This window comes from Callionymus lyra, chromosome 3 (genome assembly GCF_982586985.1).
Source record: "Callionymus lyra chromosome 3, fCalLyr1.hap1.1, whole genome shotgun sequence".
NCBI lineage: Eukaryota > Metazoa > Chordata > Actinopteri > Syngnathiformes > Callionymidae > Callionymus > Callionymus lyra.
In genome coordinates, this window is record NC_141820.1 from 39,293,213 (window position 1) to 39,365,301 (window position 72,089).

General features: G+C 38.8%; 1 protein-coding gene across 2 annotated transcripts; it reads right to left on the reverse strand.

Moving 5' to 3' along the window:
• Positions 1 to 6,829: 6,829 nt before the first annotated feature.
• On the reverse strand, positions 6,830 to 51,776 carry runx1t1 (RUNX1 partner transcriptional co-repressor 1). Of its 2 annotated transcripts, none has more exons than XM_087787926.1 (11): positions 51,435 to 51,776; positions 27,765 to 27,902; positions 23,899 to 24,140; positions 21,109 to 21,198; positions 18,512 to 18,693; positions 15,943 to 16,205; positions 15,465 to 15,553; positions 13,848 to 14,043; positions 13,509 to 13,577; positions 10,615 to 10,847; positions 6,830 to 10,206 (listed from the first exon to the last, which is right to left on the reverse strand). In XM_087787926.1, exons 1-11 carry the CDS (start codon positions 51,460 to 51,462, stop codon positions 9,889 to 9,891), a joined length of 1,848 nt encoding a protein of 615 aa, XP_087644052.1. In that variant the 5' UTR covers positions 51,463 to 51,776; the 3' UTR covers positions 6,830 to 9,888. The 2 variants fall into 2 exon arrangements, with proteins under 2 accessions (XP_087644052.1, XP_087644050.1); XM_087787924.1 differs by having other exon boundaries at positions 15,456 to 15,553.
• Between the last annotated feature and the right edge of the window lie 20,313 nt (positions 51,777 to 72,089).

Genomic DNA, 72,089 nt, shown 5'->3' on the forward strand with positions numbered 1-72,089 from the left:
CCTGGACTATTGTAACAGTTTGTTTTCATGTCTTAACAAGAAGGAGCTGTCTCGCCTGCAGTTGATTCAGAACTCTGCAGCGAGAATTCTAACCCGCTCAAGTAGAAGAACTCACATTTCTCCGATCCTTAAAACTCTTCACTGGCTTCCAGTTTCTTTCAGGATCAACTTTTAAATTCTGGTTCTTACTTTCAGAGCTATTCATGGTCAGGCTCCTCCTTACATCACTGATCTGATCCAGCCTTACACACAGCTCGGGCTCTGAGGTCTGTGGATCAGAATCTACTTATGGTTCCTCGCACACGGTTCAGGACCAGAGGAGAGAAATCTTTTCAAGCTGTTGCTCCTAAGCTTTGGAACAATCTTCCTCTCTCTTTGCGCTTGATGGAGTCTACTGACTCCTTTAAGAAACAAGACGTTTCTATTTGTTCAGGCTTTTCCTTGATTTTCTGGAACTCCTGTGGTGTTATCAGTTTTATCATTATCTTTAAAATATATACTTTATTTAATATTGTTTTGATTGTTTGAGCGCTTTGTGACCCTGGTCTAGAAAAGCGCTATACAAATAAAAATTACTTACTTACTTACTTACAAATGTTGTTGTGAAAGTTTTGCTGATATAATAAGGCAATGTCGGTAATAAGTAACTGAGTCGCATAGCTCTGTTGATGCCTCTGTTTGGCAAAAGATGTTGACAAATTATTTGACAAATGACAACAAATTAACATTGTTAAACATTTCCTTTCAAACCCCAATACCTACTTATTTCTAAAAACCTACCAGATTAAAAACTAAGAATCAAATGAAATTTCCTTTTAGGCTTTTTTTATCTCTATCAAATACGACTTAGTTTGTTCTAATTCTATATTAGAGAAACGTGGAACAAATATGTGCCTTTTATTCTTACCAGTTATTGTAAATGTATGACTCAAAAGTAATTTTTTTTATTAAGATCCCGTAGCAGAAGTACGCTAACAATGATGGAGTCTGTGCCTTACATTACATTCATCAATTAAGGGACTCTTAAGTGATGTTGTCATTTCATGGTTATTTTACAGTAGTTTGTCAAAAGAATGCAAGCGTGAATCATCAGGCAGATTAGATGCCCCATTCACAAGAGGAAAACTGACTCTCACTAAAAAATGTGAGTACCTTCAGGTTTTTTTAGGGAAGCACACAAGCTTATTTGTTCTAAACTCTCTCTGTTGCATCAGCCAATTATGCCTCATTTAAAGAAAGGCCTCCTCTTATAACTTAATTTATTATATAATAATTCATACTGAAGTTTTAAAAATGACCAGCAAAGAAGATATAATACAAGACTATCATGCAGTCATTTTCAACCAAGGAGAGTTTTGCCTGTGATATTGTCATAGAAGAAACAATTTTACTAACATTTTAGTGAATACAATGATATGCATGCATGTACATCCAAACGTGTTTGTGTTGTTTATCATTTCCATGCTCATTTCAACCTTAGCTGAACTTTGCAGAGAAAAAGTATGTACAGGATTTTTTGTACTCATTTTGTTTACTTCACCAAGGTATTTTGGAGGTTAGTTGCTTTCATTTCAGGTGGGGTGTTGAGCTTCAGAATGAAGTCCTTCTGCAGTTAGTCTCAGGCTGCACTGATGGTCATCAGTCTGAGGCAGCTAGTTCAGCCTTCTTTCACCCTCTTGGACAAATGAGGTTGCTTACCCACCAGTAAGCCTTCTGAGGAATTGGTGTAGCACAATACTTCAGCACCTGGATTTAGCCCTAGGTTTGACTTACTCGGGTAAGAATGGCGTTGCAATAAACCATGATTTATTCAAGACTTGTGGGGCAGCACGCTGAGGACAGACTGGATCTTCACCGTACCAAAAATGTTGGTTAGACCCAAAAGCATGGATTTGATCGGTTTCTTTTGTCTGTGGGAATTATAACAATAGCAATGCCCGTAAATTAATTTTAAAAGCATGTAGTTTCAAGAGTACTTGGCCTAATTTAAGATTGCATTATTGAATTCAGATGGAGATTCGTAAATATTTGTAACTTGTGTTAGACAGACAGACAGAGATGAGAGATGTCTGGAGATCTCATTAAGGGAAATTGTTGGGAAAAGAAGTTAAATAATAAGAACAAAATGACAAATGACACAATCTAAGTGTAAAGAACATAGTTCAAACAAAAATAACACAAAGAAAAGGATACATAAAATAACATCTTCTTTTCACGCCTCCACTGCCCCAAAACTCAGAATAATACAATCTAATAGCACGAGGAATGAATGACTTCCTGAGTGTTGGGGAGGAGCATTTGTACACTCCATCTGCTTCTCTGTTCACTGATGACAGTGTTCATAGGATGACCGTCATCATCCATGATGGACAGTAGTTTCTCCAGTGATCTCCTCTCAGCGACAGTCACCATTGACTGGTAGAACATGCAGAGGAGCTTCTTGCATATGTTAAATGATCGGAGTCTCTTCAGAAAGTACAGTCTACTCTGAACTTTCTTATATACATGGTCTGCGTTACAGGACCAGTCCAGTTTACTGTCCAGCCACACACCGAGGTACTTATAGTTGTCCACTATGTCCACCTCGTCCGGCTGATGGACACTGGACGTGGCTTTGTCCTGGACCTCCCGAAGTCCAAGACCAGCTCCTTGGTCTTTGAGGTGTTCAGCTACAAGTGGTTCCTCTCACTCCAGTCCACAAAGTCACGTATTAGACTCCTATACTCGTCATCGCTGTTGTCCCTGATGCATCCTACAATGGCAGTGTCGTCAGCGTACTTCTGGATGAGACTGAGCTTGGAGTTGTAGCAGAAGTCTTAAGTGTAGATGGTGAAGAGGTGCTTCTGTACTGCACTCTACAGTGTCAGACGTGATGTCCTTCAGCCTGACATACTCGATCCGTGAGATAGTCCAATATCCAGGAGACCAGGCCTGCATCCTGTTGAATTGCTGGGATTCGTTTTTCCTTTCTCCACTATAGTCTTACTTCAACTGTAAAGTGTCTTGAGATAACTTTGTTATGATAAGACACTTGAAAAAAAATTGAATTGAAAATTGAAATTGAATCCTTGTCAGTTTGTCCTTCAGCAGAGTGGGCTGGATGGTGTTAACAGTTGCCTCTTGGTCAGGGTGAACGACCTCTGTTCACTTTAACCAAGAGTCAACATGACTTGATTTAATAATTTTCAATGGATTTCTAATTAAAAAAAAAAAAAAGGTGGCTAGTCGAGTGTAAAATATGATGCGATTGGAGTGAGACTGTGTTGGTTCAGACATAAAGAACATTCCTGAGCTCCAAACTTAACTGAATCTCCTGAGGAAACAGAAGCAAAGTAAGATGCCTGCCTTTCTAGGTGTGACCAGGTCAGAAAACAAAGAGTTATGGACACAACAATGATTATTTTTGTTGGGTGTTTAATTCCCGCCTACCCAGTATGAATGATTTTTCTTGACAGTAACAAAGATAATGAAATAATAACATAAACAGTAGTGAGTCACTCCCTGAAGTTAAGTTCCCCAAAGTTTCACGCACAGATCTTCCACTGCTGCAAAACACTCTCCCCTGCCGACTTGCTGCCTATTCCAACCACACAGCCAGAAGTGGATAGACACAGGGTATCTGCTCTTCTCAACGCTCACAAACTCTGGACCAAGACATTTAGGCTCAGAGTCCACACTTAGTTTGTGTTCCACATCTTGTGAGACAGGCTAGCCTTCTGCTTTCTGCTGTGCTAGAGGACCTACCCATGGCTTTAAATTGGACCTATGCAAAAAGCCTCCTTAAGGTGGTTCAACAGTATATGTTGTCCCTGTCGCATCAACCACTCTATACACTGTGGGCGACCAGGAGTACGGTGTACATTTTAGGACATCGTCAGGTATCATACCAAACGGCCTTGGACAAACTCCATCAGACTGAACGGCCTCAGGCTTTCAAACAAAACAACATTAGATCGATACTTTTATTTATCTCCATAGAGAAATTCACAATTGAGCATCTGGAAAAAATTATCGAACCACTTTATTTCAAATGAAATCGGAAATGCAAGCGATGACGACATGATTTTAGACAAAACAACATCATATAGCATCTGGAAAGAATAAACTAACCATTTATTTCGAATAAATCCGGAAATACATGTAACTTCACCGAACTCAAGTATTATTATCTAATAGCGCCTTGCAAGAAACCAAAGGTCGCTTCATAATAAAATCGCGTAATACAATAAAACACACAATACAATCAACTTACCTTACTTGTATCCAAAGCAAATACTGTATATATATTTAAAATCTCGGACCGTAGTTTAAATCAGTGACGTCACGTGCATTTCGGGAATCCGGTTTAAATAGTTACGCTTCTTTCCAGGTGCTATCTGATTTAGTTTTGTCTATTATCGTTATTACATTCATTTCTGGTTTCATTTGAAATTAAATGGAATGTTTATTTTTTTTCTAGATTCTATTTGATGTCGTTTTGTCTAATATCAGATCTTTATCAAGTGCATGTCCGGTTTCATTCGCAACAAAACGGTACGTTTATTTTTTTTCCAGATGCCATCTGATGTCGTTTTGTCTGGTGACTTTTATTTTGAAGCCTGAGAAACTTCGATGTGACGTCTGAGGCCGTTTAGTCTGACGGATGTTTTTCTGAAGCTGTTTGGTCTGTCACCTTAGTCTGATACCTGACGACGATGTCCTAAAATGTACGCCGTACAGGAGTATTGGATTGTATTCCTCCCTAGAGGTCTGTATCTGAGATAGACATGCTGTCCCACATCCATGGGTGGGCAGAACACTGGTTGCCATTTAGCCCTCTGTACAGCTTTCTCTCCTGCTAGCAGTATTACCAGAGTCGTGCATCTTGCAGCTGCTGCTGGTGAATAACCAACCAGTCTGGCATTTCACCATCTTCCTTCTGCTAGCCGAGCAAGTGATCAATTGGAAGATGCAGATGAAATCCCAAAAGCAAGTAATATGGGGAATAGAGTGGGGTGTCACATTATACTCATACACAGCCTCTTAAAAATGTTTACTTTTTTCTCAGGAGGAAGGGTTTGCAGGAGGTCGTGTAACGTCCTGTTAAATCTTTCACACTGGAGATTTCCATGCGGGTGATGCGGTGTGGTTCAGGTTTTCTTGACCCCATACAATTTACACTCAGAGATTACTGCACTCTCCAAGTTCTGTCCTTGATCGGAATGCAATCTTTCAGGAACACCATATTTTGAGAACCACTCTTATTATATTATTATTATCGTATTGTGTAGTCAACCGCCACAACCTCAAGTGGACGAGGAGCAAGAAATGGCTTAAGATCTTCTTGGATCTTTGGATGTGGCATTCTAGCCATGGCACACTTTTCGCATTGCTTAATCCACTGTTCAACATCCCGATGCATCCGGCTCCAAAAAAAACTATTTTTTTTAATAAACTGAGTGTTCGCTCTATACCTTGATGTCCTATTCTGTCATGAACACTTTTTAGGACTCATTCTTTAGGGCAAGCAGGCAACAACATTTGGCACACTTTCCCACTGTGCACATCTTCAACCTCACGGTACAAGATACCATCTTTCAACACCAGTCGCGACCACTGCTTCAGCAATTTTACCCCTCGTCCAAAAATTTGATTAGAACCCTAAGTGTCTGATCTAGTTCTTGAAAGCTTCTAAGTTCTAAGTTCATACTGGCCTGCATCAGATGTTGGAACGTTGCGGGCACGTTACACAATCCGAAGGGCATCGGCACATTCTTGTACAAGCCAAATAGGGTGGTAAAAGCAGTCTTTACCCTATCCCCTCTTTAATGCTACTTGATGGTACCCACTAGCCAAATCAATGGTGGAAAAAAACGTAGCACCGCACAATGCATCAAGGCTTTCATCCATCCTAGGAAGTGGAAAAACATCCTGCCTAGTTTTAGAATTGAGCTTCTGGTAATCCACACACATTTGAGTACCAGAACAACTGGTGATGCATAGGAGCTTGTACTTTCTTGAATCACCCTTTTCAGTAGCTATGATATGTGCTCTCTGACCTCTTTGATCAATTTTGATTGGGTGGTATTCTTCGATAAGGTTGGGACACTGGCTTTGTTTTTTTACCATCTTAGATAGGGTTGTAAGAAACAACAATCTCAACAAAACAGGTATTAACATATTTATTACACTGTAAAGAGAACATCAATACCAGAATTATACTGCAAAGTTTCACAGACTGACAAACCATTATTTATAGCCCGCAAATAATAAAAAAGGAAACAGATTGATATGAAACCACATTTCTGACATAGCAAACTGGAAAGCTTTTCAGTGGACTAAGCGATGGAAAGACCGCTCAATTTCACCCACTAACTTGTGGTTATTAGGTTTCAATAAAGTATTGCACAACAACTTCAAATAATCATTTTGTCACAATTAATTTATAAAGTGAACAAACACAAAATGTCCCAAAGTCAAACTCTTCTTTATCCCTGCCATACCTTGAAGAAAAGTAAAAAAAACCTTTGTCTCTTAGGAAAAGCCGGCATGCCTAAGCTTTTCTTTCTTTTAGAAGACCTGTCATATGTATAACTCTGCCCTTGTACTTATCTAATTCGATGAGATACTTAAGCATATATCCAGGACAAAACAAAAAAGGTAATACAGTAAGATAAGAGGCAAAAAAGATTTTTAGTTCAAAAATGTAAACTAAATTTACCACATTTTTAACATATGCGCAAAAAAAATCTGGTTATAATTAGTTTTTTTATGTAGTATTTATCTATGAGGTCTGCATTGTTACCAAGTAGTGATATGGTTTCACAGCTGCATGAGCTTTGACTTTGGGTTTTTATTTTTTCCTGTTCGCGTGTACCCATTTGGTTTCGACTAGACCAGTATCAGCACTGGGACTGGTGCTCTTATCGTGCTGTAAGAGGTAGAGTGAGACTTGTTTGCTACTGAGGAATGTGTAGCAAAACTGAGGTGGGAAAAAGAGACAAAATAGTCATCTAAAGAACACAGTTTTTTTTTTTTTGTATAAACACTAACTGTTTGTTCGGGTCTGATAGGCTTGTGTTAAAACCATTTGTTACCAGCTTTTGAACCACTTAGGCTGCATCCACACTATCATTGTGAACATTTATAACCTCCCTTGCATCTACGTAAAACAATATTACATGATTATTGACAAAGATTTGGCCATTCAGCTTTTGAATTGAGATCATTTATACATACTGACACATCTATATTCTGTTATAGAACACAATAGTGTGGATGCATCTAAGGAGCAAAGTGTGATCATGTAAAGCAGCCACAAAGCAAACAAAAGTGGCTGTCGAAATATGAAAAACAGTGTCTTTATAGCATTGGGGTATTAACGGTGATAAGCTGTCAGCTGTAACCTTCCAATGTTGACCGTTTTCCCCCGAATACCCTTTCTTTACAGCAACAACATTGAGAAAAACAGTGAAATCGGACTGACTGAACAGACCAGCAGACGTCTGCGATTTGAGTGTTTTGACAAGCTAACACAGCAAACAGCTACAGTCACGTAACAACTCTAAGAATGACAAAAACAAATTGGTTGTCGGTTTCTGTCCTCAGTCAATAAGTTGACTCACATTTAAAGTCTTGGGGCCACAGTTTGTGTTCTTAAAGAGTCTCAATTAATGTAGCTTCTTCAGATGTGACTTGCTGCTGCTATATATATATATATATATATATATATATATATATATGTATATATAAATAAATCACTAAGGTGGTCTCATCAGCTATGCAACGGGATCAGGGCCGTTGATGTCTCTTCAGTTTTAAGTTAAATGTGTTGCAACATTTAGCTGACAATTGTTGAGGCAAATATGAGAGAAAAACATGTTGAAGATGAATCATGACACATAATAGAATGTTGGAATGTCATTGGCTAGAGATTTGCATATTTTACTCAGCAGGACAATTTTATTGACTTATCTTGTCATTATTATCCAATTGATACAAATAACTTCATGTAATAATGTCGGCCAACTCTAATGTAAAACAAGTCTATTAACCTTTTTAAAACCACAGGACTTTAGAACCAGCTCAGAACTAACTTGAGACTGAAACATGTCTTATATTGTATATTATTGCTCCAGTTGGAATGAACAAATTGTTTGCATTAACTTGAATATTTTCATAGTGAGATGCTGTGAGATCAGTGTGACTTGCTGATTCTATAGCAGGTTATAATGAACAATTATTTACACAGAAAAAAAAGACTAACTGTAAACAGTTTAAAATTAAAATTTGGTCCTTGGTGTCAGTCAGTCTTTGGCTGTTTCGAGTGTGTCTGGTGTTAACACTTTTGTTATCTGGTGTGTTCTGTTGTTAAAGCTGTCAAATTGGAGTTTTCACCTCTGCATTTGGAAAGTTTGTTGTTACTTGTTTTTTTGTTACCATTTATCTGTTATTTAAAAAATATTGAACAAATGTCTCATGTGCATGCACTGACTGTAACTATTCAGGAAGAATAAACACCGTCACTATAATGCAGAGAAGGAGAGGACATGAGAAATATTAGCAAATTCACTTTGAAATAAATTAACAGACTATTGCTACCTACAAAATTGTTGAAATATGTTCTCTTTAACAACACAATGCTGGAAAAAGCATGCCAAAACAACATCTGTGACAGTGCAAATACAATAATGTGTGTCCCCTCCAAGTTACCATTTAGCACAACATGCTTTTCTCCGAGTTAGTCCATGTGGTGCCTCATGCTTCAGTCTTCTTGAGGGGACAGAAACTAGTAGCAGTGATCCCATACGCCAAAGGGAATAGAAAAGCAGCTCAGACAGAAAGATTCTTTTTTGTAATTGTGGACAGAAATGACAGAGATGACATGGCAGCTTTAAAAAGTTCCAAGAACAATAAATAATAGTTAACACCACACTACTCTAGTCTTTGCACATAAATAAAAAAGGGCATAAAAAAGTGGCACAATATGTGCCAGTCTTGAAGTGTCTGCTGTCCTTGAGATTGGACAATCTTACTGTAGATGATGAAGCACTTTCATTTTCATGGCTGTGTCGAAGCAAATCGTGCTCCTCAAACTGTAGTTATATAATCTTTGAGGGATCTTCAGCTTTTGTCCCAAAGGAGGTTGGAGCAGTATTTCCCGGCCCACTGACCTGGATATCACAAGTGAGGAGGAAATAACACTGGCATAACAGCTGGCTCTGCTACCAATCTGCTCAACATCTGCCCATCTCATGGTGTTCGTCATAGAATTCTCAGTTTCATATCGGTTTCAGAACATTTGTTTTAAATATTAAACTTAATCAAATTGATCAGGTATTGGCACATATGAGGGGTGATCTAAATGGGCCTGCATTCACATTACACTGTATTTTGTAAAAAGGAAAAGAAGAGCATGACCAACTTTATGTCAGATTTGTCAAATATGAAACTGGTGGGTATAGATGTATTGGCAATTGTTATGTCATTTAGAAATGATTATACCATTCAGGAGTTTCTATGCTGCCTTGCCCTGGATTATAATGAGCATGAAAAAGGCATTTTGTCTGGTCCCTTTTGTATTTTGTCTTTCTCTGCCCTGTCTCTATAACTAAAACAGGAAAAAAATGACAACGACATTAACAACGTACAACAACAACAACAAACAGACAATTGAACAACAAACAAGTGGTATTCTTATTTAAATTAATTAATTAAAAACAAAGAATATCGGTGTTCCTATGAAGTCACACTTGGTCAATATGACCTGTCTACGGACTTCCTTCTCCGACCGAGCTGTGAGATAGACACGTGCCACGTTTTATGATCCATCGTTGGCCATGTCAGCTCAGTTTTACAAGGCAATGAAGACAGTCATGCTGTTTGTTTTGGCTGTTCAGCCTGCTTCTCTCAGCGTGGCGTCGTATCCATGGCAGAAGAGGACGGGGTGCTGGGCGTGGAAGAACAGGTTGTCGCAGCAGGTGGGGTCGCAGCGGGACTCCCTGTGCTGCTAGGGGTACAGGCCGAGGAGCTGATCGGCGCAGGAGTCTCCAGCCCCGGAACACCACTTTGTTGCTGGCTGACCTGCTGCTGCTGTGTCTGCAGGGTCTGACCGCAGACATGGTGGTGCTTCTCCCAGTCCTTGTGCTGGCAGAACGAGCCGCAGTAGCGAGCTGTGTTGCAGCCGCTGCAGGTCTCGCTCGCTTTACGACCACAGTTCCAGCAACTCTGGCAAAAAAAAAAAGAACACATCATTGACTAACAGATAATAATTCATTATAGAATATTTTATATTATTACTTAAGTCCTTCCCAGGGCCACAGGGTCACCGTGGGCCAAGCCTGTCTCCACATTCTTACTATGCATTGTGGGATAACATAATAAAGGACATGCTAGAAATGTCTTAAATGTTACGTCACAGAAGTAATCACGAGCTCATCTCACAGACTACAAGCCCGCTAAAACACATGTGATAAATTTGATTATCGATGACTGAAAGCGACTTGTGTAGTTCAAGCCACCAAAGTTTGAAACCACCAGCCATCATCATGCGAACTGCCAGTAAAAAAAATATGGCAAACTTTATTGAATTAGCCAGATCTAAAAACAATCGACCAGTGTGTGTTGATGTCTCACCTCACTTGAGTCCTCCTGCTGGTTAATTATAGAAAGCGCGTCCTCGGCAGCCTGCCGCTTTGCCTCGGCCACAGTGCGTTCCATCTTAGCTCGCTCGCTGCTAATCATCTCCAGAGCTTTTCGCTCCGCCTCGGACACTGCCTTCTGCAGCTCAGACATGGCCTGTCGCTTCACCTCATTCACAGCCTCTTCCGGAAAGAGTGTGGACACAGAGGAAGTCAACCCTCCCGGACCTGCAACCAAGTGTTCAGTGAATTACTCTGCTTATGGACAGTTAACAACCTAAAAGAACAAATATGCAAAAAAAAGTTATCTCACTCTTTCTTACTGAGGAAAAACAGCCTGTGCAGCAAACACCATCTTGTTCATTATTTTTTGTAATGAAACTGTTCTTTTGTGTCAGTATATGCTTCATACATTTGCATCATCTTATCCACTTGTTCCACCAGCAGATGTGTCAAATGGCAAACTCAAATTGTGTCGGTAAGGCAGAACAAGTTGCTTTGAAGGAAATCCTATTTAAAAAAATATTCAAAACAAGAATAATCCCACATAATGACTCAAAAACACTTCTGGCACTCTGACGTGTGTTATTTAAAACCTTTTTTTAGAGAAAACCTTTTTGTCTGGATGTTAAGCAGTCAAATTCAAAACAAATGTCAAAACAAAAAAGGGAGGCCTTTTGTTTGCCTCAAGAAACTTGACTAATTGAGTATGCAAATAAGGCAATTTATATTTAAATTATGCATTTCCATTGTGATCCCAGAGGCCCACGCAGAGCAAGGAAGTGGGAAAGCAGTAGGACACTTTTCAAGGCACTTGAATATTTATCACCAACTGTAAACATTTTGCCCATTTCAAATCCAGTTATTCATTTCTGTTCACCATTGTGCTACGTTGCTATTTTACAATCTGCCTCGGGTCACGTTGAAATTAGTCTGTACCCATGCTGCTCAGGTGTAAAGGCTCAAAGAGAGAAAAAACAGCATTTCCCAGCACTGTGTGAAGCAAATATTTTTTTTTCAACTTAACTTTCTTTTCAATTAAAATAAGGAAAATGCCTTCTCAAGGTATACCATATTTTTTGCAGTTCTTAGGAGCACCATCTACATTCACAGCAAACTTTACTTTAAATCAGTGCATTTTTCCTTTCACAACAGGAAACTGTTGTATATTTTCCTTGTGTGATTATCCGCTGAATGCATCAGTTGGTTATCCATTCAAACGTGGAAATATCTCATATAGCAAACAGATACTGACACTCAATCCACATGTTTTATGGTTTATCATGCCTACAAGGAGAAGGAAGAAAATTGTATGAATACTTTTGAATAACTATTTTTGAACATGTGGTTTGATTCACATGGACATTTCCCATTATGATTTCTCTGCCTTTTTAGAGCAGTTCTTAAAAAAAACTAAAAAACATGGCCCAGCAGAGGCAGGTCGTTGCCCTGTGTCTTAAAGGTCTCTAGGCTGACCATGGCTTTAAATGTTTATATTCGCTCTCCATCCTTTTCTTCGTGAACCAGTCACGAAGATCTCCTTCCACATCAAGAACTAACTAATTTCAAACTTTGTTATAATCCATGTAACATGGATTAACATTTGTATGAGGAGAATGTACATCAGTACATCATCTGCAGTAGCTCATCAGGGCACCTAAAACTAGAACCCTCCTCCTCTGGTCAGGATACAGCATTGCCAAGCAGACATTTTATTTTTATTTTTAGTGCATCATTTAGGAAAATAATGTCACAACAAGATCTGGAGCTTATAATCCATACGTTTTTGTTTTCTCCTTAAGAGTTTTTTAACAGTTTATTTTCGTGTTAAAACAAGAAGGAGCTGTCTCGCCTGCAGTTAATACAAAACAAGAATTCTGACCCGCTCTAGTAGAAGAACTCGCATTTCTCCGATCCTTAAAACTCTTCACTGGCTGCCAGTTTCTTTCAGGATGAATTTTAAAATTCTGGTTCTTACTTTCAGAGCTATTCATGGTCAGGCTCCTCATTACATCAGTAAGTAAGTAAGTAAGTCATTTTTATTTGTATAGCGCCAGATCATGTTCCGACAACATTTTCCTAAATTTAGAGATTTTTCTCAGTTGAAGGAAACAGTTTCAGTCAGTTTTCTGCAGTGTTGAACTAGAGACATGTCTTTATAAAATACAACACCCAGGTTTCTTAGGCTCAGTTTGATAGACTGACCTAAGTCACCCAAGTACTGACTCAACCCTGTAACCTTATCATCAGGAACAACAACCAGAGTTTCAGTTTGGTCCACATTTAGCTGTAAAGTGTTTTCACACCATTTTTTGATTTCTAGCAAACAATTGACTAAGCTGTTCAGCCTCTGGGGCTCAGTTGGAGTGAACTTACACTCCAGCTTGGGATCTTAGATCTAATAGAATCTACTGATGATTCCGCGCACACGCTACCAGAGTAGAGAAATCCTTCCAGGCTGTTGCTCCTTGGCCTTTAATAGTAAATAATTTTAACTGTGTATTGTTTTTGATTGTTAAAGCACTCTGTGACCCTGGTCTAGAAAGGCGCTTTAGAAATAACCATTACTTACTTACTTACTTTCATTTTGAACTAGATTTAATTATGTCCCAAATTTGACCAGCAAAGTGAAATTATTTATGATCTGACATCATGCTTGGAATCTGAACAAGTGTCTCAAGGTTTAATGTTATTGCTTCAATGTCTGCTTATATTCAAGAGGTCACAGTTGACAGTGGGATGAGAATGTTTTTACAAGTGGGCTCCTTTTTTATTTTTTTTATAAAAATGTATTTAGTTTCCTTTCAACGTAATGTCTTAAAAATCTGCAGATATTTTAGAAAAGAGAGTGACACAAGCCTTAATGCAATACTAGGGTTTGATTCTTACCAGCTTTCTTCCAGATTTCCTCAGGGACGTAGCCAGACACCGGTCGCTGCAGTAGTTCCCTGTGGATTTCTAGTGTGACACAGAGGAATGAAATGTTGCTTAACAAATTCAAGCGCAGACATTTTAGATAATTTGTTTGTCTGGTATAACACGCCTTTGTAGCAGCTGTTACAGCCTGCAATACCTTGCATATAAATAATTATAACAACACATTTAAGGTAAATGCATATCATCTCTGTAAAGGATGAGTGGATGGATGGGTAGATATATTAGGGCCTAATAGCCTAAATAAGGTGCACTTTCCGGAATCCAAACAGCAATACATTTTCATTGCTCTACCTGGTGTAGCGCTCTCCTGTGCTGCAGGGCTCTGCTGCCTCGCCTGCCCACTAATTGTTCCTTTTTTCAGCTCTTCTGCGTCACTATAGCGCCGAATCCAGTAGTTGAGCTCCTCACGATCAGCTTCCTGACAACGCCGCAGCACTGTCAATGAGCGCCTCGTCTTCTCTACCATATCCATGATGCAGTTTAATAGCTTGAAAGACAGAGAGAAGACAGTTCTGAGTACTTGCATTATTTATTTGATTGTTCAATTTTTTTATTGAAATTTTTTTTTTTTGAAACATTGCACTGATATACTGATCAAATGCTTATTTTGCGGACTTTTTATTTTGCACAGTTTAAAATAATACAACAATAAAAACACTATATATATTGAAACAATGCAGGGAGAGAAAAAACAGTGGGCTTATCTGATGCCTTGACCCATTTTTGATATTGATAAAAGAGTTTAATCAACAAAAGCAAGAGAAATTAAAATAATTAAGAGTAAATTTACAGTATTATATAATGAAGATGAAAAACTAAATGAAAACACCGAAACACCTTTTGTCAATTTGCTGTTTGGCATTCAATCAAAAAGTTAATGTAACCACAGTATTTTAACAAGAAATGTTAGTAACATGTTGACATGTTTGGAAATATGCATTTTAATACCAAGGACAGGATTGATGACCACAGGATCACAGGCAATGTAAAGCCAACAAAAACTTTGGGGTCGATGTAACTTTACACTTGACATTATAGGTCCAGATTATTATCATCTGCAGTTAAACTAAAGTATTCTTCACATCTTTTTATCCATGAGCTTTGAAGTAGTTATGAGATATGCTATATAATACAACATATTTTAGTTGAAAGTTTAATTTTCCATCAATCCTTTTTGGAAAGCAAAGCTTCCATAATGTTCTGCCAATCCTTTGGCAAAATCCCAGACTTCAATGTAATATTTAAAAGGTTGTCAGCCAAGCAGCCAACACCTAGAGCTTTTTGGAATTCTTCATGAATCTTTCCTGGCAAATGTGGTCTTTAACTACCTGGATGAAACAACTTTATCGGGGCTCTGCATTGGTACCTCCATAACTCAACAACATAGACATAAGCCATCGACATCGTCCAATCTATCTTATATAGTTACTGCCAATCCTTTTCCTTTACAGTTCAGTTGCATGTTTGACATACTTGACTTGATGACTAGAGTCAAGGCTTTACCTAGCACTTGCCTCAGTAGTTTGCGTAATTACATTTATAAAATTAGGGGTGGAAGTTCTAATGAAGACGTCAAGCAAGTGTGTAGTCTTCAGAAGCCCCAGCTGGCCTTTAAAAACATGACTGCTCTTTATGTTCCATCTTTACCTACAATGACACCTTCATTACTTATGTATATTGGCTATATGTGAATGATAAACAACACAAATGAAATAATAAAAACATATTAAGGGTACTGAAAGGGAAAATGTATAAAGATGTAAACAATGATTTTATGAAACATTTAAGCAGTGAATGTAGGGAAAACATTTATGATGTATATCTTATCTAAAATAATTCTATCATGGAATTACAAATAGACAACATTATTTGGTGTAGAAATATAAAAATTGTTATTACTTTTCTTACATGGTCAAGGTGCTTCCATTCCTCAGCCCACTCTCTGTCTGTCAGCCGGTGGTCGATCACTTCTTCGGGTCTGTTTGTTGGATGCAAGCCTTTAAGACAGACATGCATGTCAGTGTACTAAAGTTTGCATTATTACTTGCAAAAACATTCATTTCCTGTGAAAATTATTCTGTCTCCTTATTTACAAGGATGTCTTTGGCATGACACATTCAAAACACAAGCCTAGTTCACTTGCTAATAATGAAAAGATGCGTATTTTCCGTGCAGACTTGCGTCAGAGTTTGCCTGACAATATGTGATCATTGTAATGACTCGTGAATTGATCTAAGTGGTATTAAAGAACAGAGGGGCAGCAGAAATGATGATAAAATGATGCAACTGCAGTAACACTCTAGTTCTTAATCTTTTAGAAAACGCTTGGCAACCACACAGGAATTCCATCACTGCATCCCTTAAATTTTAAACAACCTGCCCTCACCAATTGGTCGTGTTCTCTCTCTTATCTCGCGGTGGTTGGATGTTGGGTGTCTGTAGGTGTCCCGGTAGTGATGTGCAATGGCCATGTCATCCAACCTGTAGTGCTGAGGGGGGATCTGACCGGAATGTGGGAGGCTGTTGGGTTGGTAAGATATGCCATTCGACGGGCTGAAACGTGTGGCAGGGCTCATTGTGCAGGGCCGCTTACTGGGGTGAACATCTGTGTGCAGAGAACCGTCTCTCTCCAAGCCATTCTCTTTGGTTCTGAAACACAAAGTGGAATTTGGTATTCCATCATCAACACTTTTTTTCATTACATGACCATGTGGTGTGCAAAAATGCATATATCAGTTGAAGGAGCTGCAGTTGCATTTATGACAAACAACAATAGACTCATGAATCAAGATAAGGAAAACATATTTAAGACTTAGTAAGACTTAAAATTATAATGAGTTTTTGTTTCTTTAAGAAGCCATTCTTGCAGTGTATTCTCCCCTACAATAGTTAAATGGTTATGAATAAAACTATTAAAACAAGTGTTCAATTCCAATTTAAAGAAACATTTTTATATTTTACAAGAACAGCAACAATTAAGCAAGACTGATAAGTTATTTTTCCATGTAACTAGCAGACTGACACACACCTGTGCTTTATGATGTAATCTGTAAAAAAAAAAGAGGATTTCAACATGTGGGTAAATGATTACTTCTCTATTCTCTACGCCTTAAGGATGTGCAAAAAAGGAAAAGCTTCCAATCAAGACTTCTTTTAAAAAAAGATGTTTGAACTCTTTTGTAAATGTCACTCATTGCACTTACAGTAATTAATTTAAATTCAAGACAGCGACAGCCTTTAAACAACATGCTTCGCATTTCTGTTAAAAGCGGGTCCCTGAAAAAAGGTGACAAACTGAATAACACGATCAAACCAAACAACTAACTTCCTCACCACAAGATGAATGACGTATCTTTGAAAATGCTGAAAACATGTGCAGAAACATTGTCTCCTTGGACAAATAGAGGATTCTGCAGAAGACCTGCCTCTCAGGGATTCATGGCCACCTGGATTTTTGTAAACATCTAATGACCCACATGTTTTGGTGTGCTTACACTTTCAGCACTTCAAGATTCCACCTTGCACACAATCCTTCAGTTTTCCTCACTCCTCAGTTCCCTCTCTTGCTCTACTGTTCTCCCGTCTCTCTGTGATGAACAGATTGAACTTCCTAATGAGCTGTTTTTATGGGATCCTAGCGCTCAAGCACAGCTCTCCATATGCTCTTTTCACACAATCTCTCCGTCTCTCAGGGTTTTCGTTGAACTCATGCATCTACACCAGTGTTTCTACGATATCTAATATCTGGTGACGCCAGAGGAAACACATGTTCACCATATTCTTACAGACATTTAAGTATGCACAATGAAACTGTTGATACAAAGTAAAAATATGAGTTGGAACTGTGAAGTAACTGCATGCTGATGTGTGCAGCCTTATATCACCAATTTTTTCTTGTGTTTCACAACCTCAATAGACCTTTTGATTTGTTGAGAAACATCCCTTTCTTCTTGTTATGAACAATCTTTAGTTTTAGTTGTAAAAGTGCATGTAGTTCATTCCCTTTTCTATTCAGTGATTAAGATTGATTCAAATGATTCCACACTGGCCCTTACATACTGAGATGCAGAGCAGAGGTAAGCAGAAAGCAAAGGTGCTTAGATAGCCTTATTGATGCTGCTCATCTGTATGTGTTATCAGCTCATCTCCCAAGACACACAAGCGGTGTGCACTTTCACATCGACATACACTCTCCTTTGTCTTGGTACGGAGACACACATACCTATGCTGTGCACACACAGAACACATTTTTGCAGAAGATAAAGCAGAAACAAAGGTCTGTCTTTCCAACAGCTTGGGCACAACGTTGCCGGGAATTATAAATCACACATTCTTAAGTTTTGTTCCACAGCAGAGAAGAAAGTTTTCTTCTCCGTCTTAATCAACATTTTCCAGAAGTGTTGTGTCTAGTGAAAGACACTACACTAAACTAGAGCACACTTCCAAAACAAAGGTCAATAACATTTTTATTAACCGTTTAATGAATATATAGTACAATTCTTTCCTTTAGGCTTCATCAGGTCTCAGTATCTGAGTATTCGTCTGTGTAAATTACTTACTAAAAGTCATTTAATGCTTTACTCTGGATGTGTGCTCGCGGTGGTTTGTTATACTCAGGTACAGGAATGTGAGACACAACAACCGAGGTAAGCATTTCTCGGGATTTTAGATTTTGCTGTTTATCCAGTGACATAGAAAACATTATTATAGGAATTTGTATAAACAAACAAACACATTGTAAAGGCTTGGTCCACAATGGTGTTAGTGAATGAAAGAAACATGACCAAAATGTATTTTTGGCAAAAAACTGATTCAGACTTTCTCTACCTTTTTTAAGGACTGTGAAAATATTGAATGAGGCACAGCCATCACTTCAGATGAGAAAAGTATTTCACTTAAATCAAACTCAGTTTTTATAATTTCATTGATACGTTTTTTTTTTATAACACACTGACCTGTCTGGTGTCCGTCTCTTGCCATTGTCATTGACATCCAGCATGAGTTCAGAGGAGTCCACAGGGGAGGTGGTGCTGGTGTCCAGCAGCAACTGCTCATGCTGGGCCAGATATTGAGCTGGATTCTGCTTGGCTAACCTGGCACAGTGAAGGAGTTCTCTCTGAAGAAGAGGAAGATTTGCCTGCAACAAGATTGGAAGGATTAAAGAAACTTGTGTGTCAATATAGTTTAGTATTTAATACTGTGCAAAATGTTTAAAACACATTCCGAGTTAAGGTCGGACATATGTTTACAATCTTCATCTTTAGGGAATCAGCATATGAACACATAACTGGTAAAACTCACTTGTGGTCACGGAAACAATGTACACAGCATGTAGCATGGAGTGTTTTCTCCATTCTTACTATAAATTCGTGTTTGGGGTTTATTTTACTCTTATTTTATATTTCGTTGTTTGTGAAAATTTGATCTGATTTATTTGCTCTTTTTAGTGGTCAGGGTATGTGAGACCATGTCGAAACTGTGCAGAATATCTTAATTTCCACTCTAAATAAGGGAATCACTATTTAGAAGTGAATAACATATCTGTCTGTGTTGCACTACGTAAAATCCTGAGACGTTCTATTATTACACATTCATGTGTTGTCAATAACAAGCAGTTCAGCTACCATTGTGTGGCAGCTCATTGTACAAATAGGTTATGTGAAGAGCTGGACTGCCAATGCTAAAACAAAATTATTTGCACTTAAAGGTTCATACAAACAGGCCCTTCTTTTCGAAAACAAAAAATGAGCGTTTGTATGTGTGACATCAACGGGAAATTTTCTATCGCCATCTCTTTGACTTACGTATTAGATAGAAATAAAAAAATATACTATCATTTTAATTAACCATTATATAAAACTAGGTTAATAAGAAATACATGAATATTTTCAATTTATTTTAATTCAACCAAATATGACCTGCAAATGGTGGAGGCCTGTCTGTGGTTTGGAATTACAATTATGATGCTATGGGCAACATTTTTAAACCATTATATAATGTTTAGTATTTGCTTGGGGGTGACTAATAAACAATTGGAATTGTCTAGGAGATTATATTTCCATACATTTATATTGATAATTACCCATACATGTGCTTTTACTTGCTTATTATTTCCTCATATTTGCAATCCTGTGATAGAGAATCCAAGATTTGAACTGTTTTTATATGAGTCATAGTACCAACAAATGTTTGAAGTGGGATTTGTGAAAATCAAACTATGTTTGAGCTCTGCACAGAACAGAGATTAATGACAAAAAGCATTTATTTTTCAGACCTGATTGCAGTTACTGGTTGACTTTCTTGTTTTGAGTCGTCGGGCTGTGCAGGTATGCCAACATTAACTTCAAAGGGCTGTGATGGGATGCGTTATTCCAGCAAGGAAATGAAAGCATTGCATCACTCTGGGTCAGAATAACAGCAGCGGCTATTTTGCTGATAGATTTAAGAGAAGCCATCATACATTTTTACCCTCCTGATTTTTATTTCTTGATACCTCAAATCCTATCAAAATAATTCTCTTATTGCTTCAAATTTCTTCTCCAGTCTAACGCAACCCAGTTTCTCAGACCCCTCAGCTGTTTGTTTTCTTCACCTCTTATCTAGAGGTGGTGTTAATAGTTTATGATTGTTATTAGTCTCCAAGAGAGAAAGTCTGAAAAAGATTGCTTTGACCTTGATGAACCCATATTACATTTATTAGAGGTCATCCTATTTGCTACAAATAGCTGGAGTCAAGAATTGCATGCCATTGGATCATCATTCATCTTCAGATTGACATTTCCCTTCTTTTCATTTCTACCACATAATAAATGTAGAGCAGCCAGACCTAGCAAAGATAATAATCAAAATAATTCATATAATCATAATTGTAGAGAGCAATTCATTTTTGTAATAGATGCCTTTCTGGAAATCTGTGTGTGCAAATGTAAGTATCTCAGAACACTCATCGAGGCATAATACACACGTGACTTGTGTTACACATGTGGCCGTCAAAATAGGATAGAATTATGTTAAAACAAAACAATATGTAAAAACAATGAGTTTCACGAGTGCCACCGTTATCTTACATTAGCAAAATGGAAACTCCTGGTGCACATTGTTGCAGCTGGGCTTATGTACCTATTATAGTCCTCCCACATCTCCAACTGCTCTGTGCTGCCATATGGTGGCTGGCATTTAAGACCCCTCAGTGGGAAAACACTAAAATTAGACTGGGGAAAGAGAGACTAAGATGCAGCGAAGGAAGGGAAGAAAAGAAAAGTTGCATCTTAGATTGCCCAGCCACCCTGATGATGCACCCACCATATGGCAGGAGATGAAGAGGAAAGGGAGGATGGTATACCAGAAAATCTTAGATAGGAACGTCGACAAAGACAAAAAATACAATAAATGCTGTGGTAATTACATGAAAACTTATGATGGGATGTCTGGGACATGAGCAATATGTTGAAGAAGCCGCTGACACATTTATTTGCAATGCTTTTTCATGTAAAGCAACAGAAACTATTCCAAGTTTTATTGAATCCCATATTTTCTAGTAGTATAATCCTACCTTTAGGAAGGGAATGACAAAAGGCCGCAGAGGGAAGTTGGTAGCTTCTTGTAGCTTGGAGTGGAATTCCTCGATGGTGAGTGTGGAATTCTGTACAAGATCACAAACAGAGAGCACATGAGTCCATATGGGAAACATTAAGTGATAATATTACGTATTGGACGCTAAGTTCTCTGCCGGCCTCCACTCAATTTGTGGAGTTTTTAATAGGAAGCAGATGAGTGTTCAACGGCAGTGGAATGAGTCGTTTAATAACTGACTCATTTTTGTTTCACCACAACCAACATGTAAATGTTGCATCAAGTAAACTGACACTGTTGACGTGAGCAACTCTGGAACATTGCATTTTTGTAAGTCCTGCTGTAAATTCCATACAATAATCTTTAAATTCCAATACCAGTTGTTTCATACCTGGTTTAAAAATATGCTACAAATATTGTCAAGAAAGACTTCCTTGCGACTAAATACTTCTTCTCAGCCCCTTGGCAAATGTCAAGCCAGCTGTATTATATCCTAGCTACGTTGTTGAGTTGTGGTCGACGCCGTGGTCAAACAGAAAACTTCTTACCCTTTTTTCATTTTTTTTGCTTTGTTTAGTAAAAAGGAATCCTTAAAATAACAATCAATCTAAGTAGTATAATGAAAAGCAGACAAAGAGATATTGTTTCCACACATTGCTCCATCCCAGACCTAGAGTTTGTTACATTCAGCCTCACATCTGTTTTCCCAGATTGTGTTGGTATTGTTTCTTGACAGCTAGTAAAACCTCCAGAGTCTTCCTCTCTCTCAACCCAGTACAAATCTTACTAATTAACAGTGTTGATCTCTCAGTGAGCCTGGAGAAAGAAGTCACGAGAACGCGAGAAGGGATTCGGGGTCGCTATTAAAGTAATAATAACACAGTGAGAAAACAACTATGGTGTGGTGCTTGTTGTGCTTATATTTTGTTATTAGCAGAAAAAAAGACTTTCTACTTTTGTTTTCTTTCTCAATGCGGGTATTATCAGCAACGTGAGGTTTGTATTAGAGTACGTATAAGAGGCTCACAACGAGAAGGAAGTAGGTTCCTGTCAACACACCTTTGAATGGGTTTTTATAAAAAAATATATACAGTGGGGCAAAAAAGTATTTAGTCAGTTTAGTAAGTTCTCCCACTTAAAATAATGACAGAGGTCTGTAATTTCATTTCATTTCATTCTATTAATCATAGGTACACTTCAAATGTGAGAGACAGAATGTGAAAAAAAAATCCAGGAATTCACATTGTAGGATTTTTAAAGAATTTATTTGTAAATTATGGTGGAAAATAAGTATTTGGTCAATAACAAAAATTAAACTCAATACTTTGTAATATAACCTTTGTTGGCAATAACAGAGGTCAAACGATTACTATATGTCTTTACCAGGTTTGCACACACAGTAGCTGGTATTTTGGCCCATTCCTCCATGCAGATCTTCTCGAGAGCAGTGATGTTTTGGGGCTGTCGCCGAGCAACACAGACTTTCAACTCCCTCCACAGATTTTCTATGGGGTTGAGGTCTGGAGACTGGCTAGGCCACTCCAGGACTTTCAAATGCTTCTTACGGAGCCACTCCTTCGTTGCCCGGGCGGTGTGTTTGGGATCATTGTCATGCTGGAAGACCCAGCCACGTTTCATCTTCAAAGCTCTCACTGATGGAAGGAGGTTTTGGCTCAAAATCTCACGATACATGGCCCCATTCATTCTTTCCTTAACACGGATCAGTCGTCCTGTCCCCTTAGCAGAAAAACAGCCCCAAAGCATGATGTTTCCACCCCCATGCTTCACAGCAGGTATGGTGTTCTTGGGATGCAACTCAGTATTCTTCATCCTCCAAACACGACGAGTTGAGTTTATACCAAAAAGTTCTACTTTGGTTTCATCTGACCACATGACATTCTCCAAATCCTCTGCTGTATCATCCACGTGCCCTCTGGCAAACTTCAGACGGGTCTGGACATGCATTGGCTTAAGCAGGGGGACACGTCTGGCAGGATTTGATTCCCTGTCGTTGTAGTGTGTTACTGATGGTAACTTTTGTTACTTTGGTCCCAGCTCTCTGCAGGTCATTCACCAGGTCCCCCCGTGTGGTTCTGGGATTTTTGCTCACCGTTCTCATGATCATTTTGACCCCACGGGATGAGATCTTGCGTGGAGCCCCAGATCGAGGGAGATTATCAGTGGTCTTGTATGTCTTCCATTTTCTGATAATTGCTCCCACAGTTGATTTTTTCACACAAAGCTGCTTGCCTATTGTAGATTCAGTCTTCCCAGTCTGGTGCAGGTCTACAATTCTTTTCCTGGTGTCCTTCGACAGCTCTTTGGTCTTGGCCATAGTGGTGTTTGGAGTCTGACTGTTTGAGGCTGTGGACAGGTGTCTTTTATACAGATAACGACTTCAAACAGGTGCCATTAATACAGGTAAGGAGTGGAGGACAGAAGAGCTTCTTAAAGAAGAAGTTACAGGTCTGTGAGAGCCAGAGATCTTCCTTGTTTGAAGTGACCAAATACTTATTTTCCACCATAATTTACAAATAAATTCTTTAAAAATCCTACAATGTGGATTCCTGGATTTTTTTTTTCTGTCTCTCACAGTTGAAGTGTACCTATGATGAAAATTACAGACCTCTGTCATCATTTTAAGTGGGAGAACTTGCACAATCGGTGGCTGACTAAATACTTTTTTGCCCCACTATATATATTGAAAATGTGTGTTTTTTGTAGCTTGAAATAAAATAAGACAGTAGGATACAATTGATGGATAACTCACCACCAGTCCCAGGACAAGTGTGCGCACTCTCTCGCCAATTTCCGGTGAGATGTCGTTGCCAAACTGTTGTAGAGTTGTGAGGAAACGCTTCAGTTTGCTAAGCTGCCGGGCGCCACATGCCGGGGGAAGCTGCTGGTTGGCCATTGAGGACGAGGAAGAGGAGCTTGGACCGTTGCTGTAACCATTAGGAGGTGATGGAGCACCATTTAGTGCTGTAGGCGAGTGGTTGCTGCCGTTGGTCACTAAAGCGGAAACAGAAAAATGTTCTTCATCTGCATTTTTGACTTGGTTTAGTTGCACGGTGCATCTTCTATATAAATCATCAATCGATCAATCAATCAAGTGATGACCTTAAAGTTATTCTCTGGGGGATTAAAATAGAAATATAAACCCCAGGATAAAAAAAATGAATCGCTTTTATCAGGAAATGTGATGGTTTAACCTTTTGTGGTTCATAGTGCTATTATTTTTTAGAAAGCCAGAATCTCAACACAATTGTTTAAATGGAGAAAGGTACATTTTGGAATCAATTTATATAGGTATCAGGGTCATTTTATGAAGCCAATTCCACTTATGTGTTTATGTTTTAAATAATCCATGCCCCTTTGAAAAAAAGGCAAATTATATAAAGAACTGAAGCAGCACTGAGTATTTTTTCTATTTTGACACACTGAACAAAAATATTAACAACACTTTTTCTCATGTTTTTTATGAGATGAACTCTACGATCTAAAACATGTTCTACACACACACAATAACAATTTCTCTCAAACATTGTTCACAAGTCCGTTTAAATAGTAAAGTAAGTAAAGTAAATGTTATTTGTAAAGCGCCTTTCTAGACCAGGGTCACAACATAAATGTGTGCTAGTGCTAGCACTTTTTCTTTTGCCGAGAGGATCCATCCCCTTATGTGTGACATATCAAGATACTGATTAGTCATTCAAAGAATTTCAAAGTATACATCAAACCAGCCTCACATCCGCAGACCACGTGTAACCACACCAGCACAGGACCTCCACATCCAGCATGTTCACCTCCAAGTTCGTGTACCAGCCCCTCGGACAGTTGCTGCAGCAATCGGTTTGCATAACCAAATAATTTCTGCATAAACTGTCAGAAACCGTTTCTGGAAAGCTCATCAGCATATTTGTCGTCCTCATCAGGGTCTTGACCTGACTCCAGTTTGTCGCCATAACTGATTTGAGTGGGCAAATGCTCACATTTGATAGTGTCTGGTATGTTGGAGAGGCGTTCTGTTCACGGAAGAATCCAGTGCTGTGTCTCAAATATATATATACATATATATGTATATGTATATATATATATATACATATATGTATATATATATATATATATATATATATATATATATATGACAAATTCTTACACTAAGAATTGAGACACTTATGAACTATAAATACTAAGTTTGAGTACGCACGTATGTGATTTGAGACTAGGTGTCTAGTGGGTGAGTGGTTCTCTGATTTCAATATTGTTGATCAAGTGGCCCACGGTGGCGGTGGGGTTATGGTATGGGCAGGAGTATGTTGTGGACGAAGAACACATGCAATTTATTGATGGCATCGTGAATGCACAGAGATACAGTTTTACAATAATTCATTTCTTTAGATGCGCCTTTCAACGGTGCTCAAGGACACCTTGCATGAAATTTATACAGTCAAGCATAAAAACAAACAGAATTAAATGAATACGTTTTGAGATGATTTAGATTGCTCTGGATTGGCGTATAGGACAGTGTGGTCCAGATCCTGCTGATGTCCAGCAACTTGGCACAGCCATTAAAGAGGAGTGGGCCAACATTCCAAAGGCAACAATCAATAAAAAACGATCAACTGTATGCGAAGGAGATGTGTCAGGCAAATGTTGGTCACACCAGATACTGATTGCTTTCCTGGAACTCCCCTGTGCCTGTGCAATAACCATGCTGTCTAATCAGAATCTTGTTATGTCACACCTTTCAGGTTGGGGTGGTTATCTCGACAAAGGAGACGTGCTCACTATCACACATTTAGGCAGAGATCTCATAAAAACATGGTAGCCAAAACAAAAGTGTTGTGTTTATGCTTCCTTGATGCCTAGAAGTAGTTTAAAAATTTTGATTCTCAAATCAAAATTAAAATGTTAGCCATCAAAAATTTGCGTGGTAGAAATGAATAACCACCAGATAATAGTTTACAGTTCCACATTTACACAACCAGCCATGAAACAAACTCCAAGGTTCTGTAAAAAGAAACAACAATGTGATGACTGAAGACCACAAATATAAAGGTTAGCTTAAATATTTAGGTTCTTACTGTGGAAAGATGAGTCATACTGAATCATTGTGGCGGGATTGTGTCAGCTTGTATATGCATGAAATGTTGTGAGTTGTGGAGTTTACGGCATTGATTACGAAAGAAGTTAAAGCACATTTCTTGCTCTTAATAGTCAGTAACACTAAATGTGTGTAATGTGCATTCAATGGTTTCTTTTCGCAACTTGTTGCAAAGAGCTCAGATTTGAGTTTCTCTAAAGTATTCTGATTCAAGTTTAATCGGAAAGTAGTCGGATATAAAGTGTCTTTTTTTTTGGTTTTTGAACCTGTACTGTATCTGCAGAATGATTCTCCTACTGTTGGTTGATGAAAAGATTGCGTGACTCTCGACCTGAGGATGTGAAATGTGAATTTGAGAGTGTGAAGTGTTTTTTGAAATTTGAAAAACTGTAGAACAGGGTGTATAAAAATGCAACATTTTTATTTACTTTATATTTAGTCATGAGTGAGAAAACATCAATGATCAGACAAGACACAAATTCCATAGAATAAGCCCTATAAAAAATGTAAATAATTTTGAAGGACAAAACATCAACAATAGCAAGCGATATTGTGAGAGTCAAGCAGATACAATTACATTGGGTGGAAATCAAAGCTTTGTTAAAACCTTGAAGCATCATAATCGGGGTGAGTTAGGTGCTCTCCTCCCATTCAGGACTAAAGCCCCCTGAAGTTAATTGTGAAATGTGAGTGCTTGCATGAAATAAAGAGGCAAAAAGAAAGAACTGAAGAAAATTTCAAATTGTCACAGCTGTAAGAAAACAAGCTGAGTGCTTTCTCCCTCTGCCAGCATGCTTGTGTTATTTAGGATGTACATAAGGTTGAGGTAATAAGAAGACACTGAACAATAACGTTAATAGTAATTACAAAACTGTCATGCAAAAGGCCTACTTAAATTCTATTACGTATAATATAATTTAAATGATAACAAATTGATTATTATTTTTCATCAAAGGATGGGCAATGCACCACCTGCCCCTAATAACAAGTTGCTGCTAGTTTCAAACTCATTAATATTACAGTTTTCTTATTTCGATTTACAGCTCATGTTTGATACATTTATTATCTATCAAATATGTTTTATTTCCATGTTTTCTCCTGCTCACTTTAAAGTCACCTTGCACTTCTTTGCAAAACATGTGCTTCTATTAACTCAAACTTGAATACACTTGTGGGCACAAAGACCAGACCAGTAGTAATGCCTCAGTTAGGATAGGTTTCTAATCTACTTGTGTCAGTTGGCTGCACCGGTGCTGAAAGGATAATTTCGACACATCAGGTAAATTTACAAATTAAAAGAGCATTTCCATGTTATTTAGCTTTTTAATCATTACATTACTTCATTATCTGTCGCGTGCATCAATGCATCACTTCAACGGCCTCTGTTTTTTTTCTAAAGGCCAAATCAGTTGAGTAGTTGGTGTGAGTTTGGGGTCACCGATTTTACTTCACTGTATAAAAGAGCGGTTTTGACCACAAAAGATTTGATGACACAAGCAAGTATGGGTAAAATAATTTACAATACAAACATGTGGTCGGGGTGTAGGAGGTGTTGCGAGGAGCTCCTTGTATGGTGGGCGGTGGTGGCATGGTAGGAGGAGTCAACCTGGACTGTGTCTTGACATCCGCAGGTGAATCGGGCATGGTGAAGCGCTTCCCAGTGCGATCTAAACGAAAGATGAGAAACATCACATTAAGATTAGGAAGGCTCCTATCACAATACTATCAATCAGCCATAAGAGCAGATCACTGCCAATCACTGATACCCATCAAAGATGGACTGGTTGGCTGTAAAAATGTTTTAATTTGCTTACGATGAGTGCTACTGGCTACATGACCTTGAGAAGAAGAACCATTAAGTCCATTAAAATTGGTACAAAAACATTTCTTAAAATAAAAACACAATGCATGAACCATCCAGTTAAAAGGACAAACAAAGTACTGTATCTCAAAGCATCGCCAAAATTAAATAATGTCAAGTAATAAAGGATAGAGTCAATGTTAAGTGTCTACCTTTCTATTAATTTATAATGAAAAAAGGATACTATCATAAGTCTGTTGCATTGTATGTATAACTAATAATATATATTAAACTACAATCTTACAGGTAGATTGGTTTTTAATAAAGAGAAGCATATCTTCTTTTTAAGTCATGAGTGTAAGTGTGTTTGTCCACAATTTACATCCGAGTGGCACATAGCGAGGCTCCAAGTGAGAGATCCGTTGGCAGGACACAGTGTCTTATACCACTGAGAAATGATGGTGATTTATTTCAATCAATCAGTTTTTGGGTTATTTGCTGCGCTTCCTGGCTGTTAACCTCATGCAAGTGTGGGCTGGTAACTCCAGCTGCTCCGGCTGACATGAGCTTCAAATAACTCAACATATTCTGCCAGGTGTATTCTTTAAAAGTCTAAAAATTACTTTTTTTGTTGAAACCAGGCTCCATCTGTGAGGTATTATTTTGTTGGTTTTGTTGCAGGTCGGTGAATGCTAATCATATTGTTTTTCAGATAAATAACATGACAGTTTAGGACTAATTTGACAGACTTAAAGAAACAAGTCAACAGCACTAATTATTTTTCAAGGTTTTGGCCTTTTTAGTTTAACCAAAAGTAATGGAAGTTGGGGACACCCAGCAGGCTTGGACTGGATGTGATACGTCTTGTGAAAATGACATTGCTGCATATGGTCAGGCTTGGATATGAATAATGAGTGAAGGGGAAAGCACAGATGGAAAGACAGACACCCAGGAGAGGACAACAATCTGCAGTGAGATTCAGTCTCAATCTCTCAACCATCTGTGCCACCCCCCACCCTTCTATAACCATTACCAGTCCACGTCACACAAACACACTATGTCTGTGTACTTGTCTCTGGAAAGTATATAAACAGCTGTGTGAAAGTGTTTTACTAGAATAGCGACTAATGATCTCACAATGAATCCTGAAGCTCAGAAAAGTTTCTTCCTTTCCTTTGAAAAAATTGAAAAAAAGTTCAATATAGGTGAGAAAAAAGACTGATGGAGATGGGAGCAGATTTAAAAATGAAAAGTAATGTAAGTAAGTAATGATACATAAAGTATATAAACTAAAATAAATGTTTTTATAATACTTTAATTTGACTTAATTTACAATTTCAGAGCCGGGTTTATTACAGATGTTTTGCAGAAGAAAGAGTTCTGAGACATCTCAGACACATTTTGGTTTTTCAACCCAAATCCACCAGGCAAAGCTTGTAAGTGCTACCATGAGATGAATGAATTGAGACATTTCATGAAGAATGTGAGAGGAATCGCTTCATTAGCATCAAATGCTTGCTCTTACTAAGATTAATATCGGTGCCACTTCAATATCTATAAGTGCAGCCACATCAAAAGTTCTTTGGGCTGTACAATAAATAAGTCACATGACTGAGGTTAAGTAGTTAAAACTGTTGTCCATTTTCTGCGTACAAATATAAACACATAAACACAATAAATAGAATATTTCTAACATCAACAAGGCAACTCCAGGAATGTTAACCAGCCAATTCCACAAAAGTAATACATCTGTACAAAGTGATGAATTACTTTAAGAGGAATCTATGGTCCATCTATCAACTCTGTTACTGTACAGCCAGTACATTTAGATGGAGGCTGTAGCCTTGTGGCTGTAGATGGATTCTCCTTCACGACAAGACAAATATTGATGTGCAGCGCTTTAATGGAAAGGGGTGATTAGTGCTTTGACTTTTCCTTACTCACTTTATGACTTCTCAGAAGTGGTGTGGTTCGTGAGTTAATGGATTGAAGATCTGGACAGTTATCTGTGGGAATCCATTAGCAATAAAAAGACAGATGAGACACTAAATGTGTTTTGATTCTCTCATACACATGTTGGCAAGGATCCCAAATCAAACGTTGGTTGTAATTTGAGCAATTATAATCAATAATAATAATAAGGCATGCTGTTTTGTTTTTTTCACAGTCATGTGATCACACACCCATAGCAATATTTAGAAGGAGACCTATTATGCCGTTTAATGTCTTCAGGTTCATCTTCAATTTTACCAGGTAAGCCTTATGGAATTCATGGAAGAAAAACGTCTGTGAATTTAGTGAGTAATTTAGTTACAAAAATTAACAAGTGTTAGGTGCAAAAATCGACTTTAGTCCTGGTGAGGTCACTACCATGTTACTATAACTTATACAAAGGATCACAAAAGTGCTTATGCAAAACCCTCAGAAGAGGACGTGATATCAGCTGGCGAACTGTATGGAACACAATGTTCTGTCAAGGACGATGGACACCTTCAGTCTGCCGCAGAAGCAGAAGAGCTGGCTATTCTTCTTTCACTTAATAAAACAAAGATATATTTGACTATAATTTAAAGAGACTTACGCATCTCAAGCGATTTTGAGAATCTTCAGGGGTTTGAGCATTCGAGGTGCACAACCCCTGCCACATAACTCATGATATCAGAAAAGATTATGTAAGGACTTCACTTTCTTCTCTATATCATTTGTTGATATCTGATCAGCTTTTTCATGTTGTTGTCTGTGTGATATTCTGTTACTTTAGCAATAATCTCCGCTATAAACTGTGCTTTATATGTCCCTGAAGTTCATTGAAACCTCAACTGATACAAAGTGAAAGTTGTACGATTCATGCAACAACCACACCCATTCTGTTGGAAACCGGAAATATTTTAAAATTCACCAAAATTTGTAGATAGATATATACATACTATCAAGGATTTTCTCCCGGACATTCGGAATGAGAACAGAGAAGTGTTAGAATAACAAACAGTCAGAATCCAGATTTACCACCAGCAAGGAGTGGAGGCGCTTCTCACGGCTCATCCCAAACCACTGATGTTCTCCGCTTCTTCTTGCTGCCTTTTTATTGGAAAGCTCAGAGCATGACACACTTGAATACAAACAGTTGAGTTCATTTGTTGCTGTACGCAGCCAGAAAAAAAAAGTTTTTCTGTATGAGTCAGTGAGCGTGGCATAAAACCCTGCATGGGCAGACCAGCTCACCTATCTTGGTGAGGTCACTGTATCTTAATTCACAAAATGTAATTTCTCAAGAAACGAAACTATAACTGGGCACATTCATTCCAGCTCATTGTGAGCCGCAGCAAGCATGACTACATGTTTGTTCTGATAAGACTATAAAAGCAACATAAATTCGTTAACAGATGGATGGATAGATGGATAGATAGATAGACTTTTTTAATATTTTGCTTACCTATTTTATAGGTTAAAAAAAACCCCGGTCTTGTGTGTCCGTTTAACAGACATTTCAAGGAACAATCTTCCAAGAATATAAGCAACAATAGCTTTCTTTTAACTAAGCTGCCTTCCATGTATCGTGCATGCTAATAGCTACATACTTGACATGTTTTACATTAAGATCATTTTGAATTGTCACATTTTAAACATTTGAAAACAAATCAAAATCATGGTTATTTAACCACTTTTAAAGTTCATATCAGAATAACATGGAAAATCCTAGAAATGTTCAGACAACTACCTGCCACACTGGTATGTCCTCATATTTACATCAGCGGTTATCATCGTTCCTTGCGTGGTGCTTCGTGTTAGCCAACTCTATTTCTTCCCCGCCCGAGCTCAAAGAAAAGACATTTCATCCCCTTGCTGACTTGGGATGCACGCCTTTTCTGAGGGTTGCATGCAGTTACATCACTCTCCCAAAACATGGCTGTTGCAGCCAAAGATGTCTGGAAAGAACAAGTTCCCAGAGAAACAGTTAAATATTTTACAAGAAGCACTTCTCTTATCCTCAAAACAAAGCAAACATTCAATGATATCATAACTTTACATCATCACATATCTGGTTATTATTTGTTTGCTCTAATAACCAGACTAACTTGGAAGTTGTGAATTATTTATGAAGAAAAGAACATCCCATCACCATGAGACATATCCTTTGATTGATTTGATCTTCTTTGTAGACACTGGAACCCTACTATTCAACTATTCTTTTTGAAATGATTAAGAAGTATCCTCTATATACATAGTACAAGTAATTGCATTTATGCTCTAAGGTTTTCAAACATTAGTTAATGCTTCTGGTGAACCTTATTAAGAGTGAATCATTTAAATACATTTTTCATGATTTTGTATCATTTTTTAACAGACTTTACTAGCTAAACTCTAATGAAACCCACATTATATTTATTTATATTCACCTTTTTTAAGTTAAGTTTATTGTTAGGTTTATTTTTTATGCATACCATTATTTAGTTTTATTTTAAATAGTTGCTGATCTCTTTTAAATCGTTACTATAAATTAACTTCCTAATTAGGTATTTTTTTGTAGCTCTATAAAATAAATCCCATTATTTCCAGAAGTAGTTAATTAATATACTTCTCGCATAATTACCATTACATTTAGGTTTTACTTCTTGCTTTTTTATTTAGTTTTTTTTATAGTAATATCTCATTTTAATGATCAATTATTCTAGATATTTAAAATGTACCTATAAATTATTGGGGACATTTAAGGATAACATTTGCTATCAGAGATTGATGCATCTTATTTTTTCTAGCCAGAAAGGACGTGTTAACAACAACAATACTACACCAATAAACAAAATTTCTCAAAATGACAATAGAGTTGATAGCTGTAATAAGTGTACAGTAATACCAAAGCAAACACAATTCTGTCATCAGTCACATATGAAACATACAGTAGTTATTATGGATTAAATAAAGTGAGCATGTAGACATACAGATGCCCAAATTTTGAAAAAAACACAAACACAACCTGTTCGGCACAAACAAATGAAGGGGAAACTGATGCCAAATGAAGCAATTGTTACAGCTCTGATATTTTTAGACAAAAAAGGCAGACATTGTACCTGTATTTGCCTGGCTTTTTTTTGTCATTGTGAGACGCTGTTGTGAAAATCCTTTTTTTGTTAATCATATTTTAGTCCTGGTGTTCTTGACTGGCAAAGATTTTGAACACAATTTTCCCAAATATTATTCATCATTATTTATTATAATTTTTTTAAACATGTTTTTAATGTATTTAATTGAATTAAAATCCAAGTCCAAGTATATCCAAAATCAATAAATAATACAGATTAATTTGCCTCCTTAAATAATCTCATTATTAAAACAGTTTTCCCATCATACTTCTTTTATTTCTCCCTCTGAGTTGGCCTGTTAAAGGCCATTTAAAAATGTTTTGCTTTTTGTGGGAGAATCGGTGCGACCTCTGTGTTCTAGTCACACCCGCATCCAAAACATTGTGACAGAGGAGAGCAAGGAAGGGAGGTAATAGAATGCAGAATATTTTCTTGAGGTGAGTGCAGCTGGAGAAAGAGTGGAGGTAAAAACAGAGCGAATGTGTGGATGAATGTGTTGAAGGACAGGTGAGTAAATTGAAATTCTGCACAAGTACAAAGACAAACAAGAGAAATCAATCAGTATGCAAGTGGAGTAACCCCGACTCCCTATCCATCGTTCCGCTTCCCTGGACACACACACACACTCATGCACCAACACACATCTGCAGGCAGATGGAGCATTATACAGCACATGTCCCATCAAACTCCACCCGCTTGTCAAGAAGATGTATGAATGCAACGCCCTACCGCAATCCCATAAACACACACAGGTGCATGAGTGGAGGAATACATGCTTCTGTAGGATTCACACTCATACACAGTGATATAAATATATATATATATATATATATATATATATATATATATATATATATATATATATATATATATAACTCCATGTGGACCATAATGAATAGAAAAATGTTTTAGAGAGAGAGAGAGAGGGAGAGACTTAAGGTGAAAACATCATTTGCCACTTTCAATTTTCACTTTGCTGTATGTAGCATCGTGTGTTTACACTTTGTAAAGCCAGCAAAGACATAAGGAGATTTCCTATTGCACACAAAGGTCTTAGCATCTGTTTCACCACCATACACATGCACACAGATATTAAATGATATAGACTGTACACACACACACACACACACCTACAAACACAATGATCTTCCTCTCGCTCTAAGCTTGATGGAGTCTACGGACTCCTTCAAGAAACATCTCAAGACATTTTTATTCAGCAGGTGTTTGCTTGATTTTCTGAGACTCCTAGGTTTGTCTCGGTGTTGTCTTGACCTTTTAAGTTTATATATTTTTTAATTTGTTTTTATTTTTTTGTGACCCTGGTCTGGAAAAGCGCTCTACAAATATAAATTACTTACTTACAAACAGCAACAGGGAGCCAAACAATTAAACATATGCAGCAGACAACATTACCAATTCCTTGCTTTCTTTTCCTGGTAAACAGATCTACAGTAATGTCTGTTTTTATCCATGTGTTAAAACAAAACCCCTCCCGTTGTATGTTGTACAACTGAATTCCATACTTTGACCTGCAGTCTTAGTATAAGATGGTAAGAGAGAGAGTAGCTGTGAAGAGGGACACAAATATAAGTCATTTATTGGTGATGCAATGATTAGAGATTATCATTGAAATAGATGCTTAACAACACTGGGGACAAAAACCGAAAGAAAGGCATGTGGTCCTGACAGCACCATGTCACCCACCAGAGATAACTAAATCCAGTTTAATTTTTCCATAAGAAAGATTTCCAGACTGTCTTCTGGCTCTTTGTTTCTACTTACTTCAATCAGTCCCTGAAATCCCAGAAAATCTATAAATGAGTTAATGACTTAACTCAACTGGGCATGGAAATCCCACTTTTTCCTTCTGCCTCAAACTGATCCTTAATAGTAAGTCATGTCAGGTGACAAACACCAAATAACTGCCTTAAGATATGTAAAATCCTGAAGATCTGCTTTTTTAAATGCTTGTAAAACTTGAGAGAGAGGTACCTATCTCTAGTTTTTAATACAAATCCTGGTGACACAACACGCTTCTTCCATGGACTGTGACCCTCTTTCCTCAAAACAATATAACCATAAAAATGGAGCAGTCTCCATCTCCACCTCACACCAAGCCCTTCAGTACAGAGCCAACATACCTAAGTACCTCCTATCTTTAGCTAAACTTTGTTGTACATCTCCCGACTAGATACATAGGAAACGTGTTTCGAGACAAGTATTGTTTAGGTCCTTTAAGTTACAGTGTTGAGGAATTACATTTTCGTAATATGATTGCAATCAACGTAACTATATATTGCATCAATGAACGTATCATCAACTTATCTAATAAAAAACAGAAATGTAAAAAGTGGTTAAAATAAGAATGAAGGTAAAGAAATACAGACAACAAAGTGTCCAGCCAGTGTCCTGCTGGTTTGCAGGTTTATTTCTCAGCATGATAAAGATCAGATCAAGGCACCTAATTGGGTAGCCTGTTTGGCCCCATAAGTTAAATTAGAACAGAGAGAGGACGGCAGACATTTTAAGTAGTCTATTATTAAACTAAACGATCAAATTCTGATGATACTACCTCACTGGTGCAATAATCTTTCCATGTAAAAATCAACAATTTAATCGAATAATAGCTAATGAAGATAAATAATATTTTTTATTATGCTCCTTTTTCAGGTAGAAAATGCAAACAAATTTAGATTATAATATTACATACATCATACATAATTAACCAAGTGTTAGAAAACAAAAGGAAAACTGTCAACAACCTGCCCTCTGAACGGGCATCAGAGACACTTTCTATACACTCATCACAAACCCAAACAAAGAAACTGCAAAGAAAACTAAAAACATTGAACTGGCAAAAATCGTCTGCAATATTTTACTCTCTGTGCAATGGTCTACGATTAGCTGAGTTACAGAAACCAGAGGCACTGTTGGACTCTTCAAAGAAGCAAAGCTAGACAGGATATGTTGACTATTGATAGACAGAATAAATAAAAAGATAAAAAAGGAAAAAATAACACGGCCAGTTGGCCCGAGGCCAGCACCCTAGCACCCTCTATGGACCAGCTACCATGTTTGGCTCATCATAGCTCCATGGATACCTTGCATGAAGAAAGCAAAGCGTGTTTCATAGTGCTTCATTTAAACATCAAATACAAGACACTTACATAGCTCAAGGAGTACTGATACACCTTTTACCTTAACTTAATGCATTGTTTTCTTCTTCTTTTTTCTGTTTGGATTCTTTTGTCTGACCTTCCACTTTAGTAATGACTGCTCTGATGAAGGAACAAGCTATGTAGAAAAAGTTAAATAGCTTTTTGAGGCAATTTCTCAGTGTTAGGATATTATAAAAAGTTCACATTGCTGATGTCAACAGTCTGCCACAAATATCTCTGCCCTAATGGTCAAATCCATATGAACTAAGTTAACTTACTAAGCTGTTACTGTTACTGTGACCTTCACATTACAGTGTCCAGTAGAACCACAGGTTCCTGACTGCATGGCGCACTTTTTTTAAAATCTGTACCTTGTACCTGTGGTATCATCAGCCGTTCAGCCTGCTTGCAGAGTTATCAAATCAGTCATACAGTGAAATCAAGTGAAAGGTGTAAGCATGCCGAAACCACTTGTGTACCTTTGCTGATGCATGTACAATGGAGCAGTCGTCGAACAGCAATGACAAATGTTTTTAGCTCTCAACAACCATCACTGGCAGATTTAACTGTTTTCGGACATTTTAAAACCATGAGATAATAACGGGGAGCCGCAGAACACTTTAGTCCTGAGGTGATAGTTATAGCCGCTGAACCACTGCGTTGCTTTTAGCAAGATAAATGATCAAACAAAAAGAAAAGAGGTGTTAAAAGGGGGGCTGACAGGTCCAGGGTGGGAACATCACCCCATGTGTTGTAAAGTACAGACGGTTAATTATTCAACCAAAAAAGCTTTTGGCAAAAAAAAAGATTCTAATTTGTTAAATGTCTTCCAGCCCTCTGCTAAGTAAAACCAGATTGTGAAAACAGAGAGTGAACCTCCAGCACCTCTGCTCTCTCCTCCAGTGACACCTCCTGTCCTGGTGAAGATGTATCTGAGCAGGTTTCGCCACATCTGGTGAGCAGCAGTGGCTGTTATGTCTCTGCAGCATTGCTTTTTGAATATCACGTTTGTGTATTACAAAGGATAAAATACAACCTTGTTTAATGCAAAAAGCAGTACAAAGATCATTCCAGGTCACCATGAGTTTATTTTTTGATAAACAGAAAAAAGTTTTTTTCTAATTATTCAATTTTATTACTGCTGTAGACGTAGAACCATCTTAATTTGGGAAGTAAACATAAGATAATGTTCTACCACAGTTTTGTGTGTATCAGTTACAACTGTGATGTAATTGAGAAATAAAGTATCCCAACAACGATAAACAATAATGTGCGCACACACACAAACACAATGGCTCGGCTAGCTGTGTGCGCTCCGGTGCTACAGATGGATGCCACCACTCAGGCTGGACTGTTGCCAGCGACTGCTAGTGAACAGCTTGGGTGGCACATTGCTCTGTGTGCGAATCTGTGTATGTATGCGAGTGAATGTGAGTGTGTGTGTGTGTGTGTGCCTGGAGTAACAGTAGCGCAATAGCCTTGCACAGATGGGTCACCAAAATACTCCTTCCTACGCACAGACCCAAAACATTGACACATCACATCACAAAGTCAGCACACATATGCTCTTGAGAAAACTCTCACCCGCACATTCGCCTACTGACTCTGACCTAATACGCCGCAGCACATATGCTCCCGACAGCAACACACTTTCTCCACATCTGCATTTGGTTTCCTCTTTATAACTGCAGCACACACTTCTAAACATCTGCTGCACTCCCAAACTGAAACACGCTGCTTCTCCATTCCTCTGCAGCTTGTATCTTTTCTGCTCCTGGCAGAGGAAACATTTGTTTGGAATAATTCCAGCTCTGGCAGCCAGCCAGTGGAAGCCTATAGATCAGTGTGATCATACGAGTGTGTTAAGACACATTACTCTTTAATGATTCGACCATGAAATTAAGACATGAAAGCTTTTGCTGCAACAATAGAATCAATTAGAAAGCAGCTGTGTGCTGGTTAAGTGCTTTCAAACACGGAGTGATGTGAGGTCATGTGACAATCAGTTTGATGCTGTAACTTGCTTTCATTTTGTTTAAGGAAACTTAATTTGCACCAGATTACACTCACCACAGCTGCCACTGAAGAAAACAATTCAAAATTTGAATGTACAACAGCACCCTTCAACCTTGAGCAGCCAATTAGTTTCCTGCCGTAGCGGAGATCAGCAGAGAACAAATGGAACGCTTGACTCCAGCATAGAACTTACAGTGTGTTCAAATGAGGAATGGTTTGTGATTGAGGATCAATCAAAAACCATTCACTTACGGTCATAACCCTCAGTCACAGAGTCAAGACCTTTTTATTTTAAATTCATAGAATTGTGCCCTCCGTTACTTCATCCTCCGTTTAATTAAACTGGTGAGAATACTATTAATCAATATAAAAATCATAATATTTTTCATTATTTTACTGTGTCTTAGAGATGGCACTTGGCCACACATTACCAACATTTGTATGCAGTGTATGAAAAATGAAGGTGAAACGTTTTTTGTGCCTGAATTCAAAATAACAAGCAGGAAAACTATTTTTTATTTAAATATAACAATTTGCTGGCTTACAGCACTGAAACAGTTGTGTGACATCCTTAAATAACTCAATACCATTTTACGTTCAAACTTCACTGTCACGCCTCACCAACAATCACAACTGGTTCTGACACATATAGGCCGACTCACTTCTAAATAACATTTCTGTGAATAATTACTCTTGCGGCTCTGGCAAAGACAAGCAGGGCCCAGTGGTGAGACTTTCAAAGAAAGAAAAGGCAGAGAAAGTTTATTGGCTGAGTAAGTAAGTTGGTGGATTCTCTGCCAGTCAGTTAGTGAGCTTATATGGCTGGCAGCAGGTACCTCGCTCCGCTACATAAGGGAGGGAGCACGGTAGCTGTGCTGCCAACTGTGAGCTGGTAGCTGTGCCAACTCTGCCAGCCTTGCAGGTTCTGTTTGCCAGCACCATCTGGAGAGAACAGCTACTGTAGCTCTTCTCAGCACAGAGGACACACATGCATCACTGCGAAAGGAAGTACTGGGAAGACTCCACATGCACGAAAACCAAGTTGTACAGAAACTACAGACACAAACACAGAATGTATATGACAACACACGTGAACACAGTTGGTTGCTGACAGCTCACCATCTGTGCACAGCCTCTGACTTCTCCCTCTGCTCTACTTAGTTTTTGTTGCCCTTGCCTATGGTTTCTTCAACTCACAGTTGTTTCCTACATTATCACATTTCTGGCAATAGCCTAAAGCGACACCCTCTAGTGTGAGATAAACAACACACATATTAGCATGTATTGTCATCTACTCAGTTCAGCTGCAGCACTATTCTGAATATGCATTCCTCATTAGACTGAACTGATGTATGAGACCAAACTCATCTCAGCAATTCAATTTTTTCTAATACAAGTACATTTTCCCTTGAAATTAAATGCAAATATGTCACACAGTCTTCGCTCCTACGCCTTTCGATACAACCCACTTTACCCATCCGACTCACTTCAAGCCTCCCAAAATCAACACATGGCAGCAGAAGATGTCTCATTACAAACACAGAAAATCCATTTGGAGCAGCTGTTTGCTGTTTCTCTGGCCCCTCTGAACTCTCTTGAGTGGAATAGCCTAACACCCATGCCGTTATTCTCCTTCTGTTGGATTTCCCCTTTGTGTAGATAATTTTTTATTTTCTAGACATTCTTTAATTATTACACATTCCTACCATACATGACTGTTTAGCGAACACTTTGCTTTGGTCGTTGCGTTTAGATTTGGTTATTTTTTCCAGATACTACCCACACATCCTCCGTACAATCTTACAACTGTAAGAGAATACACACTGTGATTTTGGAAGTAATCCTGTAGATAAAAGATAACAGGAAGAATTTCTGTGAAAGGAATGCAGTGTTAGAAACACTGTTTGAGGTTCTCACATTCCTAGGAGATCTAGGCGACTAGGAGGTGAAAAACAGAAAACTATCGAAAAATATCATTATTTCTTCTAAACATACCATTGTGGGGACTATAATCAATTTCAAATATGCAAATGTAATATGGATCATCAGAGTCATCTGATAAGTCAGACAAATGTTTAATTAATAATTGTTTTTAACAAAATTGTCCTTTATTCCGAAATTTTAAAGTAATCTTTGACCAACATTGATTTTATTTTATATCCCAGATTCTTCCCTGGACCTCTTCGTAGTCAAACAGGAAAAGTGCATATTTGTATAATTTGTGTTTTGTGACTGTAAAGACAGTAACTACATTATCAAGCTGGGACTACAGCTGTTTAACACTCAAACTCATCAAACTAAAAGGGAAACATATGTTCCTTCATCTCTGACCGTGAATTGATCTTGGAGAAAACTAATGCATTGTATTGATTCATGCTGTGGTTTTTGCTGTCTACTTCCACTTGTCCACTTCCTTTCAAGTTGTCCTCCTAAATGATTTTTTTAAATTCCTCTATCACTTCCCTCTCTTTCTACACAATACCGGATCAATCTATGCTATGTGTGCGGACTGTCAGCCTAGCAGACAAATGTAATCTTTGTGTGCGTGAGACAATGATTTCATTTATCTGATTAACATGGCTTCATCTCAATGCTTATTTTTAACATCAATACACGTTGTCCCTGAGTTCATGTTACATTTTACAAGCCAATGTGGGTTTATATATTTTACATATTTTTTCTTAATCAGGGATTTGTTATTTAAAGTTACTTAATCTTTGTTTCCAGAGTTAAAGTGTGACAGGTTTAACGGACCAAGATCTCTCAATGCCAATAGGATTTATTTTCAACGTGAAGTTGGACACAGTAAAAGAGACCATTCCACAATGTCCAATTATTATACCTATCAATGTTTACTGCACATTTAGGAGCTTCATTTCTCACTGATTAAATTGATTTTTACAATATTTTTGTACTTTTACTAACCAAATCAACCCAGGTATATGCAAACAAAAATGAAAAAGAGCAGTAAATAATCAGTACTTATTTTATTTTTTTGCATGTGTGTGTATTCATTCATTTTCTCAGAGTCGCAGTGAATACTCCTGGCATCAGCATGTACTTTTGATGGCATTTTAAACAAAATATCTTGAACTATGTGAATTGTCAGATGCCATTATTTGTTATTTTGGTGTTTCTCTTAAATTAATTCACCTTTGTTTTAAATATTTTTAATGACTTTAATTTCTTGGCTTTTAGATATTGAGGTAATTTGCACTTCTGAGTCTCAGATGACAAAGCTCCTTACTCAGTGTTCATTATACATCGCTGGTGTAAATCTTGACCAGAGAGCAGTAAGCATTAGACTGAACTATTTAAATGAATCATTTTCATGTTGAGAAAGATGTTGAGAATCTCAATGAGCAAAATGAGAAATTAAATTTTAAAGAAGCACAAAAGCACAGAGGAGCAAAGTCAAAGACGCGGTTACAGATGGAAGTGGATGGAAAGATAAATTAAGTTCAATTCTGGCAGCAGTTCACTGCCAGAGAAAAAAAGAAATGAGCTCCAGTACCCTTTGTCTCTGTGACTTCCACTCTCTTTCTTGTTTTTCTCTGCAAGCAGGATCAGTCAATGACGGCCTCAGCTCAAGAGCATTCTGATGTAACTTGCCAGAAACAGAGTCTCGATTGCACATATCAAACATAGTCGCACATGTCCAAAAGAAAGTTAATAAAAACAGAAGCGGTGTGAAAATGACCAACATTCCTTCCTTCCTATACATCCTGCAAAGCTGCATCTACGTACATCAATTATCATTTGCCGTTTTGTGAAATTGTCAATTGCATTAATGAAAGGCAATAAGATTGATGGATGAAGATGGATGTCTTCTTTTTTACTTTGTGATGTTTACTTTGACGTTGTAAGATACATTGGATAGTTTCACTAGTATACACCAATAATTTCTAGACATTAGACTACTGCGGTCTTTGGGTGCTGAATAATTATTTTTTCAATTCAGTGTCAAATCAAAACAGACTGGTCTCAAGACAATTTAAAGTTTAAATAAGGCCATATTAGAGAAAAGAAAAACAGATCCCAGAGAATCACAACGAAGAAGTGGCGAGGAAAAAAACAATTTTAACAGGCAGAAACCTTGAGCAGAACCAGTCAACGGTTTTATCAGCAAAACAAGAGTGAGAAAAACATTGAATAAATAGACTGCTTCAATGACATCTGTTTTGGTTATTATTATTTTATCATTTTTGATTGGAAAATATTCTTAACTCTCTCAACCTTTAATGCAATCTGAAAAAAAAACATATTAATTTATTCATTAAGAGTTTATCAGTACCCGTTGACAAACAATACAGTATCAGATTGTAGTGTAGTGTGAAAAAAAAACAATTAAATGTAATACTTCCAGGCTTAAGGGAATGCACTCCTTTATTTAATTAAGTCAACCATGATAAACAAGGAAGCATGTATATAGATTGTTATTTTTGGTTGTAAAACAGTTGTTATATATCTAAATATGCTCAGTAGTTTCAGGGATTGTAAGAGTTTCCCTGCATCATAATTATGTGTTTGTAAGTCCTTATTCTGGTGTGGGTGATAAAAGGTAATAATGTTGAAAGCAAAAGTCCAAAAGGTGGCGAGAAAAGGAGGAAAAGGAGCGAGAGAGTCCCCATGTGTGCAGCGGGTCCCCAGCCATCTGGACTCTCTCCTCTGCCTGCTCCTCCTCTCCTCCTCCTCTCCTCCAGCTCTCCTCCCCCGTACTCCCGCGGGCCTTTCCTCTCCTCAGCCGACTGGTGCTCTATTCATAATGGACCTATTACAGCTTTCAGCATGTTACAGTATTGTCCCCGCAGAAAACATCCAAGGGAGCACCAACCAATGACTGTTTTGAAGAGGCCGAGGTGTGTTTGTCAAGGATTGTACCCTACACACACACACACACACACACAAACACACACACACACACGCACACACACAAATGTTGGAGCTGAACTAATTGCCTAGCACCAAAAAGAGCATATCTTTGTCGATGAGTGTCACATGAAGGATTTTTGTTTTTAAATGATCATAAACATTAGATCAAAGTGAAGAGAAAGTTGCATATTGACAGTGATTATCCAGAACAAACAGCATGCACACAACATTTGACATTTGACATTTTTATGCAGCATATGTGAGTGAAAGAGCGAACAAACTTGCAGATTTAACTGGCCCGCTTCCTCTCTATCCAAACTGGGAAGAGACAAACCTCTGAATGACATTATACAGACCGTGAATCCGAAAGACCTCAACTTCTGAGGTCCTGTAGCAGCTGATCCTTGAACACCAACCCCCCATAGTGAGCTCTTCCATAGACCTCATCATATTCCTTCTCCATCAAGCTTTGTTTCATCTGAAATCCCCTCTCAGTTATGTTTGCGTCCTTTTCATACCTCAGCCATATAAAACGTGGCTCAAAAAAGTCAGATAAGTCAGTCAGTTAAACTTTATTGAATGCGTTCACAATAGCTTTGAACCTTGTTCAGTTGTAACAATTTCAAAATAACTGTCAAAATTGTATGGTTTTGACACTTTAAATACGACACAATACACCTTTTTTTTCATTCCATTCCTCATCCACAAATCCCTCAAATTCTTCATCTTCAGTGTCTGAGTTTCAAAGTTTGGCGATTACGGTTGCCAGAATCCCTCCCTTCATCATCCAAGTCAGTGTCAGTGCTGTTACCTTGCAGTCCACGGATGCCAGGCACTGTCTCCCTGTCACTGTGAATGTGTCTTCACGTTTTGTCATATACTGCTCCCTCACAACACACACTTTACCTTTGAACATCAATATCTAGCGGCTGAAGTTCTTTAGTTAAGTGTCAGGTGTTTACAGTCATGGTTACATGCGTTCGTATTGTGCGAATAATGTGGTCAAAGTTGAGCTTCCAGATCTAGTGAGTTGTGTGTTTTGATGGTGATCTGTGTGTTGTTTAAACCGAAGAACACAAATTATAACTCTTTCTACTTCTTGAGTCCTTCACACAACATCAGCAACATTACAGTATATTCTCCTTTAAAAAAAATAAATAAAATGCTTTTAAGTGCACCTCATAGTCATGAAAATACAGTAGTCACTTGTCTAGTATGTAGTTCTTCTTGTAAAAGAAACTGTCCAAGGGAAATTTGTGGTCATCCTTTGTCATGATTATTATGGTTTATCCACCCTCTTTAAAAGGAAACAGTAGTTGCTGCTCCCTGTGGAGCTGGCAAAAAAGAGACGTTAAATAAACCACATGATCTCAATTGAGATGCACTTTATTTCATTTAGGCTCCAGCACCCTCCAGCAGCTCTATAAATCCTCACTTACTGACTCCTTTCATTTATCCGACTATGAGTGACTTGGCCCACTTCCAATCTGATCTGTTTGGGAATGATAAAGTGGAGAGGTGGCTGTCAGTGGAGACTGAAGAGAGGCAAGAGCAGCACACATTTCTACTTGTACAAGACGGCAGACACAAGATGAGTGTGACAAGAAAAGTGCTTGATTTGTGGCAACAATACACGCAGCAGCACGTCTGACATCCACTAGAGAAATGGTGACAGGAGAGAGAAGAAGCAGCACATGAGATGTTTGAAATAAACATGGATGTAGTAGAGATATTTCAAAAGGAAAGCATCTGGAAAGCAACATCAAAAATGATGTGTTTGATAACTCTATTTCTACCCTGAGCCCGCAAATGTATGCAACATTAAATGATGCAAACTGAATCAAGTACTTGATGTCAAACTATATATAAATAGAAAAGCAAAAGCTTTTAATAATTAAGTAATTTCATTTTTCCTCTGTTTATTATATTATATTATTTCCAGTTAATGTGCACGCATATGCACACTGAACACAAAGGTATTTTTTCCTCAAAAAAATCTGCTTCAAAGTTGTTATGAAGGACTGTTAACAGTGCCAAAGTGCGCAACAGGAACCAGGCCGTTACCGGCTTCCCCCGCTGCCCAGCCCGAATCTGCACACAATGGCTTTTCAGAATGAGAGGAACCACTGGACGTTCATAGATAGCTCTGCTAGTCAGGAACCAGAAATGGAACCAGGAGGAACCTTGGGATGAGGGCTGGGTGCATCTCCGGTCAATGATGTCAGGATGGCATCTGAGGGTAAGGAATGTGTCTTAATGTTGTGCAGCTCTAACACATGTTTAGGAAGAATGCCTCCTCTCTAACATTAGGATGTTTTTCAGCGATGGTCAGGCGGTCAACTCTGGGAAAAGAGTTAGTCAGTTATTGGTGGAGGATGAGGGACCCTATGGGTCATTAAGTCGAAAGAATAATGAATGTTCATGATTAATACAAAAAACTGCCACAGCGCCTACATCAGGCTCAGGACTCATTTAGCTTTCTATTTAAAAGCCAAAGAATTTGCGTTGCACAGCGTACACAACATGAATAAGACAAGTCACTTATTGAATGCATTTTGGCTCCAGCAAAGAGAATATAAAAGATGCTGCCATTACCAGGAAACCAACCCGAGACTCTCCACATGACCAACAAACTGCTTTACAGTTTTGGGAGACAGTGGTTCCATGTGAACTTTGGCCTTACAGGACAACAATGAGAAACTTACACAACATGAGCATGTACATCCAGTATCTGACAGTAAAGCAGTAGCGGCTCCATAACATTGCAGTTAAACTGTTGTTACACAGGGAGACAACAACCAATCTTTCAACTTAAGTACTGCTGCTTCAACGACAGAACCACCAGCGTCTGTCAAAATAGTTACACAGACAGGATGTATTTTCCTGATTTCATGTATACAAGTCTATTTTTACCCTTCAGGTTCTCTGTAGTTCTGATCAGTGCATATAAACCTTTCTAATTAAAATGATTGTGTTCACGTAAATTGACATCTAGATTTACATGTGGCTCTGTCCACTTTAGGCAGTCTATATATTATTATATATATTGTTGCTGGGAGCAGAGCACCTGCTATTTATAGCTATTTAGTTGTTGCTCACTTCAACTTAAACAATGGATTAACGCAGCCCTCCTGAGTCTGTGGGTGTGGTATTGCAGGCCTCTGTAATGCTTTCTGTGAGGGGCGGAATACAGTTTTTGGGTATTTCACTCAATTTTCAAATCATATATCTATATATAATTCTATACATCATTTTTCTTCATTTAAAGATTTGATCTGATTCTACCGCTCCTGAGCATAGTGTTGATGATGACAGAACAGATGAAATGCATCATTTATTTAGTGCATAAAAGGGGCAGAAACTTTCATCGGAATAGAAGTCGCTTTCCTGTCACAGCATCATCCATGCAGTCCTTTCACCTCCCATTAGGGAGGCTTGAAGCCAAAATGCAGAAACCGTTTCTCGTCATGGAATAGGAGAATGAAAAATAACAAAAGAAATATTTCTAACTTGACATTTTCTGAGTGAAACGACATTATAATGGTTAGCACATGGCCAAATGTGTGTGCACTGAGAAAACGCAGCGGTAAATAGCACAAGCAGAGGGCCAACTGGGAACCCTTGGCTTATAAAGGTTACTTGTTTCCCAGTTGCACCAAAAAACAGATGTTGATAAACAGACATTGGGGGAGTAGAAAAGACAGGTTGGCAAGAAATTACCTTCAACCAGATGAAACATCTGCAAAAGAATATTCTGTGCTTACAAGGTAAAATGGATTTATGCTCCGTCCTGGACTTTTATGGCTCTGTGAGAGCTGTTCCCACTGCTATGGCGTGGCTATGTCACACTGTTTGCCGGACTATATCCCAATCTGGTTCTGTTTAAGGATACAGGAATCTTCCCGAAATGCCATTATCATGTAAAACACACACATGCCTACGAGTAGCAGGAGCCGTAAAAGATCTAACGCATGAGTCCAGTTTCATGCGTAGATGTCAAACTTTATTGTCCAACAGACAGCAGCGTGGGAATACTTCCTCTACATGTGAAACCAACATATATACAGTATAAATACACATTATATAGTCTGGTTACCATAGAGACATGTGATATACTTCACTTTGAAGCCTGCACTAGTGGATGATGCGTCCATATGGTGACTGAGCGACAGAGGGAAAGAACAGATGCTTTCATGAAAAAGCTGTCAATTGAAAATCTATAAGAGCAGCTGGGGTCACCACTATATAGAGGACAGTGTTATTGATGGGAGGACAAAAAAAATGGGAATGTTGTCAGATAATATGGTTAATTTATTAACAGGAGGATGTTTAATTAAAATTTATTATGAATAGTATATGCATGTAGCATTTTTCTCTTGTTGTATTAGAGTGTATTTTAACTTATTGTGTGAGAAAAAAATCCTATTCATAATTATCTGTTAATTACGCCATGAATGTCCAATTTAAGTATTTGGTAGCTAAAAGTAGTTATGACTTGCCATCATTTGTTGCCTTGACGACAGAAAGGTTACTTTTATAAGATTCACAATTGACCATTGAAAAAATAACAAGAAGCCCAACATTTAGCTGCTTATAGTCATATCATCAACACAACATAACAATAAAGGCAGTAAAAAGACTTGTATTTTGTAAGTAATGAAGAAACTAGTATTGGTATTTTAGTCCAGTAGAGTCTGTGTGTCTTTATGTTTGTTTGTGGTTACAGGAATGAAGATACGAGACTGTGAGTATTAATGCTGCATACGTGGATTAGCCATCATGTCATTGTCAGTCTAATTCATATACAAGCACACACTCACGATTCCATATTTTGGGATAAAAGTAGCTCCACTGGCTGCATATATTGCTCACCCACATCATCTGCTTCCTAATTTATTTCCTTTTCCTCTCTCATTGTACAGCTTTTGAGGATATTTTTCCCACCACCAGATTGTTAAAACACATTTATAGAAATTGTTTGAGTTATCACTCATCTGCACGTGTAACTGCATCATCATTCATACCAAGATTCAGTTGAAACGTAAAAAAGGATTGATGTTCATAAGCCTATAGCTGCTCATATTAAATCAACAGGCTCAAATTTAAATGTTTGGACATCACAAAACTGGACACATGGTTGCCCCAAGCCTTCCTCATATATGTTCATCAATCTCTAAATACACATGTGAAAGTGGAGGATCGACCAATATTAGGCAACGTCTTGCCTTGTCTGCGCCACATCAGCCCAAAATAAGCTGTGACTCAAGAATGGAGCAGAAACACACACACTGGAGTGTGTCCCTTTGTGTTCCTTCGTCACCTGTGTGTGTGTGCACTCACGAATCACATCCAGAGGCTTATCTGCTGGAATAAGAAAAGGTATGTGTGTGTGAGAACGTGAGACAGAGAGAGAGATGCAATGCAATGTGCATTAGGGCGATTACAATATCAGCAGACTCCAGATGGAGGCAGGAAAATAAACAGTAGGATAAACAGAGAAACAGAGAATGAGGGACGGACAGAAGAATCTTGTGTGTATGAGTTTGAAAGTTAATTAACAAACTTCTACCAAGTCTAACAAAAATTGGAAAAGTCTGCTTGCTAGTCCCACAATAGTAAAATCCCATTTTTCTTTGACACTATGTAAGTCTGATTTTTGTAGAAGCAAATACAAACATGTCAACTGAAGGCTAACACAACCAACTTTTCTGACTCACCAACTTTCCAAGTAAATGTAAATATTTCAAGAGTTTTTTTTTTCAAACATCTATTTTAGAGACATATAAATCAATACATTAGTTGCCTTTGTCTCCAATATTACAGCGGCAACAAGTTTGACAGCCGCTTTAAAGACAAAGACAGAAAAGGAAGGAAGTGTGAGACACACTCGCTCTCACAAATAACTCTCAGTCCGTTCGCTAGTGTCGCTGGTCTTTCATGAGTGATGAACGACCAGTGCAGAGATTGGTCCTGATGCTGATAACCATCGGTGATTGAATCGATTGACAAGGTCATGAGTGCTTGGACAAATTCTGATGCCATTTTGTTCAAATTTAAGACACAGCTGAATGAGTGCGGAGGGCTCTGTAACTGGATTAGAACCAAATATAATTATTTTCAACCGGTTATCTCCTTAAAGGGCACACTGAGACACCAAACCATATCTCTCACAGATGAATAGTTTAATCTACGCATCCATACTTTCTCTTCTTTAATAGCGAAAAAACATTTTTTATTCAAACGCATTGTTACTTTTCAGAAAAACGTGAAGTGGATAAGTGTCTCCCTTAAAGTAGCAAATAAAAAATTAAAAAGTTTACTGTTGTGTCATGTTACTTGGCACAGCTTCTCTAGGAAGGCATTGGTGTGATGTATCCTTTGAACTTTGTTGACAACAGATATGGTTTGGGCCGAAACGACTGCATTTGTGATATGATCACAATGTTTTGTTTAATGTTATTTTCCTAGTTCAAATTTGTTTAATTTTATGTTCATTTTATTTTCGACTCATGAGAATAGCAGAGCAGAACAAGTGGAGAGACGTAAACACTCGGCTCAGACCTGTTGCGCTCAATGGCGTCAGGCTCGACAGAAGCTGACAGAGAGGAGCAGGAAATGAAAACTCTAAGGCTAAAATGCTAAAAGTGCCTATTGTTTACTCTGCACTAAAGTTTGTGTGATTTATTAATAACTAATAAACAGAAATGTTAAGTTTTTGCAGCGGTTTTTAAAGTATTTTGCAGTAAATGTTTGATGCTATGTTTTTTTTTACGACTGTAATTATGTAACTAAATAAAACCTTTTCATTTTATTTTAATTTATTCTTTTATTTTTTGTTATCTTAACAGTGGCTTCATCAATTTATCTTAACGATCACAAAGAAATAAATGTTATTGTAATATGTATTATTTACAGTATTAGAGAAGAAACCCACGGAAACATTGAAAAAAGAATGACATATTTAAGAAGAAAATCACAATAATAATAGTTTCATCATTCATCCATAGATATGAGATATGGTTTAAAAAAATAATCAATCAACAAAAAAAACAAGTCAGTTTCAGTTTCCATCCACAATACATTTTTTTCTGAATGGTAGTGTCCGATCAACTCTGTTATACATTGGAATTGTTTTAAATTGAAGGGGATTTTCATTTAGTAGGTAGTATATTTAGACTTCTTAAAATAACAAACACGATTAAAAGACTGAGCTCAAGTAGGAGCTGTTTGAGGGATTTGTATTTCTTGCTAAGTGTGTCAAAGCACCTTAGGGTGTAGTGATGTGGTTTAACATGGGTACGAGAGTGTAGATTCACTCATTGTAGTCGTGAGTGTGTTTATGTGTGAAAAACAATCAAAAGAGGATTGGACTGGTAACACACACGACAACCAGCAAAAAGAAGTGATCGTTGCTCTGCCTGCATCAGTCGACGTGTGTGCCTTTCACTATGCTTCTTACACTGAGAACATACATGTGCCATGTTTTTTTTTTTGTTTACTGCCCAAATTAAAGTTCACACATGTTAGGATTGATTCAAAACAACCTTGTATTAGGAGTTATTTTCATCTACAGGTGTGAAAGAATCAATCATTTCACAATAAGTATGTTTTTTGAAGAACCTTACTTATTATATTTTACAAAAGAGAGTTTGGCATTTCATTCTGAGATTATTTAAGCATTTACAGACATCCCAGCAGAATGTCACACCCTCATCCATCCTGTGTTCTAAAGAGATTTATCTGATGGAAATGCAGGAGCACTTTCCTCCTAAAACTGTTTCGGGTTCTGATGTATTTGTTTTAGTTCCACTTACAATAATGACGAATTTATAAGCTTCGTGTCCACAAGCATTATCATCACCAACAATGACACAATTGACCTAATAAACATCATTAAATAACTATAAACAGGAACAATAAACATTCCCCACACTTTGCGGTGTATTAAAGTTAAACATGTATTTAAACTTATATTTAAAATGAATTTCGATAATAAACCTTAAAGGGTCTAAGGAGATACACTTATAAAAAGCGTGTCGACCTCGTCTTTCACAGTAAGCATATGTAACTTGTCATTTACCTACATTTCAATAATGAAAAAGAATGTGTGAATGGATCGTCTCTCTGCTCCAGTGTCTGCCTCTGCACATCTGGAGTGCTGCAGCTCTCCGGACAAAAGCACTAATGTTTAACCAAAAAAAACCGCAGCGCGATTTTCCAGAGGAATCTGTGGTAGGTTCCCTTAAAGTTAGAATTGAGAATGGAGCTTACACTGAATGGAGGCAGAAATTCCAACCATGCGGTCCGTTGGTTTGCGGGGTTCTTTGTAATTCCCAGAGCGTTCTGCTCCGCGCTGCGTCCCCGCGAGGATCCGCGTGCGTGCGTCTGTCCGGTACCTCCAGATGCTCAGGAGTCAGAGTCCCCCCAAGAAAGAAAGCCGGTCTGGATGAATGAGAAGGAGAGTCACTTCTCTGTGGAAACGCATAGAGAGATGGAGCGCAGGGTCCGGCTGTCAGAATCCTTCGATGCTCGCGTCACTGCTGCTCGCTCCCGACACGACGCGGATCGAACACGCTCGTGGGGTCTGAGCGACTGCCTGCTTCTCTGTGGCTGAGAGGATGAGGATGAGGACGAGGATGAGGATGAGGAGCAGCAGATCTTTGCCTGCAGTCGGCGGTGCGCATCGTAGCCAGGTGGCGGTGGGCGGGACCAGAGCCAGGAGGAGGCGACTGGTCATCTTGTAGCATCTGGGTGTCCTTAAGTTGGGGTTCAGGTGGCTGTCACAGGTGGTGTCTGGAGGGTTGGTGAAGCAACACCTGAAAATCACAAACAAAAGACAAGTTACAACATGAAACACATTTGACATTAAATTAACTACATGCTGCCCTGTGAACCCTGAGACTCCACATAAACTGAAATATATTGTTTAAAATGAAGCTTTAAGATGGGAAGCATAATCTATAGCAGGGGTGGGCAATTAAATTTCTTCAAGGGCCACATTCAATTCTGTGAATGTTGAAAGGGGCCGTCAAGCAAAAAGAAAGACGAAAAAATCCCTAAAAATAAAAGGACGTGCGTCAATAGGCCGTGACTTTTATTAAGCTAAATAAGCTGCAATTCTATTCTTGTATTGATGAGTTTTTTTCAAAACATTTCTTCAACTAACTTATAAAAAATGTTTTGGGGGATTAATATATACTCAAAAAATTACACACAAAAAGGAGGGAAGTGTTATGTGAAAATGTAAATTAATATTAAATACAAAATACATTTGTTAGTGCATTAGAACCATTTATACATGATCATACTTTGACATTACAGTCCAAGGGCCGCATGTGGCCCCCGGGCCACACTTTGCCCAGGTCTGATCCATAGTCTGAGTATAAAAGCGTATTTATTCAAATTGAAGCTGATGTAGATCTGAAAAGTAAACAATCTTAGAGTGATAAGTTAATAACCACAATGACATCATGGACTTACACAGGTTGTTTTTTTTTATTGTTACACATTACACTATGACCACATCAGCATTTACTCACTATTCTCAGCAACGGAGCAAGAAAGAGGGAGCTTGGCTGCTCTCACCAAAGTCTAAGACTTTCTACAGACCATATGGAAGTCATCTTGCCGGCACAGTCTGTGAAAGCTGAGAAAAAGCTACATTTACAACTTGGTGACAACAGCCCGACCACTTGAAGTGTATTGTTGAACAAGTCATGCATCATAGCTGTTCAAACCATCCTATAAATTATACCTAGCTAATAAACACTGCTACTATACACCTATAGTCCTTTCTGAACTGGTATTCATATTTATGTCGAGGATGCAACTTTACTCAAAATTTCTGTGCAGATTTCATCAACTCTCTAACTGTTTGATCAGGGACCAAATATTAAAAATGATGTATATGTATAGATGCAGTAAATCAAATTTTAAATAAACATATTTGTTAGACTTTATTCCATCCAGATGGTGTATGTGTTTCAATTGCAATCGTCATAATTGATAAACTTCTTACTTTTGCTCGTTCAAAGCCCCGCTTATCTAGCTCGTCGAATGAGACACTTGAATTAGTAGAATTTATGTCAGTGGGTAGAGATTAATGCAAACACATTAATTCCAGATAATAGTTAATAAAAAAACAAAATGATTTTGAGAAAATGTCTCATGAGTGCTGCTAGAACCACTGATTTTAAATGTAAGGCATCTTCATGTTTCACATGTAGTTGAATTTGAAAAACAGAACAAATTTTATTGGAGGACAGGTTCAGAACTTCGATCCTCTTTAATTAATTTAACACATATAAGCTGTAAACTTAAAAGCATAAAATAACCACACCCATATTTCTGTCAAAACAGAGGATAAGGCAAGGATAACATATTTTTAAACTCACCAATATTTCTGAAAATATATGAAAAATGATTTACTGATCAATAATCCTAAAATACCTCAACTGAATGTCAGAGAATTAAACAACACAAACAAAAAACTCAAATATGCAGACATTGACGAATCACAATCATTACGATTCCGGTAAAAACCCTTTATTTGCCTACGAGGTCATCAATCATCAAACAATAAAAAACTGAAGCAACAATTTGGCAACTAACCCTGTAGTCTTTTAAAGGCGAGATTATTACTGCTTATTTGCAAAATAGTATGTCCTTGCTAAAAAGCTTTACTCGACTCAAGCCAACAGTCAGACTTTCAGAGGTGGACGCGGTCTGTCAATTTATGTGACCATACAACACTGCGATTACATTTGTGACCCAACGTTTCTTTTCCAGAGTGGATGAAACAGTCTGATTTTCACGGAAGTCCCATGGAGCTGCTTTATGTTGTGTAAATAGAATCTCAGTAGGGGAGAAGATGATGTTATTAGTGGCAATTTACTGCAACAGCTCAATGTTATATTTCTCCATTTCTTTATTTCTTTTTTATCCCGAGAATAGCTTCAGGAAATATAAGTACACTGTCTCTCCTGCTCTCCACTAATAATAATAATGATGCCTTTCAGAGCTCATAAGGACACTTTTGGGATAAAACAATGAACCATATATGACAATAGAATCACACAATATAATACAAACTAATTTTAAAAAGATTAAAAAAGGTGTTATGGTTGGTAGGGAAGACGGACTATGTGAGTTTATATATTAGATTTAAAAAAGGGGAGAGAGTTGCCGTTTCATAGGTTGGGTGGCAGAGTTCCAGAGTTTGGGAACAGAGCGACTGAAGGCGCTGCTCCCCTCAGTGCTGAGAGGGCTGAGAGGTAGAATATTAACTCTCGGTGGATGGAGGTGGAGAAACGAAGGAAGCAAGTCGGGGGATTATGTGCAGAAGGCCAGACAGGTTGGATTGGGTGATTGGACGTCAGTTATCAAGAGTAGCCACCCCTCAATTATAGATATATCTATAGTAGAACAAGAGCCAACACAAAGGAATGTAACTTTAACGTAACAAAAAATATAATTAAACACATTTAGTTAGATTAGTAACCAATTAGCAGGTATAAAATCTAGATTATGTGTAGACTCAAACGCAAAGTTATGTTTTTCTTGGAAAATTCAAGTTTTTAATATATTATTCCAAATACACACAAGATAATCCAAATGAAAAAGTATCCAAATTGTATCTCCAAAACATTGTCGAACTGAAAAATAATATTTAAACACATATGGCTAGCAGCTACAAAAAGGTATGTAATCTATAAAATGACATGGTCTTGTTTTTTTTTTGGTAATTTGTTTGCATGGCTACGGACAAGAAAATATTTGCATCATTCTCTGATGTTCGGTACCATTGATTGTGTCTTAATGCACAAGACATTCCAGGATATAAGGTAAGGTAAGGTAAGGTAAGGTAAAACTTTATTGATCCCTCAGGAGGTCTCCTTTGGGAAATTGTTTTTTACCAATAGCCAGCAATTTTTCATAAACAATAAAAAATAATACATAAAAAATAAAATAAGAAGAACATAAAGAGGAAGAACAAGATGACACAGTCTAAGTCTAAAGACAAAGACAAAGGACATAGGTCAAGGAAAGAAAAACAACAAAGACAAAGATACAAAGACTAACATGGAACAGAACATCCAGATACTTTCACTCCACTCCTGCCCCCGAACTCAGAATTGTACAATTTAATAGCCCGAGGGATGAATGAGTCCCTGAGTCTATTTGTTTTGCACCTGGGTAGGAGCATTCGTGCACTCATTCTGCTTCTCTGCTCACTGATGACAGTGTTCAGAGGATGACTGTCATCATCCATGATGGACAGTAGTTTGTTCAATGATATCCTCTCAGCAACTGTCACCAGTGAGTCCAGCTTCATTCCAACCACAGAGCCAGCCCTCCTGATCAACCTGTCCAACCTGTTGACACTCCTCTTGGACACATTTCCACCCCAACACACCACAGCATAGAACAGGACACTGGCCACCACAGACTGGTAGAACATGCAGAGGAGCTTCTTGCAGATGTTAAATGATCGAAGCCTCCTCAGAAAGTACAGTCTACTCTGAACCTTCTTATACACATGGTCTGTGTTGCAGGACCAGTCCAGTTTACTGTCCATCCACACACCGAGGTACTTATAGTTGTCCACTATCTCCACCTCGTCGCCTCTGATGGACACTGGACGTGGCTTTGTCCTGGACCTCCCGAAATCCAAGACCAGCTCCTTGGTTTTTGAGGTGTTCAGCTGCAAGTGGTTCCTCTCACTCCAGTCCACAAAGTCACGTATCAGACTCCTGTACTCGTCTTCGCTGTTGTCCCTGATGCATCCAACAATGGCAGTGTCGTCAGCATACTTCTGGACGAGACTCAGCTCTGAGTTGTAGCAGAAGTCTGAAGTGTAGATGGTGAAGAGGAGAGGGGCCAGTACTGTCCCCTGAGGTGCTCCTGTACTGCACACCATAGTGTCAGACTTGGTGTCCTTCAGCCTGACATACTGTGGTCGATCAGTAAGATAGTCCGTAATCCAGGAGACCAGACCAGGGTCCACATGCATCTTAGTCAGTTTGTCCTGCAGCAGAGTGGGTTGGATAGTGTTGAAGGCACTAGAAAAGTCCAGGAACAGGATTCTCACTGAACCTCTTCCTTTATCCAAGTGGGAGTAGGTCCGATGCAGGAGGTGAAGGATGGCATCTTCCACACCAACTGCTGGCTGGTAGGCAAACTGCAGGGGGTCTTGCGCGTGCTGGACTTGTGGCGTGAGATGTTTGAGGACCAGCCGCTCCAGTGTCTTCATCAGCTGCGAAGTCAGTGCCACCGGTCTGTAATCGTTCAGCACACTCGGTCGGATCTTTTTAGGGACTGGAACGATACAGGAAGTCTTCCACAGAGTTGGTACTTTCCCCAGCCGTAGACTGAGGTTGAAGACATGCTGGAGTGGCTCAGCTAGTTCAGCAGCGCAGGTCTTTAGCAGTCGAGCAGACACCTTATCAGGACCAGCAGCCTTCCCTGGACGAATCCTCCGAAGTACATCCTGTACCTGGAGTGAGGTGAAGCTGGGAAGTGGTTCTGTGGAGCTGGGGGGGGCACAAGAAGGTGGGGCAGGTCCTGAGGCGGGCAGCAGTGAGGGTGAGGTGACCTGCTCAAACCTGTTGAAAAAGTTGTTCAGTCCATTTGCCTCATCCACCGTGTCCACTGCAGTCAGAGAGGCCTTGGTCTTGTGTCCAGTGATGGTTTTAACACCATCCCAGACCTCTCTTATTTCTTCTCGGCTCAGCTTCTCCTCCAACCTCCTCCTGTAGGTGTCCTTTGCCTCCTTCAAGCATCGCTTCACCTCCTGCTGAGCTGACCTCATGGCGTCCCTGTCTCTGCTCCTAAATGCCACTTTCTTCCTGTTAAGGACATCCTTGACCTCCTTTGTTACCCACGGTTTATTATTAGGGTAACAGCGGACAGTCTTAGTAGGGGCGACAACGTCCAAGCAGATATTTAAATAATCTGTTAGACAGTGTGTCTGTCCCTCGATGTCCTCACCATGAGACCTCAGCAGCACATCCCAGTCTGTTGTTTCAAAGCAGTCTCTGATGGCGTCCTCCACAGCTGGTGTCCACTTTCTGATTGTCTTATTGGTCACAGTCTGTCTCTGCACCAGAGGAGTGTACTGTGACTGAAGGTGGACCAGGTTGTGATCGGACCTTCCAAGTGGAGGAAGAGGTTTGGCTCTGTAGGCGTCCTTCAAGTTGGAATAAAGAAGGTCAATTGTCCTGTTATTCCTGGTGGGACAATCCACGGCACAATATCACTTACTGCCAAGGGATGTCCTAAAAAAATCTCAACCTTGGAGACCATACAGTCCTTACACTTGCGCCTCAATGATAAACTTCGGGGTAGCATGAATTTTGAGCTGGAATGAAGATTAGAGGCCTCAGTTTAAAAAGCCGCCAGAATAATGATGGTCAGTAAATCAGATGGACCTTTGAAGTTGCTATCACTCCTCACCTCTGTGGCTTCTCGTATTTGTCCCCATGAGGACAACATCTCTCATGGCAATCACACAGAAACATCTTGAGGGCCGGAGGCACAAGGATAGGCGTTGAGGAAACCTGCAAGGGAAGAGAGAACAGGGCAGCCATCAATGTGTGTGCGTCCTGTGATGAGATCAGGAAACCCACAGTGACTGTTTTTGCTGTGGGGGTTCCTGGCTTAGTGTGAGCAGCAACACACACATTTCAGGACACACACACAGGATACCCCGCCTCTGAAAGGGAAAAACATGCTGCGTCTGATACATGTTCACAACGACACGCAGACTTCCTGCATTTTCCCACCTACTAAGAGACGACCTGTAAGCTGCTCACACACACAGCTCCACTCAAACATCTTTATTCAGAGGGACACTTGAAATTAGATTTTTCTCCTGAAGATGGTTGGTGTTGACCACCAAACTATACATTTTGCCAGTAGTTGACCATCACGTATTGACTATCAAGCTCCTACGACATCAGATGAATGTCGCCTGAGGTAAGGAACCAGCACCACCACTGGTGAGAAGATAAAAAGCAAAAGCATTTCATGTTTAATATTGATTTCAAAATGAATTTTAAAAGCTGGAGCACTCAATATTACTGAATCTAATCATGTTTAATGTATCACTTAAAAAAAATTAAAGCTTTTTATCATGATATTCAGAACTTACTGACATTTTCATCATATGATTCATACTATTGACTTGCTAGTATGAGTAAGTGTTTGATTTGGTGCTTTTTTCTGAACGTTGCTGGCCACTAGTTAACCCTTTTTTATTAGTTCAACATTACTGAAGACAAGCCTATTTATCCTAATGTGTCTTTTCACTTTTCTTTGTTTCTTTGAGACCTGAAGGAACTGAAGGAAGTTGTTTTTTGAGAATTTCCTTTGTTTTCCCTTTTGCCACATTGTGACGGCTGTGAGCCACTATTGAAGTTATTTGTATTTCGTTTTTTTGTATTTTTATCAATCCTCAGTGCCTTCTTGAAATCTTATTCAATTCAATTCAATTCAATTTTATTTAAAGTGTCTTATCATAACAAAGTTATCTCAAGACACTTTACAGTTGAAATAAGACTACAGTTCAGTTAAGGAAAAATAGATCCGAGCAATTCAACAAAGAGCAAGAAACAAAACACTGTACAGTGAGCTGTACAGTGAGCTATGGCGAGGAAAAACTTCCTTTTAGAAGGCAGAAACCTCGAGCGGAACCAGACTCATTGTTGACAGCCTGCCGCTTTGACCGGCTGGGAGGAAGGATGGGGGGGTAGACAGATGGATAAGGAGAGGAGTGAGGGAGGATATAGTGAGAGAAAAGAGGAGAGTGTAGGAGAGTCCATGGGGGTGCTGGAGAGAACTCGGGATCTGATGACGTGGTGAAGATCCTGGATCAGCAGCAGCTCTGGAGGTGGATCCCTGGATCAGCAGCAGCTCTGGAGGTGGATCCCTGGATCAGCAGCAGCTCTGGAGGTGGATCCCTGGGGCTCCGGGAGAGAAATAGAAGGTGTGGGTTTGGGACAAATGTATACAATACACAAGTATACAGACTCCGGTGACGGGTGAAGATATATAGAGGGGAGACATGTTTTGCCTGTTAAACTAAATACATCTGATATTTATGTCATTTTCGCTTTCCCCAACGAGCTGGGGTCGTAACACGAGTGTCACTGTTTTGTTTTATTAATTTATCATTAACTATATTTCAGTCTAAAGGGAACATTTGTGGGAAGAAAAAAAAATTCCATGACTGTATCATGTTTCATACATCCAATCCTGCAGTCTGCAGTCTCTCTTGGTGCTCTGGAGCACTAGATGTTAGATGCTTTGATACAGAAAATACATCTCCCTTCCATCGGCTGTGTCGTCTTTCTGATCTTAGACCTCGCTCTTTCACGTCACCCCAGTTACTTCAGGTCTCAAAAAAAAAAGAAAAGTTAAAAGACACATTAGGTAAATATGATTTTCTTCAGTAGGTCTAACACAGTAGATGTCTGGTCACAAGAGATTTCTATACTAACTTCGAAGAAACTAAGATAGGTTACAGCACCCCAGCAACCTCCATAAGGGAATAAGCGGCAGAGAATGAATGAATGAATGAATACCATTTTCTACATCTCTGTTTTTAGAAATCAAATTTCCTCTGACACGTTGCACACTGGTCACAAAAAACTCATCAGCCCCCTCAAGTAGCCCCCTCTTATCCTGGCACTTATCCATCAACAACAATTACAGCTTGCACCACCTAACTGGCACCCAGTCCTGATACCCACCCTGCCTGGTGCTGCGACTGAGACCCCAGCTGCAGTAGCACCAACACTGGCTCATTATCAGATGACGGATAGCCTTATATCAGGTGTGTAAAACGAGTGAGCACTGAAGATAGCCATCTGGGGGATGATTTTGGAGAACTTGGGAAGTGATGTCCACAAGCAAGAAAGGTGATGATGATGGATAGGACAGTTTGAATTGCTACAGATGCACACAACAAGCCCTAGCACATATCTGTTGAACTAGAAGAGCATATGGGCCTTTCTCAAATGTTTTAGAATTTTTTTTTTTTGCTATAGCTGGACTGTCCAACTCAATATTTATTTATAAAGATTTCAACTTACCATGCAGGGGGCCACAAAAAGGTAAGTCTTGAAATATAAACCATTAAACAACATTTTTTAAAATATAGATATAGTGCTATTGAATATTGATATTTTTCTTACACTCTTAGTTAATATGGTGATAAATATGATTAGTTGAACAGTAGACATGTAACCCTGAAAAACCTGAATTGAATCTTTAATTTACCAGTCTGATCAGAGGAATACATTGAAATATTAATAATAAAACAGCAGTGCAACACAGCAAACTATTTCCAATTAGCATAATATGCAAAAACATAGTGCATTATATGCAAATTAATGTTTTCTCAACAGTCAGGTAAAGACCCGGCACACAAAAAAGGCCTGGTTTAATGCTGCAGTCTGGGCACTCTCCTCCCTTCCTAGGGCAGCTTTCTCCACCCATGACTCATGGGCCTCATAGATCCATCCAACTCCTGCTAGATGTGTTCATTGGCCAGCAGACCCAAAAAGGTCTGGACCTTGCAATGTTTTCATTTTTTAATGTCAGATGTGTTTCTTTTGTTGGGAGTCACACGATCAGTCAACAATAATTTGTTGCTAAAAAATAGTGTCAGCCTAGACGTACCATGCTAGTGAAACTTGAACACAAGTAGAGTCGAGTCGAGCTAAGAAGGGCCAAAAAATGCAGCGCTGGTACACGTCTATATTGCGAATTATGAAGGAAAATGTCACATATGATTTCCCTCAGACATCAGTAAAGCACGTCCTTGCGAAGAATATAATCAGTGGGTTGTTCCGTCTCTGACATAGAAAGACAAGATTTTCCTTTTGTTTCTGGAAAAGAAAGCAGAAATGTTCAATTTTGGTCTAACGTTGTTGTTCAACCACCTTCTTCTGCCAATAATGTCTTGTAAACACATCAGAACCATAATGGACATTATAGAAAGTGTGTCCTACTTTATTTTATCTTCTTCTGTCAGTGCAACACACCTGTAACATGAGATCTGCACCTACTTAAAATGTGAATCCATGTTTGTACCCGTAAATCACAGGGAACATGTGTGTATTTGAAAACTTAGTTTTAAAAATAAACTATATGATGCAATTGTCAGTTGCAGGCGGGACACAGTTTAGTGGTGGCTGTCAAACTGCCAATAGGCAGATGTCATGTGAGCTCATACTGTAAAATGTGCACATCCTTTTATTTATTTACGATACATGCCTTTACCAAGCGTACGACATGTGGAAAATATCTTCAAATGGTTGATATGATGCAATGAATGAAGGGTCAATCGGCTCATCAACTTTTTCCGTATGATATGGATCAAAATCAGATACAGCATTCAAAGTTGAGTTATGATCTTTTTTTTAATAATCTATACTCATTCTAACTCATTTACACATTTCTCATTTTTCAAGCAAAATAAATGACAATTACACATTGCAAAGTAAATAAGAAGAAAGACAGTGTCATCAATCACTATTATAACTAATAACTTCAGTAATCCTTTGAGGGGAAGAAACAGTAAAATGCCTAATCTGTAAATAGATTCAGACCAAACTTATATAATAATGAAAATTGTTACTCAGATATTTACAACTATGTTTATACATTTTACTCAAACGTATAGTGTTCTTATTTTAACATACTAGAATGTGAGCATTTAATGAAATACAAATAAAAAAAGTGTGCCAAAATTATCCCAGCAGTTTAAAACAGGATGTGATTAGACGGGCTCCATGAATCTGCCAAATATTGGCCTTTGCTCCCAGCAAACAGAGCTTAGCACAATGCAGCAGTTACAACGCACACCCCTGTTTTGTCTCACAGCTCGACTCTTGTGTGACTTAAACACACATGTTTCAGTGCAGAGAGTTTCCAGTCTACCTGCTTGTTCATTTGTGTTATTTCCCATGTCCTTGATTGATGCTTTTTCTTGTATTTGTTCGATCTGTCGTTGTGTTTAATTGCATGATTCTTTTGTTTATTGTTTTGTTTAATACTTGCACATTTATTTGAATGATTTGTTTTAATAATATTGTTTATTTGATTTATTGAATGTTCATTCGCACAGTCTGGTTTTGTTAAGTCGTTTGGTTTTTACTTTTGTGTTTTATGGAAACATTATCTTCTTTATCCATATATATTGTGTATTTTTTGTGAGTCCTTTTGCCAGAGATTTTCTGTTTCAAGATGATTGTATTGATAAAAGTAAAGACTGGAATTGTTTAAAGATGGATCTGTGTGTGCCTTTTATATGTATATATGTTTTTACCAGGATGAAGTGTCTCCCAATACATGTCACATCACTACGTATTTAACTAGAAATGCACTTAAACGGGTTTGTCAAAGGCCCTATTCTACATGACATTTATAATATAAAACATACAACCTAATTAATTAAACAACCATGATTCAAGAACTGCATTAATTCATGTAAATTGTTACAAACAAATTACATGACATTGCAAATGTTTAAAGGGCAACTAATGTGTTGATTTAAGTGTGTCTTAAATTGATCTTGTACCTCTATTGTACTCATCAGTATGTTTCTGTACAAAATTATCTTTTCGTTGAAACATTTGTATTCAATATATATAGATATCCACTGTATTTCTCTGGAGATCAAATTGTTTACCATAACTGTCTTCAGGACTCGGGCAGGGAACCCAAATGCAGATGCATGAAACAGAATTAAATTAACAAACTACTTTATTATGAAAAGGCTCACAAAAAGAGCAGGCACAAGGCACTGATATATATAAAAAAAGGCACAAAAACATTGGCCAACTGAACAGACAAGAGACTATTAACAAGCGATACACATACCAGGGAAATATGATGTCACGACTGAGACTGACAGACATAGGAGGGTTCTACGTCATTTGGTGCTCTGCCCTCTAACTGCTTCGCTACTGGTTTATACTGGAGGCCCTGCCTCGTCTCTTAGAAATCTCAATGAACTCGCCACCCAGCTGGGTGCAGCCCACTTCCTAAAAGAGGCTGGGAATCCCCACCGCACTCCCTCCTTTTAAACTCAGCAGAAAGCTCCGGAAGTGGAAAGATCACAGTGGAATGTAATGATGGCGATTTAATTTTAAAATGGACAAATGTGTCTGCATGACGTGCTAAGCCTCCATGGAGACGGGACACACACATGTGCTCAGCTTTGTTTGCCTAGGCCCAATTCACACGATGGCTGATTGTGTGGCCTGAAAAGCGCTTCCCACTGCCACTTGACAGCGACTGGAAGCGCTGGAGGCTTGTCAACCCACACATCCTCAGAGATCATGATAATGATCGATACAGGTTATAGGCAATGTTGTTTTATAAGTTCCCTCGCAAACAACAAAGCATTCCTGTGCGGTGCACTCGACAAGCTCACTTTCCAAAGTGATGAGAAGTAGGTTCTTGGGCCCTGATGAGTTCAGCTGAGTTGTCGTTCGAACGTGAACAGACCGCGACGAGAAGGACGACATGTGTTTGACAACGTGGCTCCCTGCATAGAGATTGGCCATGAGGGATGCGAGAGCGATCCAGGTAAGTATCTCTTGCAAACATCATGGCCGTGCACCCGATATGGCTCACTTCTACAGAGGCTGCCCTCCTCTGGGTGACCAGCTGGGAGGGAATATGGGGGGGTAGACAGATGGTCGGAGAGAATAGTGAGGGAGGATACAGTGAGAGAAAAGAGGAGAGTATAGAAGAGTCCATGGAGGTGCTGGAGAGAATTCTGGATGCAATGACGTGGTGAAGATCCTGGATCAGCAGCAGCTCTGGAGGTGGAGCCCTGAAGCTCCGGGAGAGAAGTAAAAAGTGTGGGTTTAAACTGCACAGGTGATGAATGTAATGCAGAAAAGAAGGATATACAGAGCTCGGTGCAATCTAAGCCTATAGCAGCTGAAGAAAAACAAAAAGGGCTGATTCAGGCAGAGCCCGAGTCAGTCCTAATTAAAGGCTTTATCGAAAAAAGTTTTAAGATTGTTTTTTAACATAGAGAGGGTGTCTGCAGTCCGGACTGAAGCCAGTAGTTGGTTCCACAGCAGAGGGCCTTGAAAACAGAAGGCCCTGGCTCCAAATCTACATTTAGAGATTTGTGGCATAACTAATAAAGTTTAGGAATCGTAAGGTCCTAGAGGGTTGATAAGTTTGGATTAGATCTTTGATATATCTTGATGCTAGGCCATGTTAAGCTTCACAGGTTAAGAGATGGATTTTAAATTGTATTCTAAATTCTACAGGAAGCCAATGTAAAGAAGACCAAATGTAAAGAAAACAGCACAGGGGAAATTTGTTCACGCCTCTTAGTCTTAGTCAGGACACGAGCTGCAGAGTTCTGAATGAACTGAAGAGTTCTGAGAGACTTCTTAGAACATCCTGACAGAATAGCGTTACAATAGTCCAGCCTGGAGGTAACAAAAGCATGGATGAATTTCTTAGCAGCATCTAAAGGAAGGAAGTGCCTGATATTTTAAATGTTATGAAGGTGGAAGTAGGCTGTCACCTCTGTGAGATTTGTTTTATATGAGAGTTAAATGATAAGTCCTCGTCAAAGCAGACACCCAGATTCTTTACAGTGGTGCGAGCAGCAGGAGCAAGTCCATTATGTAAAGCTAGATCATTAGTTAATGATTGTCTGAGATGTTGTGGACCAACTAGTAGAACCTCAGTTTATGTAATACAGGACTGTAGTTGTGTTAGCTGATTTCTTTCATCTGGCTTCATTGACAAGTACAGTTGAGTGTCATCAGCATAACAGTGAAAGCTTATATAGTGTGTTCTGATCAAGTCCCCTAGTGGGAGCACATAGATTGTGAATAGGATTGGACCAAGAACAAAAACTTGGGGGACACCATAGCTGACCTTAGTGTGTGTCGATGAGAGGTGGTTGACATGTACATAGTGCTTTCTATCCGACCGGTAGGATTTAAACCAGTTTAGAGCAGTTCCACGTATGCCTATATGGTTTCCTAACCTCTGTAGAAGGATTTGGTGTCAACAGTGTCAAATGCTTCACTGAGATCTAGAAGAACAAGAACTGAAACATGGCCCTGATCAGAGGCCATCAGCAGGTCGTTACTAACTTTTACCAGGACGGTATTTGTCTCAAGAATCTTTAAATTGAGGACAATATTAGAGATAGGCCTATAGTTAGCGAGAAGCTCTGGATCAAGACTGGGCTTTTTAAGCAGAGGTTTTACAACTGCAACTTTAAAAATATAGCTTGATGTCATTGACAAGTTAATAATGTCAAGTATGAAAGTGCTAAGTAAGGGGAACACTTCTTTAAGTAGCCATGTGGGAAAAGGATCCAGAAGACATGTTATGGATTAAGAGTAGGAAACAATCAGGGACAGCTGTCGAGGACTCACTGGTAAAAGAGTCAAAGTATCAGTTTTATTGTCTGTGTCCAGTAAAGCTGTACCGGCTGTATTAGAAGAATCTAACAGGTCTTGAATCTTTTCTCTAATAAAAAAGTTCATGAAGTCACTGCTACTGAGATGAGGAGGGATGAACTGCTCAATGGACTGATGGCTCTGTGTCAGCCTGGCTACAGTGCTGAATACTAACTTGGGGTTATTCGTATTTGCTTCTATAAGTGATAAGTAGTAGCTGGCTCTGTCTTTTTGAAGAGCTGCCCTGTATATTTTTAACTTATCTTTCCCGACCTGGTAGAATTGACTGAACGTCATTTCTTCTCTAATCGTCTAGAATCCTGTTTTAACTTACATGTTTCCTGAGTATACCAGGGAGCATGACTACTTCTGTTAACAGTCTTTTGAGTAAGTGGTGCAATTAAGTCAAGACTGTTATGTAGCGAGTCTGTGAAGCTGTCCACAATGTTATCAATGTCATGGTGACAATGGGTAAAGTTTCCTGACACTTTCAGACAGACTTCTTTTGAGAGTGCTCCTGCTCTGTAGATTTGGGTCATTTAAAATAAAATCAATAATTATTAATGGATGGCTAGAAAGAACTGAATTCTGAGGAGAGACAATAACATTTTTAATTTCATATGCTAGGACAAGATCTAATGTGTGCTTAAAGGAGTGAGTCGGTTCATGTTCATACTGAGAGAAACCAAATGACTCCAGGATAGAGTTAAACCTGTTAGCTAAGCAATCATGGACCATATCCACGTGGATATTAAAGTCACCAACAATAATCACTTTATCTGATTTAAGCACCAGGCTGGTCAAGAACTCGGGGAACTCAGACACCTCGTCACCTGTTCTCTCTCAGAGCTCAGCATGTGCCGGGCTCGCTGAATCTAGGTTCAGACATACTGTCGAGGGGGTCTGTCCAGGACGAATTGGTTCTGTCCGAGTTGGTGGCTTCGGAGATGTGGTCTGGTTCGGTGACCCGGTGGCAGACCTCTTCGCCAACAAGGAGAACTTCAAATGTCTTCTTTGGTTCTCTCTCAGGACCTCTGATTGCCCCCTACTAGGCGTGGACACTTTGTGGACATCCACAAAGACAGCGAGTGAGCTTTGTGCTCTCCCCATTAGCCCTGAGTGTCTTTCCTTTTGAGTCGAGGAGACATCAGTGTCATTGGCACAGACTTCTGTCTACTCAGCTACATCTTCTAGGAAGACCTGAGGTGTCAGGAAACATATGGAATTCATATGGAATTATAAATATTTTAAATGATTTGTCACTTTTTCAAAAGAAAGCTACAGCACCATGTCCACTATTCCTTGATTTTCTGTGTCCCGTTTCAGTTCCTGTAATTTTGGTAAATAAAATGTATGATAAAACAAAAAACCCAAAGAGGAATTATGAGAGGAAATATACAGTTAGCAGAGGTCTGTTCTCTTCGGAGTTCTTTGAGTTTTTAATATTAGGATTATTGTATTTTGTTAGATCCCTTCGTCTTTTGTTCCGTTTTTGCCACGTTGCCACGTTTGCCACAGTCAGAAGGTCAGGGCGAGATCGCTAGTTGATCTTGTGTCTTGACTAGGTTCGGCTCTTACTGCGATGTTTTATATGGAGACTTCTTTTCTTGATGTATCAGTTTCTTCTCTTAATTGTTCTCTGATTATTTGAGTACCTCTCTAATGTGTGGAAGTACTGTATAAATCCAGGGTCATCTAATTCACCTTATCAAATTGTCTTTAGCCAATGTTTTGGGTTCTACTAAATGAGCTTAAGCAGTAAGAAATATTTTAGCTGTTAACAGTCTCAGCCTGATTGACAAGCACAAGATGTCTTAATGTTTAACGGGAAAAAATAATGCAGCAATGTTTCCTGCAACTTCTTGCATAGACACAGACACAAAATCAGTCCACATTTGCACACTGGGGTATTCGCAGAAACACATTTATTCCAACTCTCCTACTCCAACAGAGCAACGGGCCTCATTAGTGAAGTCACAGTGCTCTTGGCACATTTGATCTCGCCGCAGTCAAAGAAGTCATTTGTCAGTAGAAAACAATTAGAGGGGAATGATCCGTTCCATTGCTTTTAATGACTACAACCGGGTCACTCCTCCCATGGCTTCAGTGCAAAAATGTCATGGAAGAGTTGGAGCTGAATAACAAAAGGAACTATATACAGTATATATGTCACAGTAGAGACTGAAATCTCTACTGGAATTCCAATCGCTAATAGGAGAGATTGGAATCCTACCAGGACAATCTCCAAGTCTAATAGGAGAAATTCGGATTGCATCCATGTTTTGGAAAATAGACTGAATCATTTCATACCTAAAATTTCAAATTACTTCATGTTTTAGATATCTGATTTAATATACATTGTAACATGTTTTTCTTGCACTAAGATGTCAAACATATGCTATATACTACTCACTATTTTTAGTCAACTATTTTAGCCCTAGTTACCCTGCAGCAGGGGTCGGCAACCCAAGGCTCCGGGGCCGCTCTGACTCCTCGCTCCCCCCTCCCTCACCTGTCTCACTCTTAAAGGAACAGTGACACGCAAAACAATCGTATTATCGTTATCGTATTTGCCTTTGGTTTGTTAAAAAATGTAATTTCAAATTTGTGCAGACCTGAAAAAATACTTGGTGAACTATAATTTCTTTCTGCCTACATAGAAATGATTTAATATTTTCAGCAAGTCAGTTACAAACGTGTAAATTATAATAAATTAGGTTAAGTTTGATATCAAATAGTCAATTTGAATGTCCTATTATTTTGTATTCTGCATTGTTGAAATGATAGTAGTAATAATGATATAATAATGATGATAAAATGATTATGATGTATATTAATGTATATAAAACCCACCATAGTCACATAGAGCTTTACATAAGAAAAGACAAAAACAACCATGACTAAGTTAAACAACTGCGTTAAATATACAGTACAAGACATTGTTATGATAATTATCAATGCTTAGCTAAGTGATAGTTCACCTAAAATTACATTTCCAGCCTCATTTTAACTAAGGGTTGTGAGAAGAGATTGGAATCCCAATATTCAGATCCCAATTCACTAGAAGAATTCGGGACTCTCCTGGATTCCAGTCTCTACTGTGACATATATATACCAAAAAAGCCACAGTTATTACATACATTTAACAGCAACATTTATTTTTAAAAGGTATCTAATACTTGGAAAATGTGTTAATACATTTACATACAAAAACAAAAAAAATCTTCACAAGGGACAGTGGGATAAAAACACCAATCACCACATCTATGTTCATAGCCCCATGGATGGCTTGCTGTCGTGGGGAATGGAAACTTCCTCTTTGCCCTTTCTGGACAAAGGATACTATCGTGGGCTGAATACTATCTTTTGCTTGCTGTCTAGACTTCAGGAACCTGAAACAAATTTGACTAATTTAATTTTTCTTATAGTCGCCTACTATCTACTCAGGTTAGAGCACTCATTGTTACCTCAACTAACTAGCACTGCGACAGCTTTCTGGCTCAATGATAAGCACATTTGGTGATGTGAACAATGTCTCCACAGCAAGACAAACTCTCAACTAATGGTTTCGGTTCCTGCTCCAAAGCTGAATGTTGTCCTGGTGGTTTCTGACTAGATGTATTTTGATAATCAATAATTCACTTAACACTGACAAAAATACAAGACACATTGATATACTTTGTCCGGATATTATGCTCATATCACTTAAGATATGTCTCAAGCATCTCGGATCTATGATCGTGATGCTCTTCTCAACATCAGAGAGTCGATGGAGGACTTCACTCGCGACCGTTACCAACGTCCGGTGAACGTGTTTCCGGCTCCGCTTCTCATCGACTCGGACTCTGTGGAATATCGTTTGATCTCTCGAGTACCGGGCGATTTCCACAAGGGATCGAGTCGGGCTGGAGTACAGGTCAGGATGAGACGTGCAGTTGCGATCGCTCGGAACAACTCTGACGTCATCGAACGTCATCGATATTTGATCGACATCCCTCTCACTGTGTGTGACGACACATCAGCGCTGCCGTCTGTCCAGACCTCAACGAAAGGTGGTAAGATTTTTTCATTTCCTCTCTTTAATTCGACTTTTACAACCGAGTTGAACTTCAGTGACAGCTGGTACCCACGTGACCGCTGTTCGCTTCAAAAGATCCCGCTCTGCGCGCCTGTCAGTGACGCGGCGTCGTCAGTGACGTCATCGGTGCTGAATGTGGGACTTCTTAATGTTCGCTCCATTACTAATAAATCCTTTATTCTTAATGATCTTTTCACAAGAGTTAATTTGGATTTATTATGTCTTTCTGAGACTTGGCAGAGAGAGGAAGAGTTTATTCATCTGAACGAACTCTGTCCAGTAGGGAGCGCTGTCCTGGGGAAGCCTCGCCTCTCTGGTCGTGGAGGAGGTCTTGCTACTGTTTTTAGGGAGAGTTGTTCTTGCAAAGTGATTCAGACACAGGAATTCACTTCTTTTGAGTCTCAGATGATCTTGGTTGGTTCTACAAGACCTTTCTATTGTGTGTCAATCTACCGTCCGCCTGGTCCTGCGGCGGTGTTCTTGAAAGACTTTAGTGACTTCTTATCTTCCATTATTCAGATGGAATCTGTTCTTATTCTTGGAGACTTTAATCTTCATGTTGATGACGTCACATCTTGTTCTGCTAAAGAACTTTTAACTTTAACTGAAGCCTTTAATTTTGAGCAACATGTTTCTGAACCCACTCATCAAAAAGGCCACATTTTAGACTTAGTTTTTACTCTTGGCCTGAACATTTCTAATGTATCTGTACATGATGTCCATCTGAGTGATCATTCTCTTGTCTTGTTCAACCTGGACTTCATCCCTGAACCTAAGCCTTTGAAAGTTAGGTCTCAGAGGCGTGTCATCTCAGCCGATACTTCAGACAGTTTTTCTGCTATGTTTGACCGTCTTTCCTTTGATGACTGTCCAGATGTGGACAGTTTGATTCACTGTTTTACTGATCATTGTGTTGAAATACTGGATCAAGTGGCACCTGTTAAATCGAACTTGAAAATTCAGAAAAAACGGTGCCCTTGGACAAATGAAGATCTCCTGAGTCTGAAGAGACTTTGTCGAAAGACTGAGCGTCTCTGGAAGTCTACTAAACTTGAGGTGCACAGACTTCACCTCAGGGATCTGTTGAATTCTTACAATGAGATGGTAGAAACTGCTAGATCTGATTACATCAGAAAACTGGTAGCAGCAAATAGGAAAAACCCCAAAGTTTTGTTTGACACGATTAATTCTCTCGTGTCTCCTGCTCCTCAAATCACGCCGGTCTTCTGTGAAGCTGACAGCAATGCATTGTTGAGATTTTTCATTGACAAAATTAAATTGATCAAAGAGAAAATCTCTCCCCCTTTGTTGGGAACCCCTACTGTCTCTGAGCCCATCTCCTCCTCTTGGTCATCCTTCACTGCTGTATCTTTGGGTGATATTTCAGCACTAGTGAACATGATGAAACCCTCCTCTTGCTCAGATGACGTCCTTCCTTGTAGGCTTTTTATCAAAGTATTTGATGTAATTGGCCCCTGGGTTACCAATATGGTGAACCTCTCCCTTTCCACAGGGGTTTTTCCCAATGCATTTAAACATGCCATTGTGGAGCCTCTGCTCAAAAAACCAGGCTTAGACCCAACTGACCTCAGTAATTTCAGGCCTATTTCTAAGCTCCCTTTCTTGTCCAAGATCTTGGAGAAGGTGGTGTCCGAGCAGCTGTCTTTGTTCTTGGATCAGAGCGACATCCATGAGAAGTTTCAGTCTGGCTTCCGTAAACATCACTCTACGGAGACAGCTTTATTGAAAGTGTCCAGTGACATCATGATGTCGGCTGACTCTGGTAAATTCACTGTTCTGGTTCTCTTGGATCTGTCGTCAGCCTTTGACACAGTTGATCACCAGATCCTGCTGAGAAGACTAAGGGATGAAGTGGGACTGTCTGGGTCTGTGTTAGAATGGTTCTCATCTTACCTTTCTGGGCGCAGTTTTAGTGTATCTGCCAATCAAATGAGGTCTGAATCGGCAGATCTGTTGTGTGGAGTCCCTCAAGGTTCTGTTCTGGGTCCTTTATTGTTTTTGCTGTACTTGATTCCCCTTGGTAAAATCATTCAGAGATTTCCAGATGTTTCTTATCACATTTTTGCTGATGACATCCAGCTCTACTGCTCTTTTGACCCAACTGAGCCCCAAAGGCTGAACAGCTTAGTCAATTGTTTGCTAGAAATCAAACAATGGCTGAGTGAAAACACTTTACAGCTTAATGTGGACAAAACTGAAACTCTGGTGATTGCTCCTGATGATACGATTCCAGGGTTGAGTCAGTACTTGGGTGACTTAGGTCAGTCTGTCAAACTGAGCCTGAGAAACCTGGGTGTTGTATTTGATAAAGACATGTCTCTTGTTCAACACTGTAGAAAACTGACCAGAAACTGTTTCCTTCAACTGAGAAAA

Coding starts and splice junctions, on each gene's coding strand:
- runx1t1 (XM_087787924.1), bottom strand. CDS start 51,462: ATGGTTGGAATTTCTGCCTCCATTCAGT. Junction 13,578..13,847: donor ACAGGAGAGCGCTACACCAG/GTAGAGCAATGA, acceptor GTGTCACACTAG/AAATCCACAGGGAACTACTG. Junction 10,848..13,508: donor GGAAATCTGGAAGAAAGCTG/GTAAGAATCAAA, acceptor ACTTGGTTGCAG/GTCCGGGAGGGTTGACTTCC.